Source organism: Gracilinanus agilis, chromosome 6 (assembly GCF_016433145.1).
Source record: "Gracilinanus agilis isolate LMUSP501 chromosome 6, AgileGrace, whole genome shotgun sequence".
Taxonomy (NCBI): Eukaryota; Metazoa; Chordata; class Mammalia; order Didelphimorphia; family Didelphidae; genus Gracilinanus; species Gracilinanus agilis.
Genome location: NC_058135.1, coordinates 45,404,276 through 45,476,364, shown reverse-complemented (window position 1 = coordinate 45,476,364; position 72,089 = coordinate 45,404,276). Strand labels below are relative to the sequence as shown.

Below are 72,089 nucleotides of genomic sequence, written 5' to 3'. Positions count from 1 at the left end.
CTGGACGATCAGGTTTCGAAAGTCAATGGCTAAGTGTTTTACGATTGTCCCCTCCTCACAGTGGAAAGTCTGTAGGCTCTTCCCGTAAAAATGTGGATATAGTTAGATTAGCTATGGCTTCCTTGTCCTGGACCTGCTTCCCTCGGTGTTAGTAATATAGAGCCGGTCCCTGAAGGGCGCCAGCAAATGCCGGGCACCTTTTTCTATTCATAGATCAGCGTATGTGTAAATATGCAGATCCCAACTCTAGCATTATGGAAAGGGTATATGCTTACAGGGACCAAAATAGTGTGGAGATTCAAAGCAGGCGCTGGTGACAGCGGGGAGCAGAGAGTTTTTCTCTCACGAGAGTTTTTGAGTTTTACTTGAAATGTTTTAAAGAAATAGCCTGTCATTCATTAGAAAACATTGTCAGAAAATGGAAGGGTCTACCTGCTTGGCATGAATCAGGTCAATAGTCTTTTCTTCTTTTTTTATTTCACGAAGATAGGGAGTAAAAGTTAGGACAGCCTCCATGGAGCCTTCCTAACCCCCTCAGCTCCTGATAACAAAATGTTCAGCCTCTTATATATGGATTTGAGTGGTTCTTTGCTTCTAGTCATTTGCCCTCACTCTGCCTCATTTCCTCAACTATAAAAATGGGGATAAAGATAGCATCTCCCACCCAGAGTTTTTGTGAGGATCAAATGAAGTAATAAAGTAATAAAGACAAAATCACAAGTGCAGACTGTCACCATTCTTCGGTAACAAGAAAAAGCTTGGCACATAGTAGGCATTTAATAAAGGCTTGTTCACTTCTCTGACCCCTCTTTCCAGGCACTAACAATCATTTGATTGACAACTCCTTGTGGGCAGGGAGTCTTTTGCAGCTTTTTATATCTCTAGCACTTGGCATAGTGCCTGGTGCATAGTAGGCACCTAATAAATGCCATTGAACCAGAGATACAAAGAAAGACAAAAAATCTCATTTAAACAAAAACAAAACAAAACAAAACAAAAAAGCCCTAGTCCCTGCCCTCAAGGACTTTATTGTCTAATGGGGGAAGCAACAATATACAAACAAGATATATACTGGGTAGAGGTTTCCGGGTTAAGATGGCGGCAGAGTAAAAAACAGCTCTTAACCTCTCCTGACCAAAACACACAAGACTCCTCAAGGGGACATAAAAACAAGTCCAGACGAACGGAGGAACCCCACAACAGGGTGCAGCGTGGCAGGTACGTGGAATCCGGGCATTTCCATGCTATAAAGGGGTGAAACAGCTCTCACTAAATCACGGGCTGAGCAACCACCCCACCCCCACCCCCTCCACACACGCCACCTATAACGCCGAAGCCAGCTAAAAAGAAATAGAGCAAGTTTGGGGCATCGAGTCATTGGTAGCTCCAGGGCCTGTTCCTGAGAGCAGCAAGATTTAGGACCCCAAAAAGCTAAAGAACGTACACAAACTCTGAGTGCGGGAGCAGGGCGCAGAGAGGGGACGCAGGACGCAGAGCACGGGAGCAGAGCGCAGACGCGAGCGGAGGCGTAGGTGGAGGCAGACACAACCACGAGCTAAAGCTCTGAAACCCTGAGTGGAGAACCAGAGCAGACGGGTATACAACTGTGGAAGCAGCACCCTGAGACTTGTAAAGAAACCTCCAGCAGAGGATCAAGCAAGGGGGTCCACCAGGGGGCTTGACCTTGGAAAAAACCAGACCTCAGACCTCAGGAGCCAAAAGACCGCAGACAGTCGCTGAGCGCGAGGATAAAGCTGAGAAGCTGCTGGGCTAATGATGGCTACCCAGACTCAGGAAGTTCAGAAGAGAAAGATTAACAACAAGAAAAAAAAGTCTTTAACACTCGACAACTTTTACACAGAGAAAATCCAGACAACCGAGCAAACAGAGGAGGAGAACAAACAAGCACCCAGACCCTCCTCAAATAAGGAAAACGGGTCACAAGCTATGGAAGAGTTCAAAACTGAGATTTTGAGGAAGATGGAAGAGATCCGGCAAGAAAATAACAGTTTAAAAGGTAGAATCTTGCAATTGGAAAGTGAGGCTCAGAAATCAAATGAAAATTAAGCAAATTGAACACCAGAAATGACCAGATTGAAAAGGAAAACCAGAAGATTATAGCCGAAAACCAGTCCCTAAAGGCTAGAATTGAGTAATTAGAAACTAATGATCTCTCAAGACAACAAGAACAAATAAAACAAAGCCAAAAGACTGAAAAAATAGAAGGAAACATGAAATATCTCAATGAAAAAGTGACAGACCAAGAAAACCGGTCTAGAAGAGACAATTTGAGAATAATTGTCTTCCAGAAAAAACAAGAAATTAATAGAAACCTGGACTCCATACTAAAAGAAATTATTCAGCAAAATTGCCCTGAAGTCCTACAGTAGAGGGCAATATAGACATTGAAAGGATCCATAGAACACCCACGACATTCAATCCAGATAAGAAAACGCCCAGGAATATAATTGCCAAATTCAAGAGCTTCCAAGCAAAAGAAAAAATCTTACAAGAAGCCAGAAAGAGACAATTCAAATATCAAGGAGCACCAATCAGGATCACACAGGATCTGGCAACCTCCACGCTAAAAGACCACAAGCCTTGGAATACAATATTCAGAAAGGCAATAGAGCTGGACCTGCAACCACGGATCAACTACCCATCAAAATTGACTATATATTTCCAGGGGAAAGTATGGGCATTCAACAAAATTGAAGAATTCCTAGTATTTTCACAGAAAAGACCAGGGCTAAATGGAAAGTTTGATATCCAACCACAAAAATCGAGAGAAACATGAAAAGGTAAATAAGAAACAAAGGGGAAAGAAAGAAAACTCATAATTTTTAAATTTGCCTTTTTAAGGGCCTCAGTGAGATCTAATTATCTGTTTTCCTATGTAGAGAAATGTTATGTATAATTCTCTGTAGTGAACTCTATTCACTATTATAGTATTCACTATTATAGTAATCAGAAGAATAATTCACAGGGAGAGGGTGGAACACTAAATAATCTAAGATGACATGGGGGATGGGAAAGAGGGGGTGAATAGTAGAGGACACCAAGAGAAACTTGAGTGAATAAGAAAAATAGGATATTCTATTACACACAAAGAGGGCATGGGAAGGAGAGGGGACAAATACTATTATAAGAAGGAGAGGAAGAGAGCATTAATCAAACCTTACTCTCAGTGTAATCAACCCGGAGAGGGAAGAGTAGCTATACTATCCATCGGGACATAAAACTCTTATCTAACCCTTCTGAGAAAGTCAGAAGGGATAAACCAAGGGGAGCAGGAGAGTGGGGAGGTCAAAAAAGGGAGGGGAGAAGAAGGGGGAGGGAATTCATAAGGCCTTTAAAAACAAAAAGAGGGGAAAAATAAGGGAGGGGGTAGAAAGGGAAGTTAATCAAGGGAGGGGATAAGGGATACCAACTCAAAGCAAACCACTGGTTTAAAAGAAAATAATGTAAGAAGAAGGGGTGGGTCTAGGGGAGGATACAAAAATGTCAGTGAATGAACAACTGGTGATTATAACTCTGAATGTGAATGGGATGAACTCGCTCATAAAACGGAAGCAAATAGCAGAGTGGATTAGAAACCAAAATCCTACCATATGTTGTCTACAAGAAACACATAGGAGACGGGTGGACATACACAAGTTTAAGGTTCAGGGCTTGAGCAAAATCTTTTGGGTGTCAAATGAGAAAAAGAAGGCAGGAGTGGCTATTATGATTTCTGACAAAGCCAAAGTAAAAATAGATATGATTAAAAAAGACAGGGAAGGTCATTATATCCTGATAAAAGGCAGTATAAACAATGAGGAAATAACACTGCTCAATATGTATGCACCAAGTGGCATAGCATCCAAATTCATAAAGGAGAAACTGGCAGAGCTCAAGAAGGAAATAGATAGTAAAACCATACTAGTGGGAGATCTAAATATTCCTCTTTCAGATCTAGATAAATCAAACCAAAAAATAAATAAGAAAGAGGTAAGAGAGGTGAATGAAGTCCTAGAAAAATTAGGTTTAATAGATATGTGGAGAAAAATAAATAGGGACAAAAAGGAATACACCTTCTTTTCAGCTGCACATGGCACATTCACAAAGATTGACCATGTTATAGGGCATAAAATCATTGCAAACAAATGCAAAAGAGCAGAAATAATAAATGTAACCTTCTCAGATCATAATGCAATAAAAGTAATAATTAGTAAGGCACCTGGACAGGCAAATCAAAAACTAATTGGAAATTAAATAATATGATTCTCCAAAACCAATTTGTGAAAGAAGAAATCGTAGAAACAATCAACAATTTCATTGAAGAAAATGACAATGATGAGACATCCTACCAAACTCTGTGGGATGTGGCCAAGGCAGTACTCAGGGGGAAATTTATATCCTTGAGTGCATATATTAACAAATTAAGGAGGGCAGAGATTAATGAATTGGGCATGCAACTCAAAAAATTAGAAAGCGAGCAAATTAAAAATCCCCAGATGAAAACTAAATTAGAAATACTAAAAATCAAGGGAGAAATTAATAAAATTAAAAGTAAAAGAACTATTGAATTAATAAATAAGACTAGAAGCTGGTATTTTGAAAAAACAGATAAAATAGACAAAGTACTGGTCAATCTCATAAAAAAAGGAAAGAAGAAAACCAAATGGACAGTATTAAAGATGAAAAGGGAGACCTCACCTCTAATGAAGAGGAAATTAAGGCAATCATTAAAAACTATTTTGCCCAATTATATGGCAATAAATATAACAATTTAGGAGATATGTATGAATATTTATAAAAATATAAACTGCCTAGATTAACAGAAGAAGAAATAGAATACCTAAATAATCCCATATCAAAAAAAGAAATTGAACAAGCCATCAAAGAACTCCCTAAGAAAAAAAATCGCCAGGGCCTGATGGATTCACAAGTGAATTCTATCAGACATTCAAAGAGCAACTAATCCCAATACTACACAAATTATTTGATATGATAAGCAAAGAAGGAGTCCTACCAAATTCCTTTTATGACACAAATATGGTACTGATTCCAAAGCCAGGGAAATCAAAAACAGAGAAAGAAAACTACAGACCAATCTCCCTAATGAACATAGATGCAAAAATCTTAAATAGAATACTAGCAAAGAGACTCCAGCAAGTAATTAAGAAGATCATCCACCATGATCAGGTGGGATTTATACCAGGAATGCAATTTTCAGGTAAAGAAATCAAAAGTATCAATAAGCACATGAGAAAGTGTGTTCTAAATCTCTAATAATTAGAGAAATGCAAATCAAAACAACTCTGAGGTATCACCTCACACCTAGCAGATTGGCTAAAATGAGAGAAGGGGAGAGTAATGAATGTTGGAGGGGATGTGCCATACCATTGTTGGGTTTGTACCCCAAAGAGATCATAGATAAACAGACTTGTACGAAAATATTTATAGCTGCGCTTCTTGTGGTGGCAAAAAACTGGAAAAGGAGGGTATGTCCTTCAATTGGGGAATGGCTGAACAAACTGTGGTATATGCTGGTGATGGACTACTATTGTGCTAAAAGGAATAATAAACTGGAGGAGTTCCAGGTGAACTGGAAAGACCTCCAGGAACTGATGCAGAGCGAAAGGAGCAGAGCCAGAAGAACATTGTACACAGAGACTGATATACTATGGTAAAATTGAATGTAATGGACCTCTGTACCAGCAGCAATGCAATGACACAGGACAGCTCTGAGGGATTTATGGTAAAGATGCTACCCACATTCAGAGGAAGGACTGCAGGAGAGGAAACATATAAGAAAAACAACTGCTTGAATGCATGGGTCGGGGTAGACATGATTGAGGATGTGGACTTGAAACTACCACACCAATGCAACTACCAACAATTTGGAAATAGGTCTTGATCAAGGACACATGACAAAACCAGTGGAAATGTGCATCAGCCATGGGTGGGGGGAGCGTGGGAGGTGAAGGGGAAAGTAGGAGCATGAATCGTGTAACCATGTTAAAAATGAATATTAATAAATGGTTAAATTAAAAAAAAAGATATATACTGGGTAAAGTGAAGGTCACCAAAGAGGGAAGGCCCTTGCATTAAGGGAAACTGGAAAAGAGCTGCCTTTGATTTGTAAGGTTCTTTGTTGTCCAGTCAATTTTCAGTCATGTCCAACTCTTTATGACTCCGTTTACAGTTACTGGAGTGGCTTCCCATTTTCTTCCACCAGCTCATTTTACAGATGAGGAAATGGAGGTAAACGGGATTAAGTGACTTGCCCAGGGTCGCTGAGCTATTAAGTATCTGAGGCTAGATTTAAATTTATGCCCTCTTGACTCCAGGCCTGGCACTCTTCCCCCACTGCACCCAGGAGACCTACAAAGCAAATCAATAAGATTGGAACAAGATTGGAAAAGAATATTTTACTATTTAGAAGAGCCCAGTATTTGGAAAGCATCCATTGTTTTAGCCTCAATAGTTGTAAGGACTCAGTCTGTTCTAGTTAGCCAATGTAAGGAGGCTACATCTGTGGGAGCCAGCTTAGGCATGTCCAGATTTCCCAGAATTCTACCTCCCCGATAACAGACAGATGCCTATTTGGTGAAGTGGGCATGTTCCAAAGGCTCCATTACATAGTCATTAAAATATCTTAGTATAATTATAAAAAAGAATTTTGGCCTTGTGGATTCCTTCTTGGGAATTCTCAGAGACCTCCAGACAATGCTGTGAAAACCACTGTTGTAAAGCAAGTTGCTGAAAAATATTTGCATAAAGTTTCCTTTCTCTGCTGAGAAAATCACAAGTGCAGACTGCCACTAGTCTGCTGTAGCAAGAAATAGCTTGATGGCTCCTTTGCCTCCTATTATCTTCCAAGCCCCAAGTACTGCATGTTCTGGAAGGAAATGTTTTCCCTTTCTTCTGGATATCTCCTTTGGCCAAACCTTTCTCTCCATCCTCATGAACCACATTTGGTTGAATCTCCTTTAACCGAACTCCCTTCATAGTTTCACGCTGGGCTGCATAACTTGAGTTCTATGCCTTTCTTATCAACTCAGAGATCCCAATATCTCATCTCATGTACAAAAAATTGCTTCTAGCCAATGACTGCCTGTCTCTTACACATTCACATGAATAGAAAAAGCATCAACTCTGATCAAGTATGCACAATACTGATGAGGGCGAAATTCAACATTTGACTTTCAATAACTGACTTGACCAATGCATTCCTTACTTAATTTCTTTGGCTGAATCAAATTGATTTGGGGCATCAGATAGATTTCTGCTTATGTAAATGGTCTATATAATCAGCTCAACTCTCTTCTTGGGAAGTAGGCTGGAATGAATACATGCCAAAATAATTCTACATTCCCTTATTTGGGAGTGTGTCTGTGTACTGGAGGGGGTGAGCTGAGAAGGGTGATAAAAGATCTGTCTTCTCTTCACAGCCACAGCAGAAAAGGACCCAGAATTCTCCTGGAGGATAGGTGAGGAAGCACAGCTTATCAAAACACATATTAAGCTCCTGTCTGATTTCTTGGGGATTTGGGGTATATTTCTCTCCTCGGTCAATATTACAATTATAATAGTTTGCTGATCATCAGCTGAAAGCTCAAGGGGTGTGTGTGTGTGTGTGTGTGTGTGTGTGTGTGTGTGTGTGTGAGAGAGAGAGAGAGAGAGAGAGAGAGAGAGAGAGAGAGAGGACTCCTTCAGAAAAAGACATTTTAATCTCATCACAGACAAAAAAGGCATTTGATCACGTGTCTCAAAAAGGTAAACATAAAATTATTGTATTAAGGTTTTAGGGTAGAGAGAGGTAGGTGGCTCAGTGGATGGAGAGACAGGCCTAAAGAGGGGAGGTCCTAGGTTCAAATTTTGATCTCAGACACTTTCTTAATGTGTGACCCTGGGCAAGTCACTTAATCCCCATTGCCTAGCACTTACTGCTCTTCTGCCTTGGAACCAACACAGTATTGATTCTAAGACAAAAGATGAAGGTTTAATAAAAAAAAAGAAAGAAAATGTGCTAGGATGGGTGATATGGAGTGGGTTTCATGTGGAATGGTTTTGAGTAAGGCCAGAAGGCTCCGAGAATCACATGTTGAGGGTAAGAAGAGTCCAACCCTCTTATCTTAGGTGATGCAGTCAATAGTGTTGGACAAATTTGACCTCAGGTATTAACTGGTTTTGTCACTCTGGGCAAATCAACAAATATCTCTCAACTTCATTTTTTTCCTCTGTAAAATGGGAATAATAATAGCACCGCCTTCACAAGGTCATTCTAAGGCTAAAATGTGATAGCATAGTTCAAGAATTTCCCCTTAAAATTTATGTGCCTGTTAGCTACTTATAATTTTGGAGAAAAGGAACCTGGGGCCAGGGAGATTAAGGGAGGACAAAGGAGATGGGAATAATTTGCCTAACTGTTGATATTAAAAAAAACCCAAATATTTTAATGCTAATAATTATATTCCATCAGATACATACTGGCTGTGAGAACACTGGCAAATCACTTAAATCTCTCAGTACCTTCAGGGGACTCTTTGCAGCAATAAATTATGAGGGGCAATTGTCAGTGTCACAAAGATACAGTCAAGGTTAAGAGTTTAGGGAAACAGGGGCAGCTAAGTGACTCAGTAGCTAGACTGCCAGGCCTAGAGTCAGAAGAAATTGGGTTCAAATCTGGCTTCAGACACTTCCTAGCTGTGTGACCCTGGGTAAGGCACTTAACCCCCATTGCTTAGCCCTTGCCATCCTTCTGTTTTAGAATTCATATTAAGCCAGAAAGTAAGGGTTTCCAAAAAGCAAACCAAGAATCCATTACCAACCCTTCGCCATCTCTACAAACAGATCATATCCAAGATCTGCACACAGAACAAAAAAAGGAAAAAAGGGATTTGCAGAGAACTCTCCAGGGAGTATAAAAGTAAAAGACAACATAGAAATGGCTGTTCTCAAAGGGAAAAAAGGAGACAGCTAGTAGTTATAAGCCAAATACACAGTCCTTTGTGCAATGCTACAATTCAAGTGGCCTTTAATTTGAGTTACCTGGATTCTGTTCCAGTGATGACCCTGGAAAAAACCAGTGCCCTCTTAGTGGTGCCTGTGATGTGCTTGGCATGGCCTCCTTGTTTTATGAAGCTGATGCTACTTTACTCACTCTCAGTGTTGTACATGCTGTGAGCTGTTTTTCCAACAGTGGGGATAGTCTTACACTAATCCATCCACCCTCTCACTTGGAGACCCTTGTGACCAATGGCATATGGTTTGCAGGACAACTGGCTGGGACGAAGGGGTCATCGTGTTGTTGTGGGGAACCAGTTGATAAAGCAGTCAATGCAAAGGCTGAAGCCATTTCTTTACTGCTTTAACACCAGGAATGACCAGCTGAGCTAACTACTCAGAGAACAGAGAGTGGCAGGGCTAATGCCTGCAGAAAGGAACCTTTTATCTATATTTTGCATGTATCAGGAAAACCTAATCAAGGGCCTTGACAGGTAGACAGTGCCTCCATCCCCAACTTCCAGCTAACATTTGGTTGGAAAAGGGGAGTTGTTTTGGCATGGAGAAAAATTGGGAGAGGCTCAGCAATGGTGGCATCCTAGTTGTACTCTTTTCTAGGACTAGTCCTTGGTCTTCCTCGTTCTAGCTTAGGACTCACACAGAGGTCCAAAGAAGGGATTCAAGGACACTTTAAAGGAGTCTCTGAAGAACTTGGGTACAGATTGGGAGACATGGGAGGCACTGACTCAGGACCATCCAGCAGGATGTGCCTGCATCAAAGAAGGCTCTGTGATCTATGAGCAAAGCCGAATTGCAGTAGCTCCAAAGAAATGTGAGATGAACAAATTTAGAAACATCTCCAATCCAAATGTTCATAAGGCTCTTTGTGTCCGATCTGTGTGTAGAGTCACTGAAAGAAAAAAAGACTGGGAAACACTCCTGGGCAAAGATCTGACTTTTATTGTGAGCAAGAAAACTACATAGCTTCATTTTATAATTCTAATATGTAATCCTAGTACACTCAAAGCATTGACTAAGGCATTGGTTATTGATGTGATTACACCATCTGAGCTCACATTGGTTTGATCAGCCACAACTGGACACACTGTACGTTGACCCCAATATCATGGTTAGTAGGGTGTATGACCTTGGGCATGTTACTGTTTTATTTTTTACTCTGGTTCATAAATGCCCATAGATGAAGTCAATTAACTCTTATCAATTTCCTTGAGCCATTGTTTCCTTATCTATAAAAATAAGGGAATTAGGGGGCAGCTAGATGGCTCAGTAGATTGAGAGTCAGGCAGGAGGTCAGTTCAAATCTGGACAAGTCACTTGACCCCCATTGCCTAGACCTTACCACACTTCTGACTTAGAACCAATACACAATACTGATTCTAATATAAAAGGTAAAGGTTTTTTTTGTGTTGTTTTTTTTTAAATGAGGGCATTGGACTAAGTGGCCTGCAAGGTCCTTTCCAGTTCTGGATACCCAATCTGATCATTCATGTTCTATGATTTGCTGAAGTGCTTCGGCTGTGGTCTCACCAGCACAGAGTAATACAGCTGAGCTATCTACCATCCATCCTATGTGCCTTTTAATGAAGCCCAGGAGAGCAACAGCTGTCTTGCCACCCAGGTGACTCAATTTGGACATGCTAAACATCATAACTCCCTAGGTTTTTCTACAGGAATTTCTTCCTAGATATGAATCCACTCCCTTTATTTGTGAAATACACTTTTTGGACCCATATAGACATTTTCATTTGTCCCTATTAAGAAGTGAATCATAGAATCTCAGTTTTGAGGGGTCCCCAGAAGCTTTCTATTCCAACTCAAAACCAAATAAGAACTTCCTCTACCACACAGTGACTGATCAACATTTTCTTAATATCTCCAAAAAGAAGGTTCAGTCCTGAGAAAGACAGCCTATTCATTTTGGGGTAGCTATCATTGTGAGGAAGTTTTTTTTTCTTAGTTTTTTCTTTTTTTTTAAATTTAAATATTTTATTTTTTTTTTAGAAAACATTTCCATGCTTACACGATTCTTGTTTATTCTTTCCCCTTCACCACCTCCCCATATCCAACACACATTTCCACTGGTTTTAACATGTATGATCAATCAAGACTTATTTACATATTATTGATAGTTGCATTGGTGTGGTTGTTTAGGGTCTGCATCCCCAATCATGTCTGCATCAACCCATGTGTTCAAGCTGTTGTTTTTCTTCTGTGTTTCCTCTCCTGCAGTTCTTCCTCTGAATGTGAGTAGCGTTCTTTACCATAAATCCCTCAGCATTGTCCTTTGCATTTGCATTGCTGCTAGCACAGACGTCCATTACATTCTATTTTACCACAGTATATCAGTCTCTGTGTACAGTGTTCTTCTGGCTCTGCTCCTTTCGCTCTGCATCAGTTCCTGGAGGTCTTTCCAGTTCACATGGAATTCTTCCAGTTTATTATTCCTTTAAGTACAATAGCATTCCATCACCAGCATATACCACAGTTTGTTCAGCCATTCCCCAATTAAAGGACATACCCTCATTTTCCAGTTTTTTGCCACCACAAAAAACACGGCTATAAATATTTTCATACAAGTCTGTTTATCTATGATCTCTTTGGGGTACAAACCCAGCAATGGTATGGCTGGATCAAAGGGCAGGCAGTCTTTTATAGCCCTTTGAGCATAGCTCCAAATTGCCATCCATGGCCGGATCATTTCACAACTCCACCAGCAATGCATTAATGTCCCAATTTTGCCACATCCCCTCCAGCATTCATTACTCTCCCCTTCTCTCATTTTAGCCAATCTGCTAGGTGTGAGGTGGTACCTCAGAGTTGTTTTGATTTACATTTCTCTAATTATTAGAGATTTGGAACACTTTCTCATGTGATTATTGATAGTTTTGATTTCTTTATCTGAAAATTGCCTATATGTGTAATACATTGGTAATAATAATGGGGAGCATCTGGAATTGATCTAGTAGGCTGGATTGACAGACTTTGGGAAAAATCCTTTGGCAGCTTTCAGGGAGTGGAGTGGATTGGGAGTTGGGTGGGAAATACTGCTATCAGAGAGGATCAATTCAAATGTATAGTTCTATATCCAGGTGACATTTCTCCCCCTGCTTAATTCTGATTCATCAACCAACCAAGTATTAATCACTTACTCTGTGCTAGGCACTATATACCAAAATACAATGGATGAAATAATCCCTACTCTCATCACTGCAATTAATTGTCCATTAGTAGTCTCTTTCAGTCAGTATGTAGGTGTCTCTCTTCTTTGATGTGGTTTTATTCTGTGATCATAATGGTAGTGCATGTGCATTTGTACTGCTACTAGGCTGATTCATAAAGTCTGATTGACCAAATGTAACTGGATTGAGCTGGTTTCCCCTCTAGTTAATTCCTTCCTTTATTTAGTTCTCATTAGATTAGCAGTGATTCCCAAAGTGGGAGCCACCGCCCCCTGGTGGGTGCTACAGTAATCCAGGGAAGCGGTGATGGCCACAGGTGCATTTCTTTCCTATTAATTGCTATTAAAATTAAAAAAAAAAAGAATTTCCAGTGGGCTAAGTAATATTTTTTTCTGGAAAGGGGGCGGTAGGCCAAAAAAAGTTTGGGAACCACTGGATTACAGGCTCCTTGAAGGTAAGTGCTGCTTTTACCTCTTTTATATATTCCCAGTGTTTATCCTAGTGCCTGGCAATAGTAGGAGCTTAATAAATGTTTGTTGATTGATTGATTCTCTGCCTACTGATAGCTAGACTTCATGTCATATCCTTGCATTTCATAGCACTTTTTTGTTGTGTTTTTGATTTTGTGGTTTTTAGAACCAGGGCTAGGGACTGATCCTATGATTTCATTGTTATAAGGACCTCCTGAGTGAAAAAATTCTTGCTCCCAATACAAGCTGAAGTCTTCCCTATGGTGTACAGTCTTTGTAGAGAACAGCCTAGAACACTGAAAGCTTCAATGTTTTTTCCAAGGTCACACTTGGCACACATGGCTGAGGAAGAACTTGAAACCCTGGTTTGGGGGCTTGCTCTGTGGTTTTTAAAGAAAGAATATTACTCCAGGGAAACATGAAAATGCTGTAATTATCAGAATCAAACTGGCTGTTTGTATGGGAATCCCAAGCATTTCAAGGATCATTCTAACCCACAATGAAACAGGATCCATTTCCCCAAAACTCCAAGGATTGGTGCAGTAGATAATGAAAAACACAACATACTCTTACTGAGATCTTCAGAAGAACCTGACAGCTGGAATTGTTATGGATTCCTCTCCAGCACAGCACAGACATCTTGAAGTTGGAAAAAACAACAACAAAACCAATTACAAAACAAACAAAAAGGTAGTTCCTGACCATCACTATGAAGAAAAATATGTTTGCCATTGGGGAAAACAATGCAAGGCTACCAAAGATTAGAAAAAAGATCATTTTTACTAATACTTTATCATTCAAGGCTATATACCAAGAGCATTGTTGGAAGTCTAGATAGGTCTGTAAAATGAGGTTGTTATCTTCAGTAAATTATAAAACCCAAAGATTGTTTAGAATCTTTTAATGGACCTGGAAATGTCCCCTTTGAGGAAACAATGAACTCCGAAAAATATACTGCTATAATGAGAAGCAGAATGGTACTGGGATTATAATAATTCTCAAATGGAGAAGGAATACTACAACAAATTAGGTACCACACCACATGCCATGAAAGGTTAAGAAATTGGTCCAAGAAATGGAGACACATATACTTGCTAGATTTAAAACCCATTGAAAATTTAGGGGCTACAAATCAAGGCCAGTCCTGGAAAAAGACTGTTCATCAAAAGTACACTTAATGGTCAATAAAATAACAGTGGTTTCATGCTGACAAATTAAAGGATATTCAAAATGAGAGTATTTGAAATCTTATGGAATTAATGTCAAATCATGTAAGTCAAATGAATGCAATAAAAGGACTGCTTGAAAATTAAATGTTTTAAGGCAAAAATTGTAAGGTTTATTATATGCCAATAAAAGTAATTATCTTACTTTGCCCTAGTTGATTTACATATGATCGTATTCATAAACATAGTAGCCAGGTGGCTCAAGAGACAGAATGCAGGCCTGGAGCCAGGGAGACCAGAGTTCAAATGTGACCTCGGACACTGACAAACTGTGTGACCCTGAGCAAGTCATTGAAACCTGTTTGCTTTGGTTTCCTCATCTGTAAAAATGAACTGGAGAAGGAAATGGTAAACCACTCTAGTATCTTTGCCAAGAAAACCCCAAAAGGGGTCTCAAGCTTTAGACACAACCAAACAAGGACAAGGCCTTTTCAGACACACACCTGTCACAACTGTCATTTTTCTTCTGCCTGGTTTTTTAATATGTGGATGGCAGGCCAAAGACTTTTTTTTTACATTTTTAAACCCTTAACTTCTGTGTATTGGCTTGTAGGTGGAAGAGTGGTAAGGGTAGGCAATGGGGGTCAAGTGACTTGCCCAGGGTCACACAGCTGGGAAGTGGCTGAGGCCGGGTTTGAACCTAGGACCTCCTGTCTCTAGGCCTGGCTCTCAATCCACTGAGCTACCCAGCTGCCCCCCCAAAGACTTTTGAGTAATTATGGATGGTAGTACAAGAAGTTCTGTACTGGGCTTGATGCAGCCAGCCCAAAGCCACTTATAAAAAGGAGCATTTGGATAATCCCACCATCTCTAGAAAATCTGTTTTTTATCTTGGACTCTGATTTAAATCTCTGCCATGAGTGTAGCAAACATTTTACTAAGCACCTATTTCCTTCTTTTCTGCCTCTCTTGATCTGATGATTAGAGGGCTGTCAAACAGAATTATCTTATCATTAAAGCTTTTTGTTACTTCTCACCACAATATCCACTGACTTGCACCTTATGCTTTCATTCCCAGTACAAGGCTGCTTTCCATGTACTACCAAACTACCATTCAAACGTTCCCTTCCTACTCTCTGGCACCCTTCATTGCCAAAATGGTGGTACAAACAGCTGCCCCTCACTTCAGCTGTTCCCTGAAGTGGTAGGAATGTCACATACATCATCTGTGTTCTTTGATTCCCTTATGTCCCCGAAGCAGTTTGTTCTCCTGAGACCAAGGGAAGAGGGCGTCTCCAAGAGTAGGGGTTACTATCCAAGTCATATGTTCCTGAGAACTCAAAAAAGATGAGGAATAAATCCCTGCAACAACATTGGGTTTGGCAATTAGGGAGTCATTTAAAGTGATGTTTCATAAATTCAAAGCCAGGTGGCAAAGGATTGAGAAGAAATCTTCTCCACCTTTCTACTTTATAGGTAGAAATTGCCCAAAGGAAGATTTTGATTCAATGTAAGGACAGACTTCCTGACAATTATAGTTATCCAAAAGGGGATTGGGCTGTCCTAGGATGCAGTGGTCTAGAGTCTTAAAGCAAAACCTGACTGATCATTCTGTCTGATTACAGAGGATTTTTTTTTTGAGTATTGCTTGAATTAGATGACCTCTCAAGTTACCTTCAAAAATTCTGACATAGTGAATAATCTCTCTCCTCCTCCTCCTCCTCCTCTTCCTCCTCCTCCTCTTCCTCCTCCTCCTCCTCCTCCTCCTCCTCCTCCTCCTTCTTCTTCTTCTGCTTCTTCTTCTTCTTCTTCTTCTTCTTCTTCTTCTTCTTCTTCTTCTTCTTCTTCTTCTTCTCTCTCTCTCTCTCTCTCTCTCTCTCTCTCTCTCTCTCTCTCTCTCTCTCTCTCTCTTTCTCATTCCATCTTAGAATTAATACTGTGTATTGGTTCCAGGCAAAAGAGTGACAAGGGCTAGACAAAGGGGGTTAAATGTCTTGCCCAGGGTCACATAGCTAGGAAGTGTTTGAGGTCAAATTTGAACCCAGGACCTCTCATCTCTTTATTCACTGAGCCACCAGGCTTCCCCCTTTATATTGTTTTTTGAGGAGAAACTAGGTAGTGAGTATGTGGAGGCTTCAAGTGTGACAATTTTATCTACAAGTTTGGCAGGGAAGTGAAAGGCAGGGTTGGGAGAGAGGGCTTTTTTAGGTTAAAGGAGAAATTGTGTTTGTAGAATGATAAGAAGGAACCCCTAGAGAGTTGGAGATGTGCAGTAGTAGTGTGAATGAATGAATGAAAAGCATTTTCCATGTGCCAAGAACTATGCCTAATCCCTGAGGATAGAAATACAAAAGCAAAGTCAATCTTCCCCCTTCAGAAGTTTACATTCTAATGGGAGGGATGGGGAAGGTAGACCACACACACTAGGGGACTGGTGGCCATGGAGAGATATTTTGACCCAGAAAGTTATAGGCATAGTGAATGAGGACACAGAGGAGAAGATTACCATATCCCTTGCAAGATCAATGACAGTGTTGATATTCAGAGGGAGGGTACTTGTAAGGCCAGGCTGTCTGCCCAGAGAATGGCAGGGAGTGGAGAGTAAAGTGAAGCATAACTAGGGTTTGCCTGAAATAATGGGTCAGGAGAGACAGCTGCCATTTAGGAGAATGGGATTCAAAGGTGGAAACTTCAGTTATGAAAGGGTTAAAACCTCCAGAGCATGAGAATAGTAGCAGCAGTAGCAAGCACAAAATACTAAAGATAGATTCACTTTCCCTAACCTTTACATCCAGTGAGCTGCTAAGGTTTGTTGATTTTTTCTCCCTAACATCTTTGTCATTTGTACCTTTGTCTCCTCTCACGTGTTAGTGGTGCTTAATAAATTCATTTTCATTCATTCATACTACTACTACTACATGTCTTTCCTCTCCAGGGGCTCCTTTCTATCTATCTACAAATATGTTCCAGTCTCCTCTATCCTGAAAAAAAAAAAAAACCTCTTCTTGTTCCTATGTCTACCACCCTGTATGGTCCGCCCTTTTCTTAAAAAAACTTCTAGTTAAAGTTATTTACATTGATGCCTATACCCACTCACTACCTACTTACTCTGACTTCAAAAAAAATCAAAGAATCATAGAATGTCAGAATTTGAAAGTCATTTAAGAAGGCATCTATCCAAGCAATATCAACAAAAAATATCCCAATTCTCACAAGCCTCAGAACTTATCTTACTAAGTCACTTTCAGGAGCCTCCTAATTTGCCTCTCAGCATCTAGGTTCTCTCCTCCCTAATTCAGCCTCATGTGTATAGCTCCAAGATTGATATACCTGAAGAATAGGGCTAATCATGTCAGTATCCTACATGAAAAGCCCCAGGAATTCCTTTTTGCCTTTGGAACAAAATGTAAATCTACTTATTGTAAATTAAATTTTAATTAAATGTAAATTTATTTATTGATACAACCACTCTGGAGAGTAATCTGGAACCTCACTCAAAGGCCTTTTGTTGACTGAGCAATACCACTACTGGGTCTATATCCCAAAGAGATCAGAGATTAGGAAATAGGACCTACTTATAAAAATATTTTTAGCAGATCTTTTTGTAGTGGCAAAAAATTCCAAAAAATTAGAAACCAATCCCCATCATTTGCAGAATAGCTGAGCAAGTTGTGGCATATGGTTGTAATGGAATACTATTGCACCATAAGAAATGATGAACAGCATGAATTCAGAAAAAAAAAACAACAGGGAGATTTAGAACAGAAAAACTGATGCAAAGTGAACAGAACCAAGAAAACAATGTATACAGTCACAGAAATATCAAATGATGATAAGGTCTAAACTATTATCAGCAAAACAAGGTCCCAAAATAACCACAAGGGACCCATTTGGCTATCACAGCCAAAGAAGGAACTGTTGTATTCTGAGTGTATGTGAAAGCATTCCATTTTTCATTTTATTTTCTTCATGAGATTTTTTATTGCATGTGTGATATGTCTTCTACCTTGACATCAGCAATATGGAAGTATGCATTGCATGAAAGTAGTGGTATAATCTATATCAGACTATATACCACCTGGGGGAAGGGGAAAGGGAGAATATGAATCCTAAAATGTCAGAAAACAAGTGTCAAAGTAGTTTCTACATGTAACTGAAAAAAATAAATCCACCACAATCTGGCTTCAACCTATTTTTCTTTCCACACTTATTTCACATTACACTCCGCTCATAGTCCATATTCTAGCCAGTTGGCTTTATGGCTGCTCTCATCTCCTGGCTCTGTTCTTTTTCACAGGCTGCTCCCCAAGTCAGGAGTGCTCTTCCTCCTTACCCCAAACTCTTGAAATCTCCGATCCCCTTCAAAGGTCAGCTCAAACGCTATCTCCTTTCCTGATTTCCCATTAGGTGTTAGCATTCCCTGCTCAACCTCCAAATGATTACGTGATTATTTTGTAAACGTTTGGTATTTATTTATTGATTGATTTACAGAAAGTAAGATCTTTGAGGACAGAAACTTATTTTGTTTCAATTTAAATTCCCTAGCCCCTATCAGCATGCCTAACAACTTATTAAGTGCTTGAGGAAAGGTCTATGAGTTTGGACAATGAAAGGTTGTTAAATAGTTTAGATTTCAAGAGGAAAAGGATGATTGCTGGAGCATAGACCTGGGGAGAATAGGAAGGGACTCAAGGGTACAGGAAGGAAGAATAGTTTGAACAAGGAGTGAGGCTACTTCTCTCATGGCCAGAGGGAAAGAGAATAAAGTGGGCACGGCAGCTCAGAAGTTTTAAAGAATGACAGAGGACAATTGAAGATTTCCCTGTCACCTGGTTTCCATCTTCTTGGTCAAACTGAAGTCAAAATTTTTCTCTATGTTTGCTTGGAAGCCCAGGATTAATTATTAGAGTTTTTTTTACCATGTGTCTGTTATTTTAATGCTTTGTATGTTTCCTTCTAGCATTTAGAAACCCTTAAAAAAAACTAAGCAAGTATGCATGCTACGTTCAGAGAATAGGGTACAAAAAAGACTGAACTCTGAGGCTTCAGGCATAAAGGGACACCACCTCCCAAAAGGGTTGACCAGCAAGCCAAGGTGTGAGGCTTGCTGATAGAGAAAATGAATGGGAACTATGAGATCCAACACACCTTTGACATTGCAGTCTCTTTGTGATGTGGAAGAAAAATGGCAGGAACTGGAGTCAAATAAACTGGCTTTAAATCCTGGTTCTCTTGGAACAACAGGAAAAAATGCTTTTATCTGAATCAGAGGAACACAGAGTCTGAATTCAAATTATGCCCCTCCAGGATTAATGCTTATATGGCAAAGGACTGGTCCTTCAACCTCCTCAGGTCTAAATTTGTTCAGCTGCACAATGAAGGAGCTAGACTAGATGGTTTTTGAGGAATCTTTTAGTTCTATGATCCTACTTTCTAGTTGCATGTGATCTTGTGCAAATAATAATAGTAACAATATGGGCATCAAAGTGAAAATGGATGGAGGGGCAGGTCTGGAATTGGGAGGATCTGGGTTCAAATCTGGCCTCTGATACTTAATAGTTGTGTGACCCTGAGCAAATCACCTATCCCTCAATTCCTAAACCATACCTTTCTGCCTTGGAAGCAATCCGGAGTAATGATTCTAAGACCCAAGGTAAGGGTTAAAAAAAAAAAAGAATATTGTCAAGGACAGCAAGACAGTACAGTGGATAGAGCACCAGAGCTAGTGTTGGGAGGGACCTGGGTTCAAATCCGGCCTTAGACACTTCCTAGCTGCATGACCCTGGGCAAGTCACTTAACCCTGTTTCTGTCTTAGAGTTATTACTAAGACAGAATGTAAGGGTTTAAAATAATAATAATAATAACAGCTAAGACTTATGTAGAGTTTTAAGGCTTACAAAGCACATTACAAATATCTCATTTTGTCACAACAACCCTGGAGATAGACCTATGGCCTGTTATTATCTCCATTTTACAGATGAGGAAACTGAGGCCAAAAGGAATTACATGACTTGATCAGAGTTAATACTAGGAGATTGAAATGAGATTTGAATTCAAGTCTTTCTGACTCCAGGTCTTTTGACTTTGGTATTTCTTTCTACCTCAGTTTCCCCATCAGTAAAAGTATAGAGGGTTGGATTATATAACTTTTAAGTTCCCTTCAAGCAGCTCTAAATCCTAAACTATGGGACTACTCATCATCTTTTATTAGATGATGGCCCAGCAGTTGTCATTCTTAATTTCTTTAATCATTTCACCGTTGACACATTCTGATGTGTCATATAACATTAACAGGTAATACCATGAGACATTCTATGTGCAGTTAAAAATAATATATCTGAATCACTCCCTTTGTTCCTCTCTTTCTATTCCCATATAGAGATATCCAAGGAGTCCAACTTGCTGCACTGAAGTGAGTCTACTCAACATTAGTTAACATTAGTGACATTTGTCACCACTAATTGCTCAAGAGTTGAGATCAGGTAAACAATCTTTGAGCTCATCTGTCAAAAATGACAGTAGGAATGTTGAGGAAGATAGTGCCCTAGCTGCCCTGGATGGCTGGGAATGATTCCAGCAATATTAGCATCATCCACGGAGTAACTCATTGCCACTGCCTTCTAAACTACAGAGGAAGTGAATGGGGCAGGACGCTTTTCTCTGGTCAATCTCATTCAGTTCTGTTATCATTTGTTGCTAATCAGTTGCTCTCCACCACCCAGTTGTGCTTGTTTTCCTTTTAAATAAGTTTCAAGTTTTTATTTAAAATAATCTCTGGAAGTTGCTTCTATTCACAAGATTGTCATTTAAGATTTGTTTTCATCTTCTGGAAATAGATTGAAGGAAGAAAGGAGCAGCAGGGTGGATAGAACACTGGACTCAGGGTCAGGAAGACCTGAGTTCAAATCCAGCCTCAGACACTGACAAGTTGTGTGACCCTGGGTGATTCATTTCATCTCCAATGGAGAAAGAAATGCCACACCACTCCAATATCTTTGCCAAGATACCCCATGGCAAGAACTGGTGTGCTATAATAGTCCACCAGGACATAAAGAGTCGGTCACAAATGAGTGACAGGAAGAAAAGAGCAACTCAGAAACTGGAGCGAAGGATCTATTGGAGGCAAGTTTTCTCTCCTTTTCCCCATGATCTTTGCTCCATGAAGCAAATTGGATTCGAGCTGAGAATAAGACCCAGGGGATGGCTTTGTGGGGTACAAAAGATGAAAGACATGTCTTAAACATCAGGTGAGGGAGGGCATCACATATATTTATTTTTTTATTCATTCTTTAAAAACCCTTACCCATTGCCTAGCTCCCCCTATTTCCCTAAATTCTTAACCTGTACTGTCTTTGTGACACAATCGATACAACCAATTAAGAAAAAAAAGACAATCCAGTTAGTTGCTTGTTGTCTGTTGTCAAATAAGTTGATTGACTAAAATTTTCATTGTTAATCATATGTTTTGGTGCCATGGAGATGCATGTGGTCTTCCTATTAGGGGCTCAGACCAGTAAATTGCCAATTTAGCAATGGGCACACGAACCCTACATATATCCTCAAAACAAACATAGAAGGAGACCCTAGGACACCAGCTCCCTAATGTGGAGAGTTCTAGACCCTAGGGATCCAGAGGCCTAGCTAGCATCAGCAGCCAGTGAACATGGAAAGGCCAGTCTAGGGAAGGAGAAGCAGGGTTCACTTAGAAATGTTTAAAAATATCTTCTTGTCAACTGATTTCTGTAATGCTAAAAAAGTGGAAGTTCTGCTAAGTTGTATCTGTAATAATTTTTTTAATTATTAGTTTATTTTGCTTCTTCTAAATTCTGGTGGCCTGAGACTGAGTCTAGGTCTTTGTAGTCTAGGTACAGCTCTGGTAGGAGACTATATCTACATCCATAAATATTAATGTCTGTACTCAAGAGGCTGAAAATGGAAGAAAGGATTTGGTAGAAGCATGTGTAAAAGCTTTGTATCACACTCAAATTTCTTATTCTCCTGATCTCTCATTATGCTTTCGGCAACGAGTCAGTGTGGGAGAGACCATTAAGGTTGTTCTTTTAAACACCTACTTTGGAAGGTATATCCTTCAGGTGGCATTAAGCAGCCCACTCCCTGTCTGCCCACGCCTGGATCCAGAGGGAAGAACATTTTTGCGTGTGGGGGTGACATTCTTGTTTCAAGGGAATGGTCCATGATGTTATTTTTGCTTCCCACAAATGGAGATGTTTAAAATAGGGCTTTATTCCATCGGTATAAGTGACACATAGCCTATGTATAGTGGGGAAGTAAGGGCCTGGCAGATGAGAAGTACTTGATCTCAACAAAATCCAAGAGCTGTGGTGGTTCCCAGATCACAACTGGGGAGCTGCTTCAGGGGTCACCAGCAAAGAGCCCAAATCTCGGGCTGAACCATACTCTTTCCCACACCACTGGATGGACCAAATGGATGAACCTCAAAGCCAGTGAGCTGGGATTTGGGCTTCACTTCCGTCACTGGGTTGCATTTCCTCTTTGAACCTCCCTCCAAGCTGCATGGTACTGATGAAGGGTAAACTTCTTCGTTGTTTGTTAGTGTCTTTTGACCCTGCAGCCCTGGAGTAGGGCCAGTGTAATCTAATCAGGGGACTGCTGCTGAGGCTATATTTAATTAGGGGCTTATTGTCTGGCTGGGGTTTCACAAATTCAGAGACCTTTCAAAACCTTTGTTGGGGGAATGGTGGAGCCTCCATTTTCTGCCTTCAAACCCTTCCAATTCCTCCACTTTAGCGACCATATCTGAAAAGCTTGACAAAGCTTCACTCGCTTGCTCTGTGAAGAATTCACCGTTGTCCTTTTTGTTGGCTCTATAAACATTCTAGACTAGACTTCCAAAAAAACATTGAGAATTGAGGGGCGAGACTAGGGAGGGCAACTTGGGGGCTTGTGGAAGAGGCTCTTTTCTCCTGTTAACAACTTTCTTGCCAGAACCCAACCCCTTCAGCTGCTCCTAAGAGGAATTGGATGCCTTTCCAAGGGAACGTTAGACCACTTCTCAGGGAAATCTTGAACCCTTTCCAGAATTTCTGTGATGAAGAACGGGGCTTTAAAGAGATGCAATGCAAATCAGGGAGAGGGAAAGGGTAAAGTCCCATTAATTTGGGACTTTGGGAGATGAAAGAGGTGAGAAAGCTGAAGAATATTTTACTATTTCCTCAATTATCTAAAGTAGAGGTTACAAAGCCCTCTGATTGTTTGGGGGTAAAAATATGTATGATCCCTCTCTCTCAAACCTCTGTTTCCCCTCCGCCCCAACCTCCTTTTTTTTTTTTTTTTTTTTTTTTTTTTTTTTTTAAATCTCTTTCCCTCTCTCTCTTAAAATTCTCTCTGGAATCTCAGCTCCATCCAGACGTTTGGTTTCAATATGACTAGATACTGGACACTAAAAATATTTCTGGAATGACGTGAACCTCTCTCACCCCATTCAGGACCCGACAAGGCTACACAAGAACCAACACATGCTTTCCCTTCATTTCTGGGTGTCTCCGGGTCGGGCTACAGATGCTGCTCCTTCTGTTACCAATGGCATTCCGTCTCATAGCTGCATCCAGTGCCAAGCCAACAACTGTACGGGAAAGCTCAGCTACAAGACCTTGGCAGCTATCGGGGCAGGAGCAGCAGGCCCCCCAGCACAGACCACTGCGGCCACCTCCACCACCCCCGCCACCCCATCCAGGGGCCTTCCTATCTCCCTTGGGTTTGCCCAGGCCCTGCCACAGGGGCTGAAGAAGTTGAAGCTCATATCAGCAACAGCAGCGTCCCCAGCTGGGGGGCCAGTCCAGGCACGTGGGTCCCTTCTCCAGGCAACTCTTCGTCCCAGAGGGAGCCGGAGCAGGATCGAAGACACCTTCAGCTCTCACCACTGCCTCCTCCTGTCACTGCGGCCTGGGGAAGGGATCAGTATGGAAGTGACCACTCCTGACCCAGAGGGGCAGCCCAAACTGAGTGAGATCGAGGATGGGGAGGGCAGCAGACAAGTCAGCCAAGACCTCAAGCAACAACAGCAACCCAAGCGTCCAAAGCCATCGGGGGAAGCAAAATATGTGGAGATCTGTGGCCCTGCTGGAGCAGTCAGAGAAAACCCTGGGTCTTTGAGCTTAGCTCTAGAGGGTGGCCCTGAGAAGCCAGAGCGCAAAGCTAGCAGCCCCCTGTATGAGTCCTCTGCCCCCACTCCCCAGACTCCTACCTCCCAGGAACTTGCCAGCTTCCAGCTCTCCTGCAGCCCCGGGAGTTCCAAGTCCTTTACTTCTTTCTCCTCCGCCTCCTCTTCCTCCCCCGCAACGGACAAGGTAGGGGAAGCCGGCTCTCCCCACCTGGATGACACGACCACATCCAGGGGTGGGCCAGCCTCATTGTCTTCTTCCTTAGGTTTCGAGAGTGAGAGCAGTGAGGGCAGTGACAGCGAAACCAGCTGCCCTGAGGATTACAACCCAGCCCACCAGCCCAGAGGGGGAGAAGGAGGAAAAGCCAGAGGAGGAGCAGGAAGAGGAGGACCAGCAGGGTTCAGGGCCAGCCCTGCCAAGGCCCAGGGCCGCAGCCACCCCCCTCCGAGAGAGGAGGCTCACTACATCACCACCCATGAGATCCAGCTGAGTGAAGTCGAACAGGACACAGACTTTGACCTCGGATTGGCCTCCCGCTGGGACTTCGAGGACAACAACGTGATCTACTCATTCGTTGACTATGCTTCCTTCGGTGGCAGCGATGAGACCCCCGGGGACACCACCACCCCGACCGAAGACAGCTGCTACCTGAGCACCGGCCCCAGCACCAGTGCCACCAGGTCTCCCACCCCCATCAGCAGTGATCCAGGGCACGCCACCACAGCCAGCAACGGCCGGGACACGAGCAGCACTCAAGTGGGCAGCACCGTCTCTGAAAGTGACACCGATTCCGTGGCTGCCTTCACCCCCCCATGCGAGCCCCCAGGCGAGCCCCAGAAGGCAGTTCCAGCAGCAGCGGCGGCAGCGGCAGCAGCAGCAGCAGCAGCCCCAAGCAGCTGTGGGAATGCTCCAGGCCAGATCCGCCTATCAATCAAACCAACTTCCCGGGCTATAAATGAGCCTAGCAACGTGCGGGCAAAGCAAAACATTATTCACGCTGCCAAGCATGAAGGCGAAATGAGCCTCCGAGTCTCCGCAGCTGCTGACCACAGTTCAAGCTTGCCCAAGCCGCACTCGGCTGCAGCCACAGCTCCAGACCATGCGAAGAAGTTTATCGCCCTACCTGCCCGCCTGCAGACCAGGTGCGGGGCCATCCGGGCCAAAGAGCTGGTGGATTACTCCAGTGGCGCGTCCAGTGCAGTCAGCGAGCTGGACGATGCGGATAAGGAGGTCCGCAACCTGACTTCCCGAGCCTTCCGCAGCTTAGCTTACCCTTACTTTGAGGCCCTCAATATCAGCTCCAGAGCCTCCTCCACAGCCCTCTCAGACGTTGGCTTCGGCCGCTGGTCCACCTTCTTGGACTTAAAATGCGGGGGTCTCGGAGCCAGAGTGGAGCAGAGCCTGCTCAAGAACAGTGCGGCCTCTGTGGCTGCGGGCCTGCGCAAGGGCACTGGGGCCAGGCCCTCGGCAGACCAACTCTATATCCAGTCCAAGAAGTCCCAGACCAAGGCCCTGGAGTTTGTGGTCAGCAAAGTGGACGGGGAGATCACCCACGTGGAGACACCCCTGTGCTTTCAGAAACAGGTCCAAAGTGGCTCCCGAGTCGTCACCCTTTTGGAGACACTAAATTTACGCAGCGAGAGCAAAGCGAGCTCTGCTGCTGGGGGCTTGAGAAAAGGCTCCAGCAAGGCCCCAGGGTCGGTTTACACAGATGATGGCTCTGAGACGTCGGAAAGCAGCAAGCCTTCCTCTCGGGCTGAAGGAACACAGAAGAAGTCCAAATTTGCCTCCAGCCTTCTCAAAAATGTCATCTCCAAGAAAATGCAGAGGGAACAGGAGTTCAAAATGGAGAGAGGAGAAGTCTCAGACACATCTCACCGTAAGAACACCTCCGGCTCCTCCAGGGAGCCCGAGGACCCCTCAGGTTGGGAGAAGCCTCCCGAAAAGGGTCTGCAAAGACAGAGCTCCCACTACTCAGAGGCCAGTTCTGAGTACACTGTGGTGAGTATCTCAGATGCTGGTGAGGACACTCCAGTCTCTGAAAACAAATCTCCAGTTTTTCAGGCCAGCGTTCCCCGGGAAAGCAGTGCCAGCTCCAGCAGACCCGGTGCTGACCACAGGCCGGAAGAAGTATGTGGTTTTAAGAGGAGCGCCTCCGAAACGGTCAAGGGCATCTTTCTGCGCAGCCAGAACAGCGCGTTTAGGTCCTGGAAGGAGAAGGAGGCTGAGAAGCTGGAGGAGAAAGCCCCCATCCGGAAACTGAAGCTCTCCAGAGGTGGGGACTGGAGAGCTGACCTTGGGGAGATTTCGGCCAGCAAGTCCACAATCATGTCCCGCCTCTTCATTCCCCACATCCAGCACACTCCCAAAGACAAGCAGCCAGGAAAGCAGGCCACCAAATATCCTACGGCTCAGGCTGCCTCCACAGCTGTGGTCAAGCCCAAAGTCCCTGAAATCAAGATCCGCCTGGGCAGTGTACAGGAGCCCAGTGCCGACTTTAATATAGCCAAGTTACTCACCCCCAAGCTGGCAGGTGGCAGCAGCACGTCAACCCTTTTCAGGACCATCGAGGACAATGCCAGAGCCCAGCAGAAGCTTTTCAGGGGGGACAGCTTGGAAAAGGTGCCCCAGTTCCAGGTCCGGGATGTGAGGGATAAGTCCAAGACTCAAGGGCCACTCCACCAGGTGAGAGATGTCAGGAAACTGATCAAAGGATCTGGGGAAAGCAGTGATAAAGGAAGTGTGACCCCTGAGCAGGGAAGCTCGGGACCTAAACCCAGGCAGCTCTCTGCTGCAGGTAGCGGCGGGCCCAAGTCCCTGTCCCCAATGGTGATCACGTGCCAAGCTGTAGCCAGCCACAGAGAAGAAGGTACGGACCGAGATCTTAGAGACAGCCTAGGGAAAGCTGCCGCGAGGACCCTTCCCTCTTCTCCAGAAGGGACCGTCCTAGTTCACAGAGCATCTGGCCGCTTACCTGTGGCTACCATTGCTCCCAATAAAACTGAACAGGGTTCCCACCTGCCTGTCCTAAAGATCATCTCCAAGACATCTGCCCAGAAGACACCAGAAAAGCCCAGAGAAGAAGAGGCCAAGGAGGAGGTCAAAGCCCCGAAGCCCTCCCGCAATGCCCTGGAGAAGCTCACTGCGGCGGTGAGATCCATGGAGGAACTGTATAGCTTCAATAGGTATGAATGGAAGCGCAAGAGTGACCCATTGCCCATGATGACTGACAGTCACGTGCTGTCCCTCATTGAGAGTGAAGAACGGGAAGGCAGTGGCGGGGAGGCGGGCAAGCCAGCCAAGAGGTTGGGTGAGGTAGAAGAACGAGGACCAGGGGGGAAGAGCGGGGTGGTCATGCGGGGGGTGGCACCTGAACGCCTTCAGCGGAGAAACTCCAACCCCAGTGCTGAGAGCGTGTCCGCCAGGGCTGCAGCCTTCGAGAACATGGCCAGGGAAAGGCCCCGATCTCTCTACATTCCCCCAGCCCACAAAGACGTGGAGAGGGCCCAACCTCTGCAGCCCTTACCTCCCTTGCCTAGCACGCGAAATACCTTCACAGTAAGTACCCAGAAAACAGCCGTGGTGGCAGGTGGGGTCGCAGGCAAATTCCCTCAAGGGCCTGCCCAGGAAAGCTCTTCCTTGGCAAAGGGGATCAAGACCCAGGGACTCCGATCCCTAAAGATTTCTCCAGCCACCCGAACACTGCCCGCTGAAGCCACTAGCAAGAAACACGGCAGCGATGGGGAGAAGGGCTTGGACTCAGCCAGCAGTGACAGTGGGAACTACCTGACCAGCCCTCTCAAGGGGAACGTGGGGGGTGCCGAGGTACCTGGAAGAGCTGGAGCAGCGGCTTCTTCTGCTGCCACCCTCTGTAGCCTGCCGCCCCTAAGTGCCCGCAGCCAGGTCCCCAGCAGTGCCAAAGGTGCTCAGAGCAGTGGGGTCAGCCGACCCAGCTGGCGTAATAAGACAGACAGTGCTCGAGACCCTGCTACCACTGCCCCAGCGGTACCTCAGACCCCCGAGCATCCCCCGACAGCTGTCTATCACCAGCAGTCACTGCCCTTCACCCTACACGGGGCCCAACCACAGGTACTGTGCTTCTCCCCTCCCAGCATCTCTGCCCCACCCCCTGCAGCAGCAGCTCCAGGCCCAACAGACCCCTTCCAGCAGCCACAGCCTCAGCAAACTCAGCGAAAGATGCTACTCGACCTGACCACTGGCCAGTACTACCTGGTAGACACACCAGTTCAACCCATGACAAGGCGGCTATTTGATCCAGAGACTGGGCAGTATGTAGATGTCCCTATGACCTCTCAGCAGCCGGCAGTGGCTCCCATGTCCCTCCCCGTCCCCCCTTTAGCTATGAGCCCCGGTGCCTATGGCCCCACCTACATGATCTACCCTGGGTTCCTTCCCCCGATGCTGCCCCACAATGCCCTGCAGCCTACAACCCTCGCCCGTGCTCCTGGAGGGAGTGAGCTCTCCCCCATGACTAGAGACCCCTCTGGCAAAGATGCAGTAGCCCCCAGAGATATGGCTTTTGCGGAGACCCCGTATTTCATTGCAATGGGCCAGCCTCCCTCCACTTCCTCCTCTGGCTCCGCTGCAACCTCCCAGCTTGTGGGGGCCAAGGGATTCGCCCAGGTCCACGGCAAGCCGGTCATCAGCATCACCTCACAGCCGCTGGGGCCAAGGATCATCACGCCCCCATCCTTCGACGGCACCACCATGAGCTTCGTGGTGGAGCACAGATGAGGAGCAAAAGCATTTATGGGAAAGCAAACTGAAGCAGCTTTAGGTAAGTCTCCAATTGCAAGCCCCAGGGCCTTCCGTTCTAAAGTAGAGGTTTTCAGTCTCTTGTTTATGTGCCATGGTCCCCTTTGGCACTGGACTGGAAGAGCCCCTTTTAGAATCATGTTTTAAAATGTTTAAAATAAAATAGGATTGCAAAGGAAACCAATGGCATTGAAATGGCTCCATATATGCCCACAGACTAGATGTGTGTACATATAGAGCTATATGTGTGTGAGCATATATATAGGCACATACATTCAATCCATTTCTAGGGCACTCGAGTTCACAGTGTGGAGAGAGGGGGAGGCCAGTCTTTGTCAGGTGGGCATTTCAGGGGGGATCGAGTCCATCCCATTCTAATTCCTCAGGACCTAAATTTCTAGGGGCTGACTCTCCCAGACTAAATTGCAGAGAGGGGGCTAATCTGCATTGGCAGAGAGAGTTCCTTCACTAGGAAATCCCAGGTTCTTTCCCTCCCCCTTCCTTCTAGTTTCTGCATCTTCCATGCCAGTTGCTTCTTCTGTGACTACTTTTCTCTCCAACCCTTCATGAGCCTCTCCCATCTCTGACTTCAGTCACTTCATTTTTTTTCCTAAGAACCTAAAGCCAGGAGCTAGAAGAGGTGAGGAACCTCAAGTCAGCTAATTTAGTTACTTGCTAAAACTCTGAAAAACAGTTGCATCTGGGAAGAAATGCAAATGAGGTTTGGGGATGGGCTGTGGGTTCTGTTTATCCATACTCTCTCCTCTCTCCTAGCTCCTCTGAACCACCATCCCCCCACCCTTCCCTCTATCACCTACCCACCCCCACCACAGCACAGAAAACAAATAGCATCAATAACAAAGCCATGGACTCTTTGGGGGGGGGGCAATTTGAGAGTCCGATTCATCCTCATCTTTGTATGCCCAGCACTTCACCCTGTGCCCGGCATGCTGTACAGATTTGTTAACAACTAGATTTAGGAATCTGATTAGTTCACTTGCTTTTCAGAGGTTCGGGGCAAAAGGCAATTTCTTGTTCTTTTAGAAAGTGGCTATTAGCATCCATATGGCTTATTCACTCACCTTCTCATCTTCTGGCCCAATTCAATAATGTTCCAAAGGGAAGTGCTATTTCTTAAGCCTTAGTCTTTAGCTCTGACATGTGACTGTAAGGTCAGACCATTTAGGTCTTCATTGGCTATTACTAGAGGCATTCGCACCTATGCACCCACTCATCCTCTCTCCCAGCAGCTCACTCACACAACTTGACCTTTTGGAAAGCTGAAAATGCCAATGTTGTAACCTACTCCCGCCGCCCTCTGGCTGGCCAGGTCGCCATCTTTTGGCTCCACACTGCCTAAAGAGGTCTAGGGATGGCTAGGCTAGGCTCCTAACCTGGCCTTGTATGTGCCCCATCATGTTAAGATCTCTTTTTGGGTCTTGCAGGATGAGGAGAGGAAATGGCTGTGGGATAAAATGAAAAGGTGTACTTCCTCCTTTGTTAGCTCTCATCCCAGGCCAACCTGGTCTGCCTGAGCTTGCTAGGAAACACTGCTTCTTGTTTAGTCAGACACCTAGGGGAGCGCCAGGGACTCTGCAGGAAGCAAAGGGAAGCATCACACACCAAATGTGCTTTTGTTCCAATCTAAGACACACACCCTGATCTTCAGATCTCATTTTCAGAGGAATGGAGGGAAGTGCGCGCCCGTGCGTGCGTGCGTGCGTGCGTGTGTGTGTGTGTGTGTGTGTGTGTGTGTGTAAGGTAGGGGGGAAGCTGTCTGTCCTATGGGCATTTGGGAGAAAATATAATCCCTTCTTCCTCTCTCCTGTCCCCATTCTTCATTATTCAGAGATGGATGGTTCAATTCTTGTACATATGCCATCTACAAATTATGGGAGACTTTATTTTATTTTTGAAACCCTTCTCTTCTCTCTTGGAATCAATACTATGTATTGGTTTCAAAGCAGAAGGGGATAAGGGCTAGGCAATGAGGGCTAAGTGACCCTGGGGTCACATGGCTAAGAAGTGTCTCAGGTGGAATTTGAACCTAGGATCTCCTGTCTTTAAATCTGGCTTTCAATCCACTGAGCCACCTAGCTACCCCGCTAAGGGAGATTTTAAGTAACTCATACCTGTAGGTTTTTCTCATTCCTGGTGACCAGTTATAGACTGTAGAAGATAAATTCTCCCAGCAGGGAAGGAGGCTTTGCTAAAATGGAAGGAATGCTAAAATTGGCATCACCAGAACCTGAGTTTGAATCCTGGTTCTTCCATTAACCAGACAACTCTCTGGACTTGAACATTCTTCATTTGTATATAAAGGGAGAGGTTTGGACCAGATGTCCTCTGAGGTCCCTTACAGCTATAATTCCATGACCCTAAGAAAAGCAAATTTTTGGCTTGTGGGTAGACAAAGGATTTAGAGTCTCTCTTTGAATATAGACTCTGGTACTTATATACTTAAAAAAAGGTATTAATATATTTTGTTCCTAAATCTCCTTCATTTCCACATGTATTCCCTTCACTCTTTCCCCCGCTTTGCAGCTGACAATTAAGAGATGTCTGATCATGGACAAATACCTAAACTATGCCATTTTTTCTGAACATCCCTAAGATAGAGAGAATAGTCTGACTACCACCAACTTCACAGGGATGTTGGCAGGAAAGTGTTTTGCGAGCCTTAAAGTGCCTTATTGATTTTGTAGTTATTATATGTTTAGGTACAGGCTATGACCTTTAATAGAATATAAACTCTTTTTTACTGTAATAGTTTATTTTTCCCTAATTACATGTAAAAACATTTTTAACATTCATTAACATTTTTTGAGTTTCAAGTTCTCTCCCTTCTCTCTCTCCCACCCACTTTATCTGTCCCTCAAAATCTCCCCCCTCCACCCTGAGATAGTAAGCAATCTGACGGAGATTTGAGAATGTATATTCCTTGAATGCAGGAACTGTTTCATGTAGGTGGATAGAACACTAGAACACTGGACTTCCTGATATATCTCAGACACCACCTAGTTTCCTCCTTTATAAAATGGGGATGATAATAACAGCAACCACCTCGAGAGGACCAAAAGAGTTAATGAATATATAACGTTCTTGTAAATCTTGCTGTTTTCAAAGCTATAGGAAATTATTCTTTGTATCATTATTATTTGCTTCTTTGACTACCTTGGGTCTAGTAGAATGCCTGACAGACAGCACATAATGAACAAATGCTTTCTGACTGAGTGAGCTCTTGCCCCCTAAAAACTGAGGAAAACCAAAAAGGAAAGAAGGAAGTTTCTTCAGATGGAGTGGGAAAAGCCCTGGGTTAGAGATTAGCAGCCTTGTGAATTAGAAACTGAAAAGTAAACATGTGCTTTCCAGCAAGGCTCTCGGGTCTTCAGTGTTCTCATCTGTAATATGGGCACAATAATATCAAACCTGCCCATCTATCATGATTTTTGGGGAGAATTAAACGAGGTGATTGCATTTATAAAGCACTGAACACCAGGTGTTAATTCCTGGGGACACAAAAAGACAGAAATGAAACAATCCTCGACCTCCAGGAGTCAACAGGGGAGACAACATGTACATATTTAAGGGTAGCAGCTTCTGTCTTCCAAGGTCTGCTACCTACATAAACGCAAAGTATATGAACAAAATGGGGTACCATGCAGGGTACTTGACTTTGGGGAGGCCAGGCATGGAAACTGAGGGCATCTGAAGTTGAGCCAACACTCAAAGCAAAACCAGGGATTCTAACTGGTGAGGGAGGTCAGGCTTCATGGCAAAGCTCAGTATGGATGGATAGAAAGAAGAGTTCATGGAGAGGAGAAATGTGAGGTTAGAAAAGTAAGAAGAGGCCAGGTTGTCAAAAGCTTTAAACGTCAAGCAGGGGAGTCAGTAGTGGTATTAGGGAGACATTAGAGTTTATTGAGCTGGAAAGGAGAGGAGAATGGGATGAAGCAGGCATGCCAAATGCAAGGCTATTGCAAGAAGTCCAGGACATAGGTGATGAGGACTTAACCCTAATTCTGAGAACTTGTTATAGAATTTAGGATCTTAGAGCTTTAGAAGCCATCAAGTACAATTTTACAAATCAGGAAAATGGGGCACAGAGAAGTTTAATTGATCTGTCCAGAATCACACAATTTGTCTGAACCCAGATCTTTCTGGTTCCAAGTCCAGTGCCCTTCTGGTACACCATGCTGACTACTTAGGTCTTAGAAAGTTGCCTGAGGCACAGAGAGATTAAGGAACTTCCCTAACGTCACACAGTTATTATGTGGTACTGGCTTTTCCTCAAACACCACTGACCATTTCCCAACTGTGCATTTTCTCTGATTGTTTCCCATTCCAGAAAGACTCTCCTTTCCTATCTCCACCTTCTGACTTCCGTTATGTCTTTGCTCAAGTCCCCCCTTCTTCAAGAGATCCTATTTTTATTTTATAGTATATAACTGTTCACATGTTGTCTCCCACATTAGCCTGGGAGCATCTTCAGATGAGAGGAAGTTTTTATATCTCCAGCACAGGTCACAGAGCCTGGCCCAGAGTCTTTGTTGTTCAGTTGTTTCTGTCTTGTCCAAGTCTTTGTGACCCCATTTGCCATTTCTTTCTTCAGTTCATTTTACAGATGAGGAAAATAAGGCAAGCAGAGTTCAATGACTTGCCTATGGTCATATAGTTAGACAATGGCTAAGGCTGGATTTGAACTCAAACCTTCATGACTCCAGACCCAGCACTTTATCTACTGAGCATTCTAGCTGCCCAGCACATACTAGGAGATCTTTTTTTTAAACCTTTGCCTTCTGTCTTAGAATTAATGCTAAGTATTGGTTCCAAGGCAGAAGAGCTGTAAGAGCCAGGCAATTGGGGTTAAATGACTTGGTCACACAGCTAGGAAATATCTGAGGTCAAATCTGAACCCAGGACCTCCTATCCATAGGCCTGGCTCTCTAACCACTGAGCAACCTAGCTGGCTCTTCTATCTGTATACCTTTCTTTTGTTATCATGCCTCCCCTCCCACCCTATTGTGCCTCTTCTCTTTGCAATTTCTCCTGAGTACAACATGGAGTTGGGGCTAGAGAACTGGTATCAAGGTTGGAAAGACCTAGGTTCCAGTCCTTCCTCTGACATGTATAAGCTGTGTGATCCTGGGCAACTTGTTTAAAATCACAGGACCACAGGCAACTTACCAAGCCTCTCATTTATTGCAGAGTAGGTACAGGTCTGAATTGGTAGAGAAAGTTCCTAGCTGGGAACGTCCTACCCTAAGGAAATCACAGGTCCAATGAAAGAAAGAAAAATTGGCTAATACTTTTTGTTTTGTGACTTCCTTGGGCACGAGAGTGAGAGATAGATGGTAAAAGGATGCTTTAGGAATGTGTCCTTGGTGGCTGTATGGAAGATGGGTTGGAGAAAGAAGCAATGAGGCTCAAAGATCAGTTAGAAAGCTTAACGTCCACAGGAACTCTCCTTTTGTAGGTTAGCAGGCGAGTTGCATTCCATCCTCTCTCCTTTTCCCCCAAATCTGTTCCAGCCCAGGAACCAACCCTATTCTCCCCCATCACCCAACCAGAGAGTCATATTGCTTTGCTTTGGGACTGGCCTGGCCCCAGGATTATATAAAATCCTTCTAAGTAGTTTCCTGCTATTGGCTAAGCTTCTGCACATAAGATCATTAGTCATCAATCTTGCTAAGTCTAATATCTTCTTGAAGAGTGTCCCTACAAGAGATGCCTACCTGTTCCAGTTAGTCTCTTTAGGACCTTCCCTGCAGGGATTAGTTCATCAAGAAAGTCCTGTAACCAAGCCATGGATGAAAGTTACTGGGAGGGAGATTTCAGTTCAATATTGGGAAGTATTTCCTAGCAATGAGAGCTAACCGATAATGACCCAGGGTGCTTTGTGAGGTACCGAGTTCCCTGCCACCAAAAAAGTTCAAGGAGAGACTGGATGACCACTTACTGGGGATGCCTTAGAAGTGATTTATGCTTTAGGTAGGGGTTCAACTATTTATAGTCTGCCGAAGGGCCTTTCAAGATCAGCAAAGTCAGTTCATACCTAGAGCAGAACTCCGAGGGAAGCACCAAGTTATGTGAACTCAACCCAGGCTGGAAGTATTTACGCTAGGGTTGCCCTGGGGTGGAGTAAGACCTAAAACTAGCAGGAATGCCTGCAGTGCCATTCTAGATGAGTGATTTCCTCATTGTGGCCAGTTGGCTGAATGCCAGGGTATTCTGATCTCCCCCAGGGACTTTCAAAATATCATATAATCCAAAGCATGGGCTGTTAGCTACAAATGACAATTCTCCCCTCTATTTGGGGATAATTCTAAGCAAAGAGAGATAGGAAGTACATTTTTTTTGGCATAAGGAACTCCCAAGAAGGAAATTCTTTCTAACCACTACAAATAGGTTCTGCATAATATTATTATTGTAGAGAATTGCCAAAGGCCCTGAGAAGATAAATAACTTCTTGAGGTCATACAACCAGTATGCTTCAGAAGTGGGACCTGAACCTTTCTGTCTACAAGGCCAATTCCAAGGCCAACTATGTACTACATCACCATGTCTTTCAAAGAAGGGGATCTCTGAATCAATCAACAAATACTGATTAAGAACTCCCAGGTACCAGACACCAGAGGAGACAAGGGGGATACAAAGACAAAAAAGTAACAGTCCCTGCCCTCAAGGAGCTTATATTCTTTTACTTTTACAAGACCTGTGATTATAGTCTTACATTCTTTCAAGAAAGGTGACACAACATGTACACAAGTCGATACAGTACAATGAAAACCAATGCAGAAAAGACACCACCCATTGAAGAGTGTTACTCCCAGGAGGAGAAATCTGAATTGAGATTCAAATGGAGACAAGACTTCTGAGAAGCAGAGAGATGAAAAAGATACTGAAAAGAGGCTATTAGACACTCTAGATGAGAGGTGATGACAAACTGTACCAATGTGTTGACTGAATGAGTAGAAAGAAAGGGATGGATGTCAAAGATTCCCTTAAAATGGAATGAATAGGACTAGACAAATGCCTGGATGTAGAAGGATGGGGAAATGGAAGTTTCAAAGATGCCTTGGAAATGAAAAACTTGAATTACTAAGAGAAAGGGAATATTCTCGGCAAAAATAATTCTAGTTCCTCATCTTAATAATAATTAATAATGTAATAATAGGGGGCAGCTAGGTGGCTCAGCTAGAGCTCTAGGCCTGGAATCAGAAGGACCTGCATTCATATCTAATATCAGACACTTCCTAGCTCTACAACCCTTAACCCTGCGTTCTAGCCCAATGATTCCCAAAGTGGGGACTACCACCCCCTGGTGGGTGCTGCAGCGATCCAGAGAAGCGGTGATGGCCACAGGTGCATTTATCTTTCCTACTGTTATTAAAATTTAAAAAAAAATTAATTTCCACGGGGCTAAGTTATATTTTTTCTGGAAAGGGGACGGTAGGCCAAAAAAGTTTGGGAACCACTGCTAGCCCTTGGCCTTTTGTCTTAGAGTTGGACAACTGAAAAATGACTAAAGGAACAACAAAAAAGTACCTGGTACTGTACTAGACACTGAGGACAAAGGCCAAAGAATGAAACAATCCCTACATGTCAGGAACATACTTTTGAATAGAGGAGACAAGAACGTTTGAAAATATATGTAGCATCATTTTAAAAGGAACGAATACAAATTTATACAAAGTAGTCAATTTACAAGATAGTTTGGGAAGAAGGGTACTAGCAATTAACAGGGATCATAAGGAAAGGTGATACTTGAACCATGTTTTGAAGGAAAACAGGAATTCTTTGAAGCATAAAGAAGGAGTACATTTCAAGGTTGTGATGGAAGTGGGAGCTGAAATATTGACTGGAGGAACAAAGAGGTTTATTTGGCCAGACTGCAGAGTGCAAGAGGGAGAATAATGTTTAGTGAGGCTAGAAAGATGGCTTAGAGCCAGGTTGTGTGTGGCATGAAACATTAAACAGAAGAGTCTATATTTTATTTTAGAGAAAATAGGAAGCCCCTGGAGTTGATTAATTAGGGCAACAAAAAGCTCCAATCTGCACTTCCAGAATATGACTTTGGCAGCAGTGTGTAGACTGGACTATAGCAGAAAGAAGGAGAGACTTGGGCTGGGTACCAATTAGAAAACTGTTGCCATACTCCAGGTGAGAGGCAATAAGGGCTTGAAATGAAGGGGTGTAAATACAGAGAGGAGGACATGTTGTAAAGGTATAAAAGGCAAGATTTGGCAACTGGTTGGAAATATGGGGTGAGAGAGAGTGAACAATCACAGAAAAGGCCAAGGTTATGAACCTCTGAGACTTGAAGGAGGGTGATACCTTGGTCAGAAACAGAAAAGTTTGCAAGAGGGGAAGGTATAGGGCAAAAGATAATGAGTTCATTTTTTGAGTAGTGAATTGAAGATATCTCCAGGACATCCAGTTTGAAAGGTCCAGTGGACAGTTGGCGATGTGGACAGAGGCTCAAGGAAAAGACTGGGGCTGGATATGTGTGTGTGTGTGTGTGTGTGTGTGTACGTGTGTAATTTGCATAGAAATGATAATTAAATCCATTGGGGAGCAGACACAGTCATTAAGGATGATATGGATGATGAATGATTCCACTGAAGAAGACCAAGAAATAGCAGTTGGACAGGAAGAAAGTGAACTAAGAGAGAGTAATTTCATGAAAATCCAGAGAAGAGTTCCAGAAGAAAGTCAGTAGTGCCAAATGTAGCAGCTAGGTCCAGAAGGATTAAGCCTTTGAAAAGACCATAATTGAAAGCTTTGGAGAAAATTGTATCAGTTGAGTGATGAAGTTGGAAGCCATTTTGCAAAGAGTTGACAAGTGAGTGAGAAGAGAAGAAATGAGCAAGCAGAAAGGCTATCTCATTGTCAGACACTGAAGGAAAGAAGGAGAGAAGAGGAGTCAAAGAATTTTGATACAAAAAGAATGGGAAATTTCCATTTCCAGAAGGAAAAAAATCACTTTTCTGGAAATACTTGATGAAATAATTGGACTGAGCAAAGGCTTTCTGCTCAGTCAGTCAACCAGCATCTGTTGTGTGTCCTAGGTTCAAATCAAAGCCAATCATCATGGAGGTAGAAGAAGAGAGCATTCAATTTGAGTGCATACTAGCCATGCGACCATGAGCCAATAGTTTAATTCTCCAAGCCTCAGTCTCCTAATTTGTAAAAAAAAAAGGATCAATAATATTTAACTCCCCAGGGTTCTTGAAAGATGAGAGTTACAATGATTTCTTTAAATGTGATCTATTTTTTGTCATCACAACAATTCAAAACTTTGTGAGGCTAGGCCCTATGTATCAGAATAGAGTAGAGGGATTATCAGGTTGTGTGTGTGTGTGTGTATGTGTGTGTAATTAAAGTGCTAAACTGGACCATTCCAATATTCCATCTAGGTACAGAGTCAGGAAGACTTAGTTCAAATCCAGCAATAGACACTAGCCATATAACCTTGGGTAAGCCACTTTATTTTGGTTTGCTTCAGTTCCAATCCCCTCTACTATATGCTTGACATAGGCAGCCCCCACTTAAAAGCCTTCATGACAGGAAAACTCCCTTCTAGGGTGAAACCATTCCACTTTTGGACAGTTATACTTGTTAGGCAGTTCTTTATATTGAACTCGATTTAGATTTTCTTTCTTTCCAATGAGAAAAATAAATTCCTTTTTAGGAAAAGTGCAGGTAAACAGAGAAGGGAGTTATTTTCAGTGGCTAGAAATGGTTTCAAGTTACTGTTTCCCACATCTGTGCCAGTCTTGGAATGGACTCACAAACAGTGTTTGCTGTAAGCAGTGTATGCCTCATTGGAGGCTTTTGAGAATCTAGGTTTATGAAAAGCATGAATTAATTAAATGTCATTTATAAATCAAGCTCCAAAGTAATTCAATTTAGAAAAATTTGATTTATATGATACTTTTCAGGTCCATTGCTATTACTGAATGAGTCTGGGCCACCTTCTCCTTCCCAAGTCTTAGTTTTCTCTTCTGCAAAATTGGGGGGAAGGCAGGAGGTAGACTAGATCTCCAAAGTCCTTTCTTGTCCTCTGTGACCAAATCCCCCTCTTAGAATCCCTACAAAGCTCAGCTCAGATACATCATCTGCAGGAAGCCTTTTCTGATTCTCTTGCTGATGTCCCCACTTATCCTCTATGTCACTTCGTATGTGTTTTGCATTTACATATATTGGTGCTCCAAAAATCCCAGTGCAGTTTCGAGCTTTCATGGACTAATTGGCTATGTGATTAAGCTTGAATAATAATAATATACTATATAAACTTGTTATATAGTATATTATTATATTTATTCTATATAGTACATATGTATTTTTAATGGTCTCAATTTCAAAGAGATTTTATTCTCCACGACAAGAATTGCATTTCCACTTGTTTACAGTACTGAGAAAGTACAATGCTGTTCACTTCTCCCTCTCCACACGTTCAGGGATTCAAAATGCCAGATTTACAGAGTAGCTTAAAGGAATAATAATGATAATAATAATATTTAAGCTTTAATAGCTCAAAATTGCCCTAAGACTTTTTGGGACATACTTTCCCTCACAGAATTTAAACTACATGAAGGCTGGGACTGTTTCAGCTTTGGGTCTCTATCCTCAGAACCCAGCACAATGCCTGGCACACATATAATACATTAAAAAATTTTAAATTAATTAATTAGTATTTATTATTTAATTCTATATTTAAAGAATTGTCCCTAATTAAATTAATTTTAAATGTATAATAATTTAAATTTAATATTTTATTTATATATAATTAATACTATTTAAAGTATTTAATAAATACTTTTGATAGACATTTTCTGATTCTGTGTTGGTAACTACAACAAAATGAAATACCTCTGTTACCTTTTTTACATGCCTCTATATGAATACTTAGTTTAGATAAATGGTTTGTGATGACTGTTATCTTTGAATTGGTTGTGGGATAATGTTGGGATGAAGTATGCCTTTGCTCAATTTCTTTTTCGGAGATGGGGTGGGCAATTTGTATGTTTTTCAGTATTTGTCCACTTCATTTAGATTTATTGGCATTGAAGCAATTCCTACTAATTGCTTTGACTTCCTCTTCATTGGTGAAGTATGTCTTTGACCCCAGATAAATAAATGATCATCATATAATAAGAATATAATTATATGATATGATCATATAATAATAACCAACATTTATATATTGCTTTAAGATTTGAAAAAAAGCTTTACAAACATCATCTCATTTTATCCTTGCAACTATCCTAGAAATAGGTGCTAGCATTTTAGAGATGAGGGAATTGAAGCAGACTAAAATGAAGTGGCTTATACCTAAGGTAATATGGCTAGTGTCTATTGCTGGATTTGAACTAAGTCTTCCTGACTCTATGCCTAGATGGAACATTGGAATGGTCCAGTTTGGCACACACATACCCACACACACACACAACCTGACAATCCCTCTACTCTATTCTGATACATAGGACCTAACCTCACAAAGCTTTGAATTGTTGTGATGACAAAAATAGATCACATTTATAGAAATCATTATAGCTCTCATCTTTCAAAAACCCTGGTGGGGTTAAATATTATCGATCCTTTTTTTTACAAATTAGGAAACTGAGGCTTGGAGAATTAAGCTATATACTCATGGTCACATGGCTAGTAAGCACCCAAACTGGATGCTCTCTTCTCCTTCCCTCATGTTGATTGGATTTGATTTGAACCCGAGACACACAATAAGTGCTTGATAGATGCTGGCTGATTGACTGAGCAGGCAGCCTTTGCTCTTCTCATTTTACTGAACAAACTTTGAATTCTTAGGATTAAGGGCACATAGCTATTAAGTCAGAAAGGACGCCAGTTAGCCCAACCCTTTCATTGTACACTCAAACAAATTCTGGCCCAAAGAGACTACTGATCTGCCCAAGGACACATAGGTGTTGGTAGTAAGTGCCAAAGGTGGGATTTGAACCCATAGCTTCTGCCTTGAGAAAGAGTGCTCTTTCTACTACTATTTGTGCTGATGTAAGTGGCTAAAATATTGAATGGTAGCAATTGCAGTATCAGAATCCACTCATTAGGGAAGGTTTTTTTTTTTTAAACCCTTGTACTTCGGTGTATTGTCTCATAGGTGGAAGATTGGTAAGGGTGGGCAAGTGACTTGCCCAGGGTCACACAGCTGGGAAGTGGCTGAGGCCGGGTTTGAACCTAGGACCTCCTGTCTCTAGGCCTGACACTCACTCCACTGAGCTACCCAGCTGCCCCTAGGGAAGGTTTTTTAAATCAATATTTGGGGGACATTTTATAATGTTAACAAAATAAGATGTATCTTAGGAATTAATATTGTCTTCTTTGGTTTTTATAGGAGCAAGGCAAAAGGACTCTCCTCACTTAATCTGGAAATGGCCTTGCAGCAGCACGAAGGATTCATCTGTAAAACAGTTTCTACCTTTTACTTTTGTTCATATTTTGCTCCATACAAACCAAGTGTGTAAGTTTCTTGTTTTCTAGGCAGTATGCATTACTGTAGTTTTAAAAAGCAAGTTGAAATAACACAAAACCTTTTTTTTCCTCCGTAAAATTGTTTCTTTTTATATTGAATGCAGAATGTAAGCTTCATATTTGTCCCCAAGGTAAAAATCCTTGAGTTGTTCACAGGGTTCAATGAAAACTTGTAAACGTGTAAATGAAAGGTGCTAGTCCTGCTATGGGACTTAGGAAACAACATGGCCAATCAATCAGACAAAATATCGGTTTGGATCAGAGGAGCATTCTTCCTGGTACTTGGGGTGGTGTGGGATACTCTGGGGGAGTCACAGAACACATCTGGATTGCAGATGAGATAAGGAAGTACTTGGGATATAGTACGCCTAACGAATGCATAGTACTCTCCGGGTTTTGTTTTGTGAGTTATTTTAAGGGTTTGGGTATGATTTCAAAAGTGATTGTGGAAAGAAATCAGGGTTTTCTTTTTCTTCTATTTATTGTGCTGTGATTACATATGTCACTTGAAAATGTGACAGGTTGAATGTCATAGAAAGTCAGTGAGTGAATTTGAAATGAGATTCTTTGTCCCGTAAGGGAGCATTTTTCTTTCAGAATGCAGGCTTTCGATACAAGTTTGCCATGTCTGGGTTTTTTTTTTCCCTCCCCACCTGAATGATTCCCCTCTTGATAGCTGCTTGCTTTTTCTTTGCTACAATGAACAAAAAGGAAGTTTTGGGGAACAGAACGAAATGTTACTAGAAGCTCAGGTGGACTTGATTCATTGTGGCCAATCTATATGGCTGCCAAGATGACAGAAGAATCCAGTTCCTGAAGCTTGCAAGACTGCTCTTTTAAACAGCATCATCAGACCTCCATTACGTCTGATTCTGCCTTGGTTGTACAGACACTGTCTTAGTCATGTCATTAGTCTGAGGGAAATTTATGGAAGTCCATTCTGCAAATCTTAAACAGTCATAAATAAGAGAATATGGATTGCTTGCTCTCTCTGAGATAGTATTAAGTACTTTATGAGAAAAATGGTTTTAAATGCTTCCTAATCTGATTTTTGAGATGCCAAAACAATATTCCCATATATTTATCCACACTTTGGTCAAAATAACAACCTGGTGATTTAAAACATTACCCCTGGCTTGAGAATATGACCCAGCAATATTATTTTCCACTTAGATTTGCTTCAGAGAATGACAAGATGTTTTTGGCATAGCATACAAGGTTGTGTGTGTCCTGGAACTGGTCTTTTCCTACTCTGATCACACCTCTGATCTGTTAGACCTGCTAATCATTGGTAAAGAGGATCCCACTGTGTAAATGGAGGGACTCCCTCGAGAGATCCTAATCTAGAAATAAGTTGCACTGAGTGCGGAAGAAGTGGGAGCCAACTCTCCTTGGCTGAGAATCTTGACTATCAGGGAAACGAGGTTGAGAATGTGGCGGTGGCATGCTTTCAGGAATCCTCTGGAAATGCATAAAGGTCAATGGACCTTTTATTTTTCCCCCTTTAAGACCGATCCGAAAGCATCATTTAATTCTGTCGTGTTAAGCTCTTTCTCAACTTATACCTCTTTCCGACGGCAGTGACTGACTCAGAGGTTATAAGTGATTTGTTCAAGGCCCCTCGGGTGAGTCACCTCGCTATATTCAGACTTTTCTTATCATGAAATGGTAGTGGGGAGGCCAAACATGGACTCTAAGTTCTGGCAGCACAAATGTAGCTGGTGATAAGGATAGGAGCTTGTCCTCTGAAACTCTTCATCGTTTTCCAGAAATCAGATGCTGACTTACCCAGAGAAGCAGATGCTGATCTTCCTTGGGAGAGGGAATTTCCTCACTGAGAGTTCCCTTTTCCAATGAAATCACAGGTCTGATAAAAAAATACTAATCAAAGGTCCTTAAAGGGTGGGTCATTTTAATGGTTAAATTTTTGTTGCTGTTCAGTCATTTTTCAGTCATGTACCACTCTTCATGATCCCATTTGGGAGTTTCTTGGCAGAGCCGCTACAGTGGTTTGCCATTTCCTTCTCCAGGTCATTTTATAGATGAGCACCTAAGGCAAATAGAGTTAAGTGACTTGCCCAGGGTCCCACAGCTAGTAAGTGTCTGAGGTTGGATTTGAACTCAAGAAGAGGAGTCTTCCTGGTTCCGGGCCCTGCATTCTTTCCACTGTGCCACTTTGTTGCCCTATTGACCTAAATAGTGACATATTAAATCACCATAAAAAGCCAAAGTGAAATTTTAATTCACCAGAATGTATTTTTGTCCCCCGTCCCACACCTCAGGATGAAATATACTATAGACACTTATGGGCATGATTGTGTAGATAAGGGAAGAGAACAAACTCCATGCTGGTGTATTTATCCAGTTGTCCAAGTTAGCTTTCCTGAAAAGTTCACTCCTCCGTGACCAGAAATTGGCATTCTCTACTTCCTTTTTCTTGCTCTCAGATCTAGCTTTCTTTAATCATCAGTGCCTCATAGAGAAAAGGAATATATCTTAGGCGTCTTCATATTCGATAGAGATAAAAGGCCATGCTTGCGGAAAGTTTATGGTGCCAGGAATTATGTTCTGCAGCGCTAATATCTAAGTAGCCCACTTGTGATCATGTCAGAAAAACCTACTTGTGCCTAGCAAATACATTAGGATACTAGCATCCGCATCTGAAAATATCGATGGCATACTTTCTTCTATTTGGTGCTCGAGGAGGAGTCTCAGATTCCAGTTTACAAGGTATAGCTATGCACACCAACACTCTCAGGGTTTGCAGTTTGGCCAAATATACTTGAAAACAAAACAAAACAAAACCCAACCAAACCACACCCAGAGGTGCCCTGAATCTCAACGGCGTTGCTGAGAAAAACACTATCTATGTATCGGTCACTTGTCGTCATTTTGTCCAACTGCCTATAAAAATGAAATGACTAAAACAAGACTAATAAGACTACTTTATCACTTAGGGGAGGTAGTTCTGATAGTGCCCCAGAATGTACGCGGAGTTGATTTTCTGGTACCGTTTGGCAGACTTCTGACTGCTAAATGGTACAAATCCTGATCATGAGTCAATGCCTTAGACTTTTTAAGTCTGATCTGTAGTGTGAGGTCCTTCCCTCCCTTTGGACACTTGTGATTGTGGGGTCCGAGCTCTGAGATTGAACAAGTTGATTTGCCTCAGGAACACACCCAGGCCAACAGTCACAAGCTGGTAGAATTCTGTTTTTATATTGCAGCCATGGTATAACGTAAAAGGTGCCCCATAATGGTGGGAGGTCTGGTAAGTGTTCATGGGTGTGCTTTTAATCTCTTTTTCTCTTGCATCTGCCTTGCTAAGTGGATGGCCAAAAAATCCTGAGGACAGCTTCTGTGCTTGCATTCAGGCTCTAAAAGGTGATTCTTTCTCTCTCTCTCTCCTCTTTTGGGGAGGGCAGTGCCAATATTTCTTTGGCTCTGCTCATACACGGTGAGGAATTGCCCTTATGGCTAAAACAGAATGTGACGACTGTGGAAGTTATGTACAATGAGAAGAAAGTGGGTGGCGTAACAAAAGGAACCAGGGCATCCAATATTGATGGATGGATCCCCTGGCAATGGTGGGGGGACAAATGAGGATGATGGAAAGAATGTGAACACAGAATCTGCTTTCAGCACGAACATCATGGTGGATGGCCCCTTCCTTGTTGAAGACTAGTGTGACCACATTATGGTCTGCAGTGAGCATGGACAGAAGGACTTCAGGTCCGGTCTGAGAATTGCACTAATGGTGTGTTGCACATGGAGGAAACTTCTTAGGAAAGGATCGTGTGGGAATAGACTACTTACCTTTAACTACCAATACTTGAGATTGGTTGTGGTAGCATTTGTACTGTGTTGTTTTGTGAATGTTCTTAATGAATTTTAAAAAATGTATTTTTCAATAAAAGAAATGGCAAAGAAACATTGAGTAAGTCTTCATTTCGATCCCCAATGCATACCTGTACAATTTCATGTCTTTACTTTGTCAGAAAACTAAACTTTTACTCCCTTTGAAGCACTGTTTACTCCTGAGAAGTTTGCAGCAAAGAATATTTCACGCAGTATAACAAACCTAGAAAAAATAGATTGCTTTAGGGCTTGCAAACTACTGTAAAGACTATTTCATTTGATCCTTATAGCATCTCTGGGAGATAGATACTATTATTATCCCTATTGTACAGATGAGGAAAATGAGGCAAACGGAGGTTAAAAGACTTGCCCAGGGAGATATGATTAATAAGAATTTGAGGTTGAATTTAAATTCAGGTCTTTTTGACTTCAAGTCTAGCATTCTTTCCGATGCATCATTTAGCTGCCTTTCATTATGAATAATATCAGATTAAGTGCTGACATCGTATTACTAACTGGTATAATGGTGATTATGATGATAATGACATGGCACATTGGAAAGTGCACTGGATTTTCTAAATCTTAGCTTCTAGAAAAGGACCTGGGTTCAAATTCTAGCCCTGGTACTTGCTAGCTTTGGGCAACAAACCTCTCCTGGTCTCAGTTTCCTCATTTGTAAAATGAAGGGGTTGAACTATATGGTATGGTCTATAAGGTCCTAGGCAGCTCTATGTCTGTGATTTTGGCTCTCCTTTATAACACTTGGTGCTTTATGATGGCCTCTACATATATTATTTCAATGGATTTCCCCAATCATCTTGTGAGATAAGAAATTAAGGCAGAATTATTCCCGTTTTATAGCTGAGGAAACTGAGACAGAGAATTGAAGTGACACTAACTTGATCAAAGGTCATTTGACATGGAGGCTTTGTTGTAAAAAGAGAGCTGCTTATCAGGAAAAAGAAAATTTTGAATATAGTTAGAGAATTTCAAGGTGATAAATTACATAGATAAACAACCATTTTACCTTTTAGAAATATAGTCCAAGAGGCAGCTGGTTGGCTCAGTGAATAGAGTACCAGGCCTAGAGATAAAAGGTTCTGGGTTCAAACTTGACATCAGACACTTCCTAGCTGTGTGACCCTGGGCAAGTCTCTTAACCCCCATTGCCTAGCCCTTACTGCTCTTCTGCCTTGCAACCAATACACAATAAGAGTTTAAGAAGAAAAGAAAGGAGCTTACACTCAGGGGAAAGATTGTGCATAAAGACATAGACAAAGCAAGCTATATACAGGAAGGAAATAATTAATCGAGGGAAGGTACTGGAATTGAGGGATTAGGGAAGGCTTCCTGTAAAAGGTGGGATTTTAGTTTGGAATTAAAGGTAGGCAGGGAAGTCAGTAGTTGGAGTGGAGGAGAGAACATTTCAAACACTTGGGATACGCAGAGAATGCCTGGAGCTGGGAGACAGAGGGTCTTGTTCATGGATCAAAAATTATCTGCTGAGCAGTAAGTGATAAGAAGATTCAAAAGGATAGAAAAATCTAGATTGTGAAGGGTTTGAATGCAAATAGAGCATTTTGTATTTGCTCCGGGAGGTAATAGGAAGCCACTGGAATTCACTGAATAGGAGCTCTGAGCCATGGAGTTGGGGACTCTCACTGTCTACTTAACATCTGTAGAGAGCTACCTGGCATTTTCTCCATGGGGCATCCCAGCCTCTACAGGACCCACCTCAATCGTGGCTCTGCTGTCAGGCAGATCTTGCTCACTCTCACCTCAGCCACTTCCCTAGGGGTCAACACACTCTTACATGAATGCCATTTAATAGTTTTAAATTGAAGGAAGAGAGAGGAGTCATAGCTGGGGGCTGACAATCTTGCTATGACTGCCTTGCAGGTCTCCTAAATCATCCTGTCCTACTTCATAAGCCCCTAGCAAGACTGCAATGGACCATTCATGGCAAACCACTTGACAATGGTTATTTATTATAGTCTCCACTACAGCAGCTGCACAGTTTCCAAAGAGCTGTGTGTTAAACCTCCGCCAAGGTGCCAATCAGCCCAGGTAGCTCTCTATTCATATCACCCTTTTCATGGAAGCTCATAGGAGCCTTCGTGAAAAGTTATAATTAGGACGAGAACCACATAAGCAAAATTGAAAACACAATTATAGGTGGTGAATGAAGGTGCAGGCTTGCCAAAGATCCTACCTAGAATTCTTTCTTAGGGTTTGAAGAAGGAAAAAGTCACTATGCTAGACTTGTAATAAAAACAAAACAAACAAAATTTTGCAATGTCAAAGCAGTTTATTATTATCTGTAAACTGACTCTGTGTACAAGGGGATTACATTCTTGGAACAACTGAGGCCCAGAGAATCAGCACTTGACATTTCTGGTTTTGAGCTTTCTATTTCTGATTTCAAGGTCTGTAGCTCAATCTTTGATTTTTTTTTCTGCACACCCTTGATGTGTGAGCAAACAACACTGGTTTAAAGCTTTGGGGGAATTGTGTAGCTTGAAGGGTGTTGGCGAATGCCTTCGAGGAACTGAGAGGGCAAAGTTTTAACTCTAGGGATCGTCGGATAGTTCTGGATGACTCAGAGTCACCAACATTCAATTAAATTCTCCTGTTTAGAGAACACTGTATTGGACAGAGGAAGGAGGGAAGAAGACATTTATCCATCAATTTTCTTTGAGAAATGAAGTGGATCAGAGAAAAGAGCTCTGGATATGGAGTCAGAGGACTTGGGTTCAAATCCTATCTCTGCCATTTACTATCTGTGTGACCTTGGACAAATCTCTTAGCATTTCTAGGTCTCAGTTACTTCATCTGTAAAATAAGAAAGGGGGTCAGACTAGATGACTTTTATTCTTTCTTTCAGTCCTCAGTCTATGATCTCTTTAGTACCTGCTTAAGAAGAGCTTACAGTCTACTGGAATGAACAGACATGAAAATAAACACAAAGACATATTTGGTTGGCACTGGTGGTGGTGGGGGAACTACCATTCTTCTACGGAAGTTGGAGTCATCCTTAACTCCTTTCTTTCTCTCATCCCACCAGTTTCCTAGTTGTGTTGATTCTATTCAACATCTCTCGAACTCATTTCCTTCTCTCTACTCACATGGCCACCATTCTAGTTCATGGTCTCATTGACTCTTCCCTGAACTGCTGCAATGCCTAAATTGATCTCTCTCCCTCTATCTAATCAATCCTCCTCACAGCTGCAAAATTGAGATTCCTGAAAGACAGGTCTGACCATGTTTAACTTCCTACTCTATAAAGCTCAGAGGCTCCCCATTGCCTCTAGGATCAAATCCACACTCTGGCAATGGAGCCCATTATACCCTGACTCTAGCCTACTTCTCCAGGCTTTCTCCATGGCTCTCTTTCACATGCTCTATGATGCACTTAGAGTGGCCTTCTCATCAATCCCTGTACACAACCTTCTATTCCTATTCTTTCATTGGCTATATATGCTCTATGCCTGAATGTAGTTCCTAAGCACCTTACTTCTTAGAACCCCTCGTTCCCTCTCCTTCTTTCCCTCCCTCCCCCTCCTCCCGTCTCCTTCCTCCTCTTTATTTTTCATTTTCTTTTTCTTTTCTTTTCTTTTCCTTTCCTTTCCTTTCCTTTCCTTTCCTTCCTCCTTTTCGGATAAGCCCCAGCTCCTCTCTTCCCCACAATACTTGGTATTTATATTGTTTCTATTTTGCAAATTCTATTATGTGTGCATGCTATTTTCAGAGATGGACAGTGAGCTCCTCAAGATCAAGGGATACTTAATTTTTGTCTTTGCATTTAACCCAGTGCCCAGGGCATATAGCAGATACTTAACAAATAAATGCTGGTGGATTGGGGCTCAATGAAAACAATAGCATGTAATTCAGCAACCTAGTACAGTTATGGAAAATTGTTCATTGGGAAAAGCTTTAAAGTGTAAGCAGAGATTAGAGTAATACAGGGACCAGCTAAGTCTCCCCTGATTTTTCAGCTACTGTCATGACATGCATTAGGAGCATGGTTCCAGCTGAGTTTGTCAAGAAGAATGCTGGAGGTCCTGCTGAGTCATCTGTAGACTTGGCTCCCTTTCTGAGGGAGAGAGAATGATTCAGCATCTCAGATGGCAGGGACACCTTGTCTGCCCTGGGTCTTGTTCTGTAGCATCATGGGGAAGTGGGAAGAACACTAAGACTTGGACGCAGAAGGTCTGGCTTTGAATTCCAATTCTGACTCTTCATTTCAGTAATAGCTGATGATTACACAGTGCTCTGGACAGTGGGCAAAGCACTTTGCACATGTTACCTCCCTCACAAGCCAGTGGAACCTTTGGCAAATCTGTTAAACTCATTGGGGCTCAGTTTCTGTGACATAAAATAGAGCCATGGCACTTGGAATAATGATCTCATGTGGTTAATGTGAGGAGCATGCTTTCTACCCATTCATACCTCATGGGAACCCTTGTCTTATTTTGTGTTTGTTTTCCCCCAGAGCACTGTGCATGCAGGAGTAATAATTCTTTGTTGGAAATAAATTTAATTGGCCCGATTGGCTTTTCCAAAGGCAGCCACCAGACAGACCATGCTTAAAAACTTGATTCAGACGTGACTGGGAACTTGGCAGGTGGGAGGGGTGGGGGGGGGGAAAGCTGGTCTTGAATGAATGAACAAGAATTTATTAAGTGGTCACCATATGTCAAGTAGTGTGCTACAGTGCTGGAGCTATACCAAGAAAAGTGACTAGTCTCTGCCTTCAAGGCAAGAATATAGTATGTACATGAGAATGGGGCTATGGAAGGACATTTTGGTCTGGGGATGTTCATTAATGAGTGGAGTTGAAAGCCAGTGAATTGTAACACACACCCCCTCCCTCCCTTCTCCCTTTCCTTCCTTCTCTTCCCCCTCACTCCCTTTCTTTCTTTCTTTCTTTCTCCACTTAATTTGCTTCTTCTTTGTTTCTTTCTTCCCTCTCTCCCTCTCTCCTTGCCTTCTTCCTTCCTTTCCTCCTTCTTTCCTCCCCTTCCCTCTCTTCCTTAAAAAAATTTTCTGGATGAGTTCTGTTTTTACATTGCAAACAGATTACTTCCACTTCATGAGAAATTGCCATGGCAGAACAATTAAAAAGCAATTAAGTAAAACCTACATTTCACATCTTTAATACCCTATCAACCCTCTATTTTAAAAAATTAACAAGAATTCACTTTTTCTTCTTTCTACCCTTTACTCCAATAAAAAAAGAAAAATATTTTGTAGCAAGCATTCATAATCAAGGAAAACAAGTTCCTTCAATGACCAAATTGTCTAATGAGACCTATGTCTCATTTTGTACTCTAAATAAATCTTGGTAATGGACAGCATTTTTTATCATCAGTCCTCTGAATAATATCAATATTGCAAAAAATGAATACTTTTGAGAATTTTTATGAATTGATGAAGGATGAATGGAGCAAAACCAGAAAAATAATTTATATATTTAAATAATATATAATGACAGCACTGTAAAAACCAAACAATTCTGAAAGCTGCAAAAGTGATGATCAATGCAATCATGATCTTTCCAGTAGCAATGATAATATTTGTTTGATTATCATTTGCAGAACAAGAAGTGGAAATCTAGAGAGAGGACACAAGTGTTTATATGCATTTACATAAAAATTAAGATTCCAGCAAAAGCGGTGGTAGTGGTGGGATCAGATTCCTGGTAGATTGTCAGATGGGAAGTTAATCATGGCCTGTGCCCATCTAGATATGAATTTCTACTCAATCAGGTTCACTCACCAGCAAGAACCACATTGGCACTCAACTCAGAGTAGAGTGCCAGAGCTGAGTGGACTCTCTCTCTCTGAATGCTGATAATAGAAAGCATGATCTTTGGAGTTCTAGGTTGGAGTCTGAAGATCTGATGCTGAGGCTTAGCTTTGAAATTTACTAGTTATATGAGCATGATTGGGTCATTTGCCCTTTCTAAGATTAAGTCTTTCCATATGAAAAACGTTTATGTTACCTCATTCAGAGGGTAGTTGTGAACAGAGCCATAGCTGCGTGCTTTTGGAAAGAGTCACAAAGGATGCCCAGGGCCATGATTATGGAAGGCATCTTTAGTTGCAGAGTGAAGAGGTCATGCCCCATCATGGGAAGCTTTCCTTAGGCATTTGCCTTCTCCCCCACTTCTAGGACCATCTGGCAGAGGAGATATGTTGTTTGTTTGTTTTTTCAGTTATCTCCAACACTTTTAGACCCAAGTTGGAGTTTTCTTGGCAGAGACATTATAGTGGTTTGCTATTTCCCTCTCCAGCTTATTTTACAGATGAGGAAACTGAGGCACACAGGGTATACTCAACATTCATTGAAACTGAGATTTACCTGATATGGAGTCCAGTGGAGCTGAAATCTCAAACTCTCTCATAGATTGCTGGAGCTGAAAGAAATCTTAGAGACCACCTTGCACTTCCTTCATTTTATTCAATATAAAGCAGTCTCAGAATTAGTGTCAGAGCAAAGACTAGATTAAGTCGCTTGATTTCCAACTCAGACTGGAAATTTGGTCTCCTCCCAGGACACTTGTCCCTTGTCTTATGACTCATCATAAGCAACTAAATGCCCTGGACTCAAGTCCAGAGCTTCTCCCTCCCAATCAAGAGTAGGCAAGTCTGAGAAGTAAAGGATGGCAAAACTTAGAGGGAAAATAAAGCTCCCCAGGGTGAAAAAAGGTATATGAATGTGATGGAATACTGCAAGAAGTGATAAAGGAAATGGTTCCTGAGAATCCTGGGAATATTTAATGAACTGATAATAATGAGCTGATATAGAGTGAAGGAAACAGAACCAGGAGAACAATTCATATAATAACGAAATTGTAACAACATGTTTTGTATATAATTCATATTTCTTAATTTACACGCAATTTATATCTATGTGTTATATTTATAGCATCTATATATTTTACATTTAATTTATGTAATAACAACAATATGTAAGGGCTATCAATTTTGAAAGTCTCAGAAATTCTGATCCGCACAATGACCACTCAGGATTCCAGAGGACTCACGATGAAACAGGTCACCCACCTCTTGATAGATGGATGATGGATTCTGAAACATTTGGGGTGTCTTTTCCTTGCTTATATATATTTATAACAGGATAGTTTATTTTTCTTGCTTTCTCAATGGAGATTAAAGGAAGATAGGGAGGAGAGAATGAAGATCTTTGAAAAGAAATTAAAATGTAGTTGTAAAGAAAAATAAGATCCAAAGATTCTGCCAGGGTGGAAACTCTGCCTATAGCTTAAATACAGTCCAGTCCCTTCCCAGACTGAGAAAAGCATGAATCCCTGGATCCGCAGTGTCTCAGTCAGTTCAAGACATTCTTATTCAAAGAGCATTTAGGGGAAATGGTGGAACTTTGTTAACCCCTCCCCCCCTTTTAATTTACCACTACAGACCCAGAATAATCCTAATGCAATATGACAGTGGCCAAGTAATAGTAAAACTGTAATGTTTGACTAGTGCTTTTCCCACAACAATCCCAAAGAGGTGGCTTGTGGGAGATTATCTCTATATACCTAGAATCCTTGATCTTGGAAATGGAAGAAGACCTCAAAGATCATCTAGTCCAAATCACATGTTTATAAGAAATCTCTTTACAATATCCCTCTTTGATTAAAGACCTTTAGTGAGGGGGCAGCTAGTTGGCTCAGTGGATAGAAAGCCAGGCCTGGAGATGAGAGGTCCTGGGTTCGAATCTGGTCTTGGATCACTTCCTACTTATGTGACTCTATCTAAGTCCATTAACCCCCATTGCCTAGTTCTTACAACTCTTCTACCTTGGAACCAATACTAAGTATTGATTCTAAGATGGAAGGTAAGGGTTAAAAAAAAAAAAGACCTTCAGTGAGCAGAATCCAGGTTCTCCTGAGGCACTCCATTAGGGGGTTTTTCTATACAAGCCTAAATTTACTTCTCTTAAACTTTTGTTTTTTGTTCCCACTTCTCTCTCTTTTGGGCAATTCCTTTCCATTTTTCAGCCCTTCAAGTATTTAGAGAAAGCTATTACATCTCTGGAGTATTTTTTTCTTTAGTCCAAACATCCCCAATTCTTTATGATGAAACCTCCATAAAGACCATTATGAATGTGGTATATGTTTCATGTGATATGGTTGCTGAGTCCATTGATTTTACTCAAATATTTTTCTTTGTTGTGGGGTGTTTAATGGGGGGGAGTGACAAGAATGGAAATATGGGGAAATGAATGTGATGATAAAAAGCCAAAAGTCATCAGAAAAAAAAAACAACCCCAAACCCTAGTTCTTTCAATGAATCCTTATATGGCAAGCTGAAGACTCTTCCTCATCCTTTCTTTCTCCTCTGGACATCCTCCAGTTTATTATTATGCTTCCTAAAATGTCATGCCCAGAGCTGAATATAGTATACCAAATGTGGTTTGACCTGAGTAGGGAACAGTGGGACTATCACTTCCCCAGTCCTGGACTTCTGCCTTTCTTTTAATACAGTTAAAGATCAAATTAGCTTTTTTGGCTGCCATATTATACTGTCAATTCATACTAAGCTTGCAGTCCACTAAACTCCCTGGCTTTTTTTCATACAATTGTTATCTAACCTTGTCTCCCTCATCTTGTACTTTTAAAGCTGATTTTTTGAACCCCAAAACAAATATCTCCAAAAAGTTTCATTTTAGGCAATTCTTTTTGGATCCTGATTCTGTCATCTGGTGTTATAGCTATCCTTCCCAGCTTGGTGTCATCTGTCAATATGATGAATCAATTTATACAGCTACTTATAAAAATGTTCAACCGAGCAGGGTCAAGCACAGATCTATAGGGATGTCCATCAATGATCATCTTCCATAAGGATGTTGTACCATCAAGGATTGCCTTTTGGTTTCCATCATTCAACCAGATTTGAATTCACTAACTGTGCTGCATTCACCCAACTATAGGGTTTAGTCCATATCTTTTTCTGCTTTTCTACAAGGATAATAGGAGAGAGTTTGTCAAGTGCTTTGTTAAAACTGAGTAAACTAAAATGATATCATTTCTTTAATCTGCCAATTGATGGAGACTTAGGGAAAGATAATGGAAATATTCATACAGGAGAATGGTACATAGGATATAGGCTAAGAGGTTCATGGATGTACAGATAGAAAAGATCACAGTGGACACCTCATCCAATCTTTCATTTTACATCAAAGAAAACTGTGACCCAGGGGATGAAGTTAGGGAACAGACTTCCCTAAGTCTGTATGACAGGAAATGATCTACAAAATCCTCTTTCTGAAAGGAGTCACCAGAGGCCATTAACATTAACTCTTTTTGTTCTATTGGCTGTGGTCCCAGGTGGCAATGGCCTTACATATTTCTTTGGCTCCCTTCAGGATAGTTCTTAAATCATCTCATATAGAGTCCTACCTGCTTGTGAAAGAGATTTCTGCTTAACCACAAAAGATGGTACCAGTTGCAATGAGGCACATTTAAATTTGATGTTAGGGGTAAAAATTCAACTTCCTACCAATTAGCTCTGTCCAGAGGCATAAAAAGGCTGCCTTTGGAGATGAGTGGGACACCCTCCTACCCCCTTTGCTGGAACTTTCTAAACAGAAACAAGGTAGCCACTTACTTTATACTGATTACCTCAAATCTGCCAAATTCTCTACTGATCTTGAATTTTGCATCTCTAGATGTCCTTCAGACATTTTGAAACTCCAAATGCCTTTCAGATATCTTGAAGTGGATGTCCAGGAGATATCTTGAACTCAACATTTCCAAAGTGGAAATCATTATCTTTCCTCCTAAAACTCTCCCCCCCCCCTTTTACTTTTCCTGTTAATGTAGAGGGACCATCTTCCCAGTCCCTTAGGCTTGTAGCCAAGGAGACATTTAGGACTCCTCACTATCTTCCATATATATCCAATTTCCTATACCCTATGCCCTATATCTAACAAGCCAAAGCCTGGTGATTTTACCTTTGCAACATTTCTAATATACCTCCTTTTCTCCTCTGATACTACCACCACTCTATTTCAGTCTCTCACCACCTTCATTATAGCACCCTGGGGAAATGCAGTGCATGATTAGTCACTTGAAATTCACTTCATGAATCCTAATTCCATTTGTAATTAGACACCTTTGAGAAGCTGGGTTTTTGGTGGTTGCTCTGATAAAAAGGAAGTATTACGCAAAAAGCAATGGAGAAGAGGAAATGAGGGTGCAGCAGTCTCCAGTCTGATTCCAAGGTTCAAGATGTTGTACAATCCCCATATTGTAATTGTGGGTTTTTTAAGAATGAAATTTAATAATTATTATTTCTTTTTTTCAACTTATGCGTAATTTTTCAAATTGTTAGGACATAATACTTGTTAAGTTGTTTGACCCTAACTAGTTAATAAACAGAACTTTGGGGTATTAACTGAGATAGTAAGGGTGTTATTAAATAAGAAAGTCTGGGAACCTCTGCTAAGGCAATTCCCCATGTTTCTGCAGAGAGCCTGCCATATTGAAACCTTGGTCTTAGTGACTTCCCTTTCATATTCATTTTACCTTTTGTGTCCAATTGGTGCCCAAATACATCTGATTCCCCCTCCACATCTCTCAACTCCATACTTTCCTATTGATTCCCATTGCACATGGAACTCGGATGGACTTTAAGTAGACACAGGCTTTTGTTACTGTCCATCTGGACTATTCCAACAGTATCCTAAAAGACCTGCGTTTCCCCTCTCCCTGAAACCTCCTTTCCTACTGCTGCCAGAAGAACCTTTTTTATTCACAGACCTCACCATATCATTTCTACTGAAGTATTTTCCGGGTTTCTTTATTGCCTACCAAGTCTGAGGGAGGCTACATTTTTGAGCCTTATTGTATAAGTGTAGTAGCAGGTTCCTAAAGTTGATGGTTAATAACCATAATGTTTAAAATGACTTTACAGCGAAAAAATTTCTTTTGATACAGAAAGTCCCCAGGCTATGAACAGGCTCTATTAATTGGTAAGTGTATTTCTTGGAATTTGTAACCCATTTTCCAGTAGAAATAACCTTATTTGGGTTCCCAAAGCAGCTCATAAAAGTCAGCCAACTCATAATTCCCCAAAGTGTAGTAATTTCATAGAATCTAACCACCATGTGTAAAACATATTTTTATGAGGTAATGCTTCCTAATAACCATTTTTTTCAGAAGAATATCCTTCCCTACATGCCCTGCCCATTATGCAGGAGTTGGCTTACACTCATTGTTTCCCAACTTGAAGAGGTAAAAGTGGGGATAGAGATAGGTTATTGTTACTCCATCATTTTTTTTGGTCATGTCCAACACTTTGTCAGAGTTTTCTTGGTAAAAATACTGGAGTGGTTTGCCACTTCCTTCTTTACAGATGAGGAAACTGAGGCAAACAGGGTTAAGTGACTTCATACAACTAGTAAGTGTCTGAGGCCAGTTTTGAACCTAGGTCCTCTTGACTCTAGGCCTGATGCTCTAAAAACATATGATTAAAAAAACCTTCTGTCTTAGAACTGACACTAAGTATTGGTTCCAAAGCAGAAAAGCAGTAGGCAAGTGGGGTTAAGTGATTTGTCTACAGTCACATAGCTAGGAAGTGAAGCTAGGTCAGATTTGAATCCAGGACTTCCAGTCTCTGTGACTGACTCTATCCACTGAGCCCCCTAGCTGCCCCTCTTCACATGATTTTAATAAAATAAGGAGATGGAACTATATCATTATGGAGCTACTTTGAATAATTCATTATTACTTCCTATGACCTTGCTCATTGAGGAATCCCCCTCATGTCTAATGTTGGAGTTTTCAAAAGTGAATTGTGAGTTTTCTAGTTTTCTCTTTTGGTCACAATTGCAATTTCATTGGTTAAAGGAACTCCTGAGAAAACTCTTCCTCCCAATGTAGATCAGCACCTACTCTTGGAGAGCTGTGTGGGGCACTGAGAGAGATCAAGGGACTCGCTTGGAATCACGTTACGCCTCGGTCTTCTCTGTTTCAGCTGGGCATCCTTGGCATGGCTATCTGTGGGGTCATTGTTTATCGTCCAGACAATCGACAAAACAATAAATGACGCCCCAGTCTTGCTGATTCCTGAGATGTAAATGCTCACACTGAAAATTCCAACACTGGGCTTATTTGAGCTGGCTCCAACACATCCCTATATGTTTGTAAGTGCCCCGAAGCAACTCTACAGGAGATAGAAGAAAATGAATTGGCCCTAAAAGCCTGGGTAGGGGCCGGATCCCCAGTGACTATCTCCAGCTTTGGCCTTGTATGGGATAACTCAGAGCCCTTTGTAAGTAAGGCTGCCTCCCCTCTCTTGGCTCCCTGCTTTTCCATTAAAATGGAGGGAAGGTTCACACTGGACTCCAGCGATCCTGTTTCTCTGAGCACCTTATAAATAAATGCTAAGTAGCATTTGTTGAGCCAAATTCTCCCAAGGAGTAATTTAATCCTTCCCCCACCCCCTTACCCCTACATGCTGGGTCAGCATTTTGGGGGCTCTGCCTCAGCTCCTCTAGGCTGCTCCCCAGAGAGCCTGCAGGACTCCAGAACACTGCAGCTGTTACTTTGAATTAAAATCTAACTATTCCCATTTTTAAGACGCAGAAACATGGGTGGATTTTTTTCTCCTCTATAACACAGAGATTTCTTGCAACCGTAGATCCTCTGGTTCCTGAATTTAGATGAGGAATAAAATGATATTTTTCTCCATTTGCTCTATCCACTTCCTTGCCCATTCCATCCCCAACACACACACACACACACACACACACACACACACACACACACTCTACCACCAGTTTTTTTTCCTTCAAATTTTTTAAACCCTTACCTTCCATCTTAGAATCAATACTGTGCATTGGTTCCAGACAGAAGGGTGGTAAGGGCTAGGCAATGGGGGTTAAGTAACTTGCATAGGTTCTCCCAGCGAGGTGTCAGAGGTCAGATTGGAACCCAGGACCTTCTATCTCTGAGCCTGGCTCTCAATCCACTGAGCCACCCAGCTGCCTCTTTTTCTCCATTTTTTCAACCACATTCCTTGTTTTCATTACTTCCCAGAGGGGTCGGCACTCCCAAAGCTTGTGGTATCCTTTCATGGCATCCAGCCTTGGGTTTAGAAGACCTGCACTCAGCTTCTGTATCTAGGATCTTGTGGATTCTGAGTATGAAGACTTCTATAGACAGGCAGAATGCAAATGCCTAATGACTATATTTCATCTGTTATTACAAATAAGAAACTTAAATTTTAAAAAATCCATCACATTTCCCTCAAAATGGACAATTTGATGGGTCAATAAGCATTTCTTGAGAGGCAGCTAGGAAGCACAGTATATAGAGTACCAGGCCTAAAGATGGGAATATCAGGATTAAATTCGGCTGTGTGACCCTGGGAAAGTCACTTAACTCTGATGGCCTAGCCCTTGCTGTTCTTCTTTCTTAGAATTGATAGTAAGACAGAAGGTAAAGGTTTAATTTTTAAAAAACAATTATTAAATGTCTGCTCTATAATAGATAGTGAAATTAGACTAGTGTGGCTCCTCTAACTTTGTTTGCTCCTCCCTCTGTGCCCTCTCCCTCCATCGCAGAGAGGGAGACTTCTGACTGAGGCAAGCAAGAGAGAAAGTGGGAGAATGCAACCAAGAGAGGAGTCCACAGGACAAGGAAGCCTGGATAAGGCCAAGGACTTAGAGTCCAAGAAAGGGAATGGAACATAGCTCTCTGAACTGGGGAGGTGGGAAGGAAGAGAATGGGGAGTGGGTCAGTTTTTGTCCCACTCAGCCCTGCCCTGCCCTTGCCTACATCCCTGCTCCACCAATGGATGCAACAGCTGTTGTGAAAAACAGCAAGAGCTGCGTGAAGGCAGAGGGATACTGGGTGCAAAATACTGGCTCTAGAAGCCTCGTCTTTTCCCCGGGCTAAGTGCATCCCCTCTGCTTTAACAAGGAGAAACTGAATCTCAGAATGAGTTTGTGAGTCTTTATGTAAGGATCGGCCCTTCTGGATGACAGCAGTCAAACACTAGCTGGGAGCTGCGCCATATTGTTGATACTCCTTCACCTTCTTCCAGGGGTGTGCTGAGAGGGGGTAAAGTGGATAGGACTGAATTTTTCTTGAGAAGTCTTTGTTTTACATAGACATTCTCTGGGTCTGGCTGAGGTAGCAGGTACAACAGTTGCACAGTAAATAGATGTTTTTCCCATTCAAAAAAATCAACCCTTACTTTCTGTCTTAGAATCAATACTGTGTTTTGATTCCAAAGCAGAAAAGCAGTAAAGGCTAGGCAATGGAGGTTAAGTGACTTGTCTAGGGGTCACACAGCTAGGAAGTGTCGGAGGTCAAATTTGAACTTGGGACCTCTCATCTTTAAGGTCTGGTCCTTAAACCACATAGCCATTTCCCATTCTTATCATTCCTTTGGGAAGGGTCCCTGGACAGAAGACCCACATTTGAATCCTGGTCCTTTGTGACCTCAGACCAATTACTTCTCTGAAACTCAGTTTCCTCATCTGTAAAACTGAGTGGCCAACCTTTAAAGGCTCTAAACTGAGTAGTCTATGAAACACTCTATATAGTTAATGTCTGTTCCTGTGGGAAGATGGTTCCATTATCCCAAGATTGAACAAGATGGATAAGACTCATCAAAATCAAGCAGGTTCCAAGAAGTCAGGTTTTCCAGCTCAAGGAGTCATTCTGAATGGGTAAATGCATGAGATCTACATGCTTTAGACTGAAAAACTGGCTTGGCTACTTGAGGAGGGGGAGGGTTAGGGGACAGGTGGTCACTTCCTTTCTGAGAATTATGGAGAGCTGGGCATCTCTGCAGAATTTATCCTCCAGGGTGAGAGTGAGCCTTCCTGATGAGTAAGAGCAGCTTATTTGTTCCCAGAAACTCAGGTCCACTAACATACCCAGAATTCCACTGGTGGCCAGGAATGCTTCCTGTTACCATTTTTAAAATTCCCAGTGTTGCTGGTGTTGGGGCTCTACATGAATATGTGTGCATGGACAGCTGATAAACAGACAGACAAGCAAACAAACACAAAGCCAACAAATAAGGTTTTCTTTTTAATCTTACACAGATAATTCTTTTTTGGTCTCATTTTCCAGAAATCCAGTTTCCTGAGTTGGTTATGTCTGTAGTTCAGATATGCATATTAAAGTGAATTCTCTCACCATTTTTGTAAGTCTGCACCTTGTGGTGGCAAACTGGTCCATGCTGTCAATTTAATTGAATCCAAAATTCAATAAGCATCTAGTATATGTAAGACACTCTGCTAGGCACTGGGGATCTAAAGACTGAAATGAGAGATAGTCCCTGCTTTCAAAGAACTTACATTCTCCCAGAGGCCAAAGACGGTAAACACAGAAATAAATGCAAGGTAAAATGAGGAAGGAGGGAGATCGGGAGATGCTTCCTCTCAGAGGTGGCACATAAAGAGAGCTTGAAAAGAAGCTAAGAGTCCTTAGCAAGATGAGGCAAAAGCCAGGAGGGAGTGCATTCCAGGCATGGGGAGAGTGCAGGATGCGATGCCAAGTTGAGAAAATAATAAGCCATTCTGCTAGAAAATAGCATGTGAAGGGGAGAAATATGGGACGTTTGGAAAGTTAAAACAGAGCTGGTTGCAAAAATGCCAAACTGAATTATCTGAATTTTAACCTAGAGAGAGTAGGGAGCCATTACAGATGGCGGGGCAGGGGTGGAATAGATTTCCAGGATCACAGTCAGGCTTGTGCCTTCATAATTACGATGACAGTACAGTAGAGGATGAATTGGAGGTTGCAAAGAACAGAAGCTGGGAGTCCAGTTAGGAGGCTGTTGGAACAGTCCAAGTGAGTGGTGATGAGGGTCTGAGTCAGTGCGGTGGAAAGAAGGGGACAGATGCAAGGGATATTGGGAACTAAACCACGTGAAGCAATGAAGTCAAAAGGGCTGATGTAAAAGTATTTCCTTTAAGAGGACGGGGTACACATTGAAGGCTCAAAGAGACTGATACGATGTAAGTTAAATCTGATAGGGTTTTCAAAACTGACTTTTCTGGTTCCTACACTCTAAACCCCAGTGTGTTATGGAGGGCTGAAGGAGGATGGCCAAAGAGGCTCCTTTGAGAAATGTTGACCATGCTCAACAGAGAGATAAGCATTCATCATTTAGCTCTGTGTGTCTACTACCCATATAATTCTAAAAAACAACAACAACTACGAAACAGATAAATATTAATTAGGGAGATGGGTCATCAAAAGGCTTTTAAAAAACAGTAGCCTGTTTCTTCCTGATTAGACAATTTAGTTGGTAAAAAGCAATGCGAATTTAACATGTTGTTGAGAAAAGGTTTTGTGATATCTTAAGTGAAAATTGCTGGGAAAACTGACTCCTTGTTGGTTTTGTTTTTGTTTTGTTTTGTTTTGTTTTACAAATTTGCAATTTACACATAGCATATCTGCTTGTAGCAAAGCTCTTCTTGCATCAGGCCAAGAGCAAATGAATGTTAAGAAGTGTTCTAGAAAACCAGGAACAACATGGAAAGCATCACCCTTTTTGTGGTTGTTTGTCCCAAAACAACATTGAGAGTATACCGACATTGACAGACTCAATTATTTTTCTCTCGTAACTTTTTACAAAATTCTTAAATACACGTAAATATGTAAACACTGTGCTCTCAGGGAGCAGGTATCAGGCCATGCCACACCGTGTTTCCTGAATGGACTAGATTCAAGTGAAATCTATCAGGCGTTGGGTTCAAAACCAGCCATCTGAGGAGTTCTCAGCCTGTGGGGCAAAAACCACCTTGCACATGTCAGAGTTCTCTTGATGAAGAGGGAATTCTGATCCAGGAAACAGCTTTTCTTTTCCTTTTCGGGAGACATAGCCTCTGCCCGTCGCAAGTCTTTCATACTTAGTCACGTATTGCCTGCAAAATTCACGTGAAAGTTACATCCTCTTGCCAATGGACCATCTACATGGCTCTTCTCACTCTCCATCCCATCCCATCTGAATTGAGGTCAGAGAGCTCAGACTGGACACGTACTCCAAAGGGACTGGAAGTGGAATCAATCTCTCTCTCTCTCTCTCTCTCTCTCTCTCTCTCTCTCTCTCTCTCTCCCGCCTAGTTCTCTCTCTTTCTTGTCCTCTCTTTCTCTCATTGTTCTCTCACATTCTGCTAGTGCTGGGCTGCCTCAGAGTTGTGAGATCTCTCTCGTTTCCCTGCCTTTATTTTTCAAGCCCTTCCCTTGAGCTGGGCATTCATGCTGGCCAGCCCCTCAAGAATGCCGTTCTGAGCACACCCAGGAATTTTGTTCTTGGAAACCCTGGGGCAATATTAGGAGCCAGCACCAGCTTGGGTTGGCCACTACCATTTAGCTACTTTTTTTTTTAACATTCTTCAAGAAATTCAGGCCAAATGAAGTGCCCAGTGGCTCAATGTTTCATCTATAATGTCTTTTTTTAACCTGGAAAAATTAAATTTAGCCAATATAGAAAAAAATATCTTGATATTTACATAGTCCATTCTCCTATCTAGAAAGATTGAGTAAGGAGAATCTCTAGAATGGCTACTGAATAATGTCCAAGTTAGACATAAAAGACTTGGCTTAGAGTTTAGAATAAGAATGAAATGGACTCTCTTATTTTAGACTCAAGAGTTATTGCAAACAACACTTAAGAGCCGTTACAGAAAGGCTTCCTGGGCTGATGGCTAGGAACTGTGGGCTGGGGTCTCACTTGTGACATATCCTGGCTATGTGACTGTCCCTGGACCACGCTTCTGTTTCCCCATCAGGGATTGGACTAGATGACCTGCCTCTTGGGTTTCTTCTAGCTCTAGCTCTCAGAGCCTCACTTGTTGGGATGTCTAACTTCTCAGAGCCCCCAAGCACTTCTCTAAGACTACAAACTGACATTCCCCCAGGTGCTCATTCTGCCTTATCTGGGGGAGCTTCCTTACTGGGGGGCCTGATCCAAAAGAAAGGGAATAACCCAGGTTTAGATGAGAGAGCAGAAGTGAAGGAAGGAGCCTATAGGCCACACCAATTTAAACAGCCCTGTTTGGGGGCAGTCAGAGAGCCAGGCCTAGAGACAGGAGGTCCTGGGTTCAAATCTGGTCTCAGATATTTCCTTGCTGTGTGACCCTGGACAGGTCACTTAATCCCCATTGCCTAGACCTTACCACTCTTCTGCCTTGGAACCAACACACAGTATTGATTCTGTGGGATCAATAGATGGATTGTAGGTAAGGGTTTCAAGGTAAGGTGGATGGAAGGTAAGGGTTTAAAAAAATTTTTTTTTAAATAAAGAGCTCTGCTTCTAGAACACTAGAACAAGAAGGGTTGGACTTCTGATTCCACTGATAAAGGGAGATTCCCCTGCCCTGGCTGGGGAAGCTTCCTGGGCAGGTCAGTCTTGGAGCAGTGTCTAGAGCAGAGGTGTCCAACTCACATAGAAATAGGGGAGGGCCACTAAGTGAGCTTTCCCTAGGGCCAAAAATTGACTTAGAAAACCACATATTAACATTACCTATGTTCTATCTTATTTTTATTTTATTATTATTTTTGTTATAGTATTATATCATTATTATGTTATAATTATTATTTTTGTTAAACATTTTCCAATTGGCCATGTGTACAGTTTGGTTTAGAGTACTGAAAAAGTTACCCAGGGTTTTTTCCTTGAAAACCAGGAGCATTGTCAAAATTATCCCCTTTTTTATCCCTTCCACCCCTGGCCAAACCTCATAACCTGATCCAAAGTATAATCCAAAGGCACATGTCCCAGCTATGAGGCACATGAAAGAAAAGAATGAACGATTCCATTTTTTGATGATGGCCAATCTGATCTTGATCTCCTGCATGAGATCTTTGGGAGCTCTATTTGGCTAGAATCAGTCAAAGTCTATAGACACCCCTTCAGTATTAAGCATCTGCCTTCTCCTCCAAGGCTGGGCATGTTCCTCAGAGGAGCTGTGTGATGCTTTGGGTAGACCCTACTTGACCCTTTGTTCCAAAACCAAATGAAATTCCTGTGTAAATGTCAGTGTGACATTCTGAATAGAGAGCTGGCCTCTCACTCAGAAAGACCCCAAGTCAAGTCCCCGTTCTGACCACCGTCCTGGCTGCGCGGGCAAATCCCTTGGCCTCCCCTTGCTCTAGACAACTCAGCAGGTACTGATGAGAACTCCACTGTCGAAGGAGTTTCTTTGCACAATGTCTCCTCCATGGGTGAATTCATAGATCTGGACCCAAAGCAAAGAAAACCTCCCTTGCTTCTTACCTGAAAGGTGCCTCATCTTTGTCCATTTGCATGCAGACCAAGAAAGGATACTGCGAAAACTGCACTGTGGATATAAACTCTAGTCCTGCTTCTGTCTCAAAACTGGATTGTAGGCCGGCCTTCACAAAAGAGGAATCCACCGTGATGTCGCTGGTCACTACTACGGCCACCCTACAGGTGGAGATCAAACAGTTAACATTTAGCAAAGCCAGTTGTTGTTTTTGTTCAGTCATTTCTGAGTCTTCGTGGCCCGTGGATCGTAGCGCCCCGGGGCCCTTCCATTTTCCACTGCCTCCCACAGTCTGTCCAAGCTATGTTTGTTGCTTCCATGATACTGTCTATCCATCTTATCCTCTGCCACCTCTTTTCTCATTTTGCCTTCAATATTTCCCCACAAGCACGTATTAATTTCTGAGTCGGATGAATTCAGATTCGATAACCAGAAGAAAGGAGTTAAACTGAAAGGGTAGTGACAAAAGTGGGCCATGGTAGAAGAACATTGTACACAGAGACGGATACACTGTGGTAAAATTGAATGTAATGGACTTCTGTACCAGCAGCAATGCAATGACCCAGGACAGTTCTGAGGGATTTATGTAAAGAACTGCAGGAGAGGAAACACAGAAGAAAATCAACTGAACGCATGGGTTGAGGCGGACATGATTGGGGATGTAGACTTGAAACTACCACATCAATGCAACTATCAACAATTTGGAAATAGGTCTTGATCAATGACACATGATAAAACCAGTGGAAATGTGCGTCGGCCAAGGGTGGGGGGAGTGCGGGGGGTGAAGGGGAAAGTAAGAGCATGAATCATGTAACCATGTTAAAAAGGAATATTAATAAATGTTTAAAAAATTTTTTAAAAAAGTGGGCCATGGTGACCACAACCAGAGGCTCATTGAAAATTTTTAAAAGGGGCTTTAAAAATAAATAAATAAATAAAGTAAAGGAACTTCTCTCCTTTTGCCCCTGACAAGATCTCAATTATAAATATTAAAAAATGGTTCAACCAATGCAACTACCAACAATTTGGAAATTGGTCTTGATCAAGGACACATGACAAAACTAGTGGAAATGCGCATGGGTAGGGGGGGCACGGGGGGGGGTTGAAGGGGAAAGGAGGAGCATGAATCATGTAACCATGTTAAAAATGAATATTAATAAATGTTTAAAAAAAATGGTTCAAGTTTCAGTTTTGAGAACTCTCAGGGAGAGGGAACTAACTGCTGGGTTTGAAAAACTCAGAGTATGTGTGAGCTCATTCTTACCATAGACTCAAGAATTATTATTGACCAGACCTGTGATTTCAACAGAAAGGCCCTTTCATGGGAGGTTTATGACATTCTTTGTATTTGTATTCTAGCCCTTATCACACAATGGTGCTTTTAGTAAATGCTTATTGATGAGGTGATTTTATAGGTTTAGGGAAGGAATTCCCAGTAAGGAAGCTCCTGCTAATCAAGATCAGTAGTTTTAGCATCTTAGTGTTATGGAGTTGCTTGAAGCATTGAGAGATTATGGGACTTACCTAGGGTCACCCAGCCAGGATGGTTCAGAGACATGACTTTTAAACCAGGTTATCTAATAGAATATAAACTGCACGAGGGCAGAGGTTGTTTTTATTTTACCTCATTTTTGCCCCCAGTGCTCTCCCATAATAGGTATTTAATGTATGCTTGTGGAGTGATTACTGATTTGAAGGAAAATTCTGATGTAGTAGGGGGTGCATTTACTGAACTCATGAAAATGACAAACAACACTTGTGTAGGAATGGTATCACAGTGGTTCCCTTGGTAACCGAGCTTCATCTTGTGGTGCAAATGGACAAGTTCCTCAGTGCCTCCTAGAACATATGCTTCCCTGATGGGGGCTTGCCCTGAGGTTAGCTCATACTCTTATGGGACAGGCTGTTGTGGGAAGAACCTTCTTTTTGCGCTACCCTATCAGTGGGAGCCCACTTAGCCATTTTGGCCTTTTGCCTTTCAGCAAAGCTACGCTTAAACCAAGGTCATGGGAAGGTAAGCTTTTTTCAGCCAGTATTTTCTCTAGTAAATGTGCAGTTAGTCAATATAAAATTGTCACCTGGATATACTTTTTTTAAGGTTGAGTAATAATTGATATTTGAATAAATATAAAATGTCATTTCACTAATTCTTGAAGTAGGGGCAAAATAGACTGGTTTAAAGAAAATGTATAAGCCTAGTAAATTCTGACTGATGAAGTAAAATATTGTTGTTTTTAAAATTATATTTTAGTGGTTACTTTCAAAGCAAAGTGTTTTAAAAACCCCTGCATAAAAAGTATTTCCAAAAAGGGGGATGTATCTTTAGTAAATGTCTTGATTCAACTGTTAGGCCCTCTGGTGGCCAGCTCCTTTTAAATTTCTCATTTCTAGTCATTTTTGGAGAAAGCTAGAGGTCTAGTGACCTCTTTTGGCAACCTCAATGACAGTCTTTTTTTTTTAAATATAGGAATAATATTCTGCTTTGGGATAGTTGTCAATTCCTAGGCCCAGTCTAAAAGAGACATAATGTTAGATCCTTCTACCCCTATCCATCTCATGCTATCCATATGCTTAAAAGTCATAGGAAATAAAAAAAAATCAGTGAGCTCCTTATTTATTCTTGGTAAAATTTACTCATTGGGAATTTTGTATATAGAATTGATAGTTTAGGTATGAGTTAGATTAGATGACTTCTAGGGTCCATTCTAACTATGGTTCTTCTGTTCCAATAACTAATATGGGAATAATCACACCAATGATCTCATATATATGTATATATACATATACATATTTTTTAATATGCAGAATTGAAATCTCTCATTGGAATCCATCAAATGAATCTACCTTTCTACCCAAACCAAAGGTAATCATTTTGCCTGGAAAAGAGAAGGTTGATAGAAGCCAAAATCATCTTTAAAACCATGAAAATATGTAGCAAGAAAAGAAATCAAATATTACCTATTTCTAATAAGGACAGTGAAAGAAGAATGGGTGATATATAATCTGACTATATAATATGAATATGTAATATGAATGACATGTTTAGCCAGGTAGGGGAATTTCCTGGAAGCGAGTTGTTAAAAATTGGGATAAGTTTCTAAGGGAGACTAAAAAAAATCTCTTTCTATTCTATATTATCCTCCATTCTATATCTTGGTGGTCAGACCAAACTGGCCTGAACTGCAGCTCCTGAGAAAAATACCATCTTCTCCCTGAAAAGGGCAGTCCCAGCAAGTGAGAATTGTCAGTGGCTATGCGAGCAGTGGCAGTTGCAGCTTTGGGAACTCTCAGCCCACAGACAGTAAGTAAGGAGGTCATACAACTGGACAGAAAGAGATTACAGGGCCCCTTGCTGGCACTGGATGCAGCTGGCTCTGACTGGCAATTCTCTTGCCTGTCAGCAGTTCTGAGTTGCAGGTCCAGGGAAGAGATGGACTAGCTCTTGTGACTGCAGGGGAGCAGAACGAGGGCAGACCAGAAGGGCAGTCACCACATCTCTCCCTGGATCATACCCCCTTGGAAGCATTGAACACTTGCAGACCCCCAGAACTAGCCCTGAAAATAGCAACAGAAAAAAATCTGGAGCTTGAGACAGGGCTCCCCCACCTATAGTGAGCAGAACCCAATTTGAACATAAAGTTCAAAGGTAAGAAATAAACTGGAGAATGAGCAAACAACAACAAAAAAACTTAACCACCAAGATCTATTACAGTGGCAGGGAAGAACAAGGAATAAACTCAGAGGAGGACTCAATATAAAAATAGCTACCAAAGCCTCAAAGAAATATGCTAATTGGACCCAAGCCCAACAAGAATTCCTAGAAGAGTTAAGGAGATATGATGATAAAGGGAAAATTGGGAAAGGAAATGAGAGTGATACAAGGAAATTGTGAAAGAGAATTAACAACTTCATAAAAGTTATTCAAAAAATCCTGAAGAAAATAATACCTTAAAAAACAAAAATATCCTAATGATAAAAGAGTTGCAAAAATTTACTGAAGAAACTTTTTTAAAAGCAGAATAGACCAAATGGAAAAGAAAGTATAAAAATTCATTGAAGAAAATAATTTCTTAAAAATTAGAATTGAGTCAGTGGAAGCTAATGACTTTATGATACATTAAGAAATAATAAAACAAAGGCAAAAGAACGAAAAAAATATAAGAAAATGTGAAGTTTCTCATCAGAAAAACAACTGACCTGAAAAACAGATCCAGGAGTCATAATTTAAGAATTATTGCACTATCTAAAAGCCATAATCAATGATCAAAAAAAGAGCCCACACAATCATATTTTGAGAAATTATGAAGAAAAACTGCCCTGAGGGTAAATAATAATAAGCATACCCTTTGATCCCATAATACCATTACTAGATTGGTACCCCAAAGAGATCAAATGAAAAGGGAAAAGGAAGATATGAACAAAAATATTTAGAGCAGTAATTTTTGTGGTGGCAAAGAAATGGAAATTGAAGGGGATGCTTATCAGTTGGGAAATGGCTGAACAAAATGTGGCATATGATTGTGATGGAGTATTATTTTGCTAGAAGAAATGATGAGGGAGGTGGTTTCAGAAAAGCATGGCAAGGGGGCAGCTGGGTAGCTCAGTGGATTGAGAGCCAGGCCTAGAGACGGGAGGTCCTAGGTTCAAATCTGTCCTCAGACACTTCCATCTGTGTGACTCTGGGCAAGTCACTTGACCCCCATTGCCTAGCCCTTACCATTATTCTGCCTTGGAGCCAATACACAGTATTGACTCCAAGAAGGAAGGTAAGGGTGTAAAAAAAAAAAAAAGAAAAAAAGAAAAGCATGGCAAGACCAAAATCAATTTATACAAAGTGAAGTGAAAAAAACTGGGAGATCATTGTGTATAGTAACAGTAAATGTTGTAAGGATGATCAACTGTAAAAGACTTGGCTACTAAGCATTACAATGATCTAAGTCAGTGATGGACAAACATTTTAAAGAGGAAAGGAAATGTCCATCTGTCAGTCTTTTCTAAGGCAACTCTTTTGAAGTTTCATTGTATTGTATCCTACTCATTGTATTTGTCAGATTAGGAATAATGTCTAGGCCAGATAGAACATTTCAGGGGGCTGCATCTGGCCCCAGGCCGTAATTTGCCCATCACTGATCTAAGTCAATTCCAAAAGTCTAATGATGAAAAAATGAGGGAGAACTGATGAAGTCTGAGTGTGAATTGAAGTATAATTTCTCACTTTTTTTGTTTTTGCTTTTTTTGAAATATATTTTGCATGTTTTCACATGTACAATTGATATAATTTGCTTGCCTTTTTGGTGTGTTTGAATTAGAGTTAGAAAATTTGGGATTGAAATTTTAAAAAGGAAATATTTAAAATATATAAAAAATAAGTTTATTTTTTAAAAGAGAATACACACAAAACTATTTTAAAGCAGCTGTTTTTGTTGGGGCAAAGGACTGGAAAATGAGAGGATGCCTATCAAATGGGGAGTAGATGAGTATATATTATAGTATATAATTGTAATAGAATACTATTGTTCTGTAAGAAATGATGAACAGGAAAGAGCTCAGAAAAATCTGGAAAGACTTACACAAACTGAAGCAGAGTGAAGTAAACAGAACCAGGAGAACATTGTACACAATAGGAATACCTATGATGAACAACTGTATGATGAACAACTTGACTATTCTCAGAAATACAATGATCTAAAACTAAAAGACTAAAGGACTTGTGATAAAAAAATACCACCTGCTTCCAAAGAACCAAAGGAAACATTTTTTACTTGCTTTCTTAATTTTTTTGTTTGACTTTCCTTCTACAAAAGGATTAATATAGGAAAATGTTTAATGTGATTGCACATGAAAATTATATCATATTGCTTACCTTTTCAGTGGGTGGGTGGGAGAGGGAAGGAGAGAATTTGAGATTCAAAAAAAAAATTTTTTAGGGGGCAGCTGGGTAGCTCAGTGGATTGAGAGCCAGGCCTAGAGACAGGAGGTCCTAGGTTCAAATCTGGCCTCAGACACTTCCCAGCTGTGTGACCTTGGGCAAGTCACTTGACCCCCATTGCCTACCCTTACCACTCTTCTACCAAGGAACTAATGCACAGAAGTTAAGGGTTTAAAAATATAAAAAAAAATTTTTTAAATGTTGGAAACTATTTTTACATGTTATTGGGGAAAATGTAAATTTAAAAAATAAAAGAAAAATGAAATACATGGAGGCAAGAGATACAGAATATTTAGTGCAAAGAAGAGCAAGGATGCCAGTATTATTAGATTATAGCCTATGGGGGAGATAGGATAAGGTGTGAGAAGCCTGAAAAGGCAGGAAGGGGATGCAAATGGCTTTAAATGAAAAACAAAAACAAAAACAAACAGAAAATGTTCAGATTGATCCTAGAAATGATAAGAAGACACTGAAATGTACTGAAAGGAGGAGTGGGGTTGGCATAGCTAGATCTGTTTTTTAGGAAGATCAATTTGACAGCTGAATGGAGAATAGACTTTAATGGGGATAGATTTGAGGTAGGGAGACCACCTTAAAGGCTACAGCAACAGTCCATGGAGGAAATGATGAAGGTCTTCACAAGGGTGATGGCAGTAGTAGAGGAGAGAAGGTGGGCATATGACAGATATCACAAAGGAGGGCACCTAGATTCGATGTTTTCATGGCAAAGATGATGGTACTCTTCACAGTAACAGGGAAATTATGTAGAGGAGAAGGATTGGAAAGAAGAATAATGAGTTTAGTTTTGGGCTTGTCTAGCACTCACTGGGAGAGGAGTCTAGAATTTGGGAGCGAGGTGGAGTTAGATAAGTAGATCTGAGTATCATCAGTTTAGAGATGATAATTAAATCTATGGGAATTGATAAAACCAACAAATGAAATGGGGAAAAATACGAGAGGGGGGAAAAAGAGAGGCTAGGACAGAGTTTTAAGGGATACCTACAATTAATGAGTGTGACTTAGATGAAGATCCAGGAAAGGAGACTAAGGGGCAGTTAGGAGGTAGGAGATCTTATTTCTTTAAAATGTATTTAATTTTTCTTTAACTTGTAAAAAAACTACTGATCAACTATATCACACATATAAAATGGCATAGCCATGTGTACTTCAAATGCTGAGAAAATATTACTAGGTGACTGTGCTATTTCATTTCCAGTTTTCTGAATCCTGTATATGTTAGCATGCTCACCGATTTTTCACTCGGGTTTTAGACTCACGGTACCACAGACTGAACTCCATTGCACCTGAAATATCAATAGCCAGACCTCCCTGGAACTCCACATTGGCTTTCAGCCCAGACTGCAACTGAATCACCTAGAAGCAGAGAAGAGGCCACATGTTAGTTAATACAGGTCCTTTCCAAAGGCACATTCCCATTAGTTCTCCCCCTCCTCTTCCCTCTACTGCCTAGTCAGAATGGAAAGTTGCTGTTGGAAATACTTAGAGTCAATTTTCAGAACATGGCAGAATGTTAAGCTTCCATTGGGATGCCATTTAAGTTAAAATACGTTTCCTGAAAAAATAGTCATATTCTTCCTCTAAAAAAGGGATGAAAATAATGTTTAAAATACAGGTGACATTTATTTTAAGAGCTGTAATAGTTTCTTTATTTGAGAGCCCAGGAACCTAAGCCTAATCATGATCTATTCCCATTTTATTGCATTATTTTCCACAATTGTTATTAGGATGATAAGCTAGAAAG

General features: G+C 41.7%; 2 protein-coding genes across 2 annotated transcripts in view; one reads left to right on the top strand and one right to left on the bottom strand.

Moving 5' to 3' along the window:
* The first annotated feature begins 21,085 nt into the window (after window positions 1-21,085).
* On the top strand, window positions 21,086-41,202 carry C6H4orf54 (chromosome 6 C4orf54 homolog). Its single transcript, XM_044680377.1, has 2 exons — window positions 21,086-28,771; window positions 41,123-41,202. The coding sequence occupies exon 1, from the start codon at window positions 23,329-23,331 to the stop codon at window positions 28,726-28,728; it is 5,400 nt and encodes a 1,799-aa protein (XP_044536312.1). The 5' UTR covers window positions 21,086-23,328; the 3' UTR covers window positions 28,729-28,771; window positions 41,123-41,202.
* A 20,518-nt stretch (window positions 41,203-61,720) lies between these two features.
* LOC123251498 (microsomal triglyceride transfer protein) overlaps window positions 61,721-72,089 on the bottom strand; it is a 78,447-nt gene continuing 68,078 nt past the window's right edge. Inside the window, exons 16-18 of the mRNA XM_044680764.1 lie at window positions 71,577-71,701; window positions 64,389-64,559; window positions 61,721-62,034 (exon numbers count right to left, since the gene is read on the bottom strand). Coding sequence (XP_044536699.1) covers window positions 61,863-62,034; window positions 64,389-64,559; window positions 71,577-71,701 — 468 coding nt within the window. The 3' untranslated portion in view covers window positions 61,721-61,862. The remainder of the gene's footprint in view (window positions 62,035-64,388; window positions 64,560-71,576; window positions 71,702-72,089) is intronic.

Coding starts and splice junctions, on each gene's coding strand:
- C6H4orf54 (XM_044680377.1), top strand. CDS start 23,329: ATGCTTTCCCTTCATTTCTGGGTGTCTCCGGGTCGGGCTACAGATGCT.